Consider the following 62,856-nt stretch of genomic DNA (forward strand, 5'->3'; position numbering starts at 1 on the left):
CAAATCGATTTTGAATTTACTTTTGATCTTGATTTCATGATTTACAAATTTATACAAAGAACTTTATAGAGAAATTCAAATTACACCTACTCACCAAAAGATTTATCCTTAATATATGTCTTAAAGAAAACTTGAAATTTGAAATTTTTGAATTTAAAAATGCATTATTCATCATGATTATTATTTAATCGTAGGACTATTTTTCTTTAAAGCATAGGTCAACTATGTGATGAATAAATCATGTGTGGTTTGTTAGCTATCAGAAAAAAATAATTATGGAACCTAATAAAAATAAATTTTAAGTTATTTTCATCATTTCCTCCTCTTAAAATTAGTTAGGTTAATCATTAGGAAACATAAAAGTATTTTAGCATTTTTCTTGTATGCATTATAGTCTATTGCATTATCTATTAGTTATGCATAATTTGTGTGAAAATATTCTCAGGAAGTTTATTAGAAATAACAATTATAAATCTATTACATATGTGAATTTAAAATATGAGGGATCTAAATTAATATCATGAGTGGTCAACCAATACAATGACTTTTTTCTCTTTCCACCTTCACGAATCATACCAACACTTCATTTACACTATTTTCAAATAATAATATCAAACTTGTGCATGAAGCTATTGTCGCTAATGAAATGGTGTCTAATACCGATGCTGGAAATCAAAGGTGTCTTGTAAAATGGAAAGAAAAATTTGTGAGTGATTGTTTATAAATATTTATACAAGACATATCATATCTACAACCAAATCTATCCAAAGAATATTACATAAAAAGTTTGTTAGGGGTCAAATTTTCTATCAAAAACAATAAAAATAAAAAGAGGAGATGAGCTTTTTTACTTTGACCTTCCACTGATTTCAAAGAGACGTCCAACCAAGTGTTCAATTTTAAACACTAAAACTCTATTAATATTGTCATTAGCATCACCAAGTCCATTAAAGAGCTATTCCAACTGCTTCATTCTCCAACTTTTCTATTGACCAAGTCCTTTGGCTTCTCTTTCTAGATTTTTCCTATTTTTAGCTCTTCTGTGGTTCTCTGCCTTCCTGGATCTTAAAACTCCCCTGTTGCAAGGATTTAGTTTTTCTCATGTGATCTAGTCATACCGCTTCTACAATAATGACTTTTTGTCGTCGGGTGCAACTCTATCATGCTATCTATGACTAATAAAGAGAAATCCTAATTGACTTTGTGACTATACATATCAATTTGTGGCATGTACAAAACTTAAATTAATGATTAAATGATTTTATACTTGGACATGTAATATCTTTTACTATTAAGATTCCATTCCTTGATCAAATGAGACATGAATTTCAAAAGAATTATATTATAATGGAAGAATGAGAGTTGCTTTATGGTGAATCCTTTACCTTCTATGTTTTTCTTCCATATTTTATCCTTGGTTTAAAAAGATGGTTGGGTTTAGTTGAATTTGATAAAATCTAATTTCAATCAAATGCAACAAATTGAAAATAATTGTGTGCCTTTTTATACTAAATTTATTATCATTATTATTTCCAATATAATGCCATTGAGTTTTTTGTTTGAACCATTTTTTATCGTGTTCTTAGTTTTAATCCAATTTGACAAGACCCTGAATTCCATTTCAGTGCTACTGTGAATAACGACATATTACTTTCTACATCTCCGTGTAACTAAATTCTTCAATATAAATGAGTAAAAACCATACATAGATTTATGATCATTTATAAATCTTACCCAATCAAAATCAATGAAAATTTCTCTGCCTGTGTTAGGTCATTTTTGGAATAATAGCTCTTTTCAAGGTCCTTTTTAAATTACATTAGTATTATATATACAGCATCCAAGTACACCTTTATAATGTTATTCATAAACTGCTTTATAACACTGACAAAGTAAATATCATGTCTAATGTATGATATGCAGATAAATTTATCTGCTAACTAAAGCTGAATTTTAGTTCTAACTTTGTTTAAAGAATTCATTGTTGTCTTTGAAAGCTTACATGCTAGCATGCCAGTTTCATTTAATAAGTTCGAGTCGTAGTGTCCATGAGAGATAGAAAACTTGTTGCTTGATTTTGCGAATCCATTCCTATAAAATATTTTAATAAACCAAAAATCATTGAATTCAAATTCTCTTACTATAACAATTTTCAGCTTATTTATCTCTTTTTCATGATTCTCTGACAAGACCATATGATTAACATATACAATTGAGATAGATATTTTACTTTCAATCATTATTTGGTAAAAAGCATGGTCAAATTATCCTTGAGAGTATCCATGCCTTCAAATCACCATGGTAAATTTGTTGAACGATGACCTTGGTGATTGTTTTAAGCCGAACAAATCTTGATTCTACAAACTTGGTTCATATTATTATTCCTTTCAAGCCCAGAAGGATTGTTGTATAGACTTAATCTTCTACATCCCTATTTAGAAAATCATTTTTAACATTTAGTTGATGAGGTGACCAATCTAAATTAGCATCAAGAGAAAAATAAGCCTGATAGTCTTCCTCTTAAAAACAATGACAATAATTTATTGATAATCAAAGCTACAGGTTTGAGTGAACTCTTTTGCAACTAATCTTGTCTTATATTAACAAATACTTCAATATGCTTTAGATGTTGCATTGAAAATCTATTTGAATCCAACAGGTTTATTACCTTTTTGAAGATTTCAAATTCCCCATGTAATATTTCTTTGAAGAGCTTAGATTTCTTCATGTATTATATTTCTCCATTCAAGCATCCACAAGACTTCTTGAATAGTGTTTGAATTTTCCAATGGAAAGATTCATAATAAAAGCATGAAACAGATGAGATAATTTGATTATAGAAGACATAATAATTGATAAATGTTATGTACAAGTTCTAATGCTTTCCTAAAAGTAACAATCGTCATATGTAGATTATCCTATTATCTTATTCTTATAAGCAGTGCCATGTCTTGGGCCAAGCTTTGGGTATAGTTCAAGAGAAATGCTTTGTTCCCTATTATAAGTTAAATTTTTCTAACGTCTGGAATAGATATTCCTTCATGACTTCCTTTTCATATGTGATCTTTGAAACTTTTATGGAAAGAATGAGTTTCAAATGAGTAGGATTCAAACATTTGTAAAAGATGTACATTGAGATACAGTAACACTATTAGTATTGCAAAACTCAAACTCATATAGCGAGTTGGTGTTCCACCCTGAATGTTAATGTTGGGAGAAAATGATTAGTTTTCAAAAGAAAGGCACATCTATGGCGAGGTAATATTTTTTAGTATTACAAGTACAACATTTAAACCCTTGTTGAAGAATAGAATTGTCAATGAAAATGGATTTTATGGTTGTTATATCCAATTTACTTCTTTGATGAGGAGAAATATACCGAAAAATAGGTTAATTTAACACTGGGAGAGTGATAGTCGATAAGAATCTATTTACGGAATAAGCATGGGCAAAGATTTGCAAAGAAGTTTAAAATTTTAGAATTCTTGATGATATGACATTCAATTAATAAAATATGTTGCAGTAAGAATAATCTACCCAGTCCCCAAATAGTGCTTTGGGATATTACTGGTACTTATAACTGATTGAGGAACCTCTAGGGGATGTCTAATTTTTCTTTCTAATACTATATTTTAATGAGCATGAATAAAAGAACTTTGATGAATTATTCTTGTTGAATAAGATAATCTCAACAAATGAAATAAAAACATTACTTTTTTATTGTCATTCTAGAGTGTTAAAAATTGGTTTTGAATTGGGTCTATATAAATGAATATAATTTCCTGAAAAATGAAATTTGTGTTACATTTGTCTTTCATTAGAAAATCCAAGTGATTTTAGGGTGATAAAGGATATAAATCATCTAATGCTGACGAAGTTGTTTACTCAATTGTAACTATGGATGACAACATAAGTAGGGGTGACAAGAACCAAACCAAAATTGTTTGACCAGAACCCAACCTGTAAATTAAACGTGTCAGAAAGTTCACTCGAACGCAACCCACCTTCAACCCTTTAACCCAAACCCGACCCATATTATAACCAAATTAACATAAATAATAAACTATTCAGGTATTTTGAGTCAATCTCAAGTCAAATCTAAATTGGCGGGTCGATTTTCAATCAATTTCGGGTTGGCGAATCAACCCGAACTCAACTTGAAAAATTAGTCAGGTTAAAATTTTTAACCTAATCCCGAACTGAAAAATTATTTTTTCTGTCTGAAATTATCAATTGTTCATGAAACATTTTTCAAGTTGGCATGTCAAAATTTTTGAAATCCCTAAACATAATGTTGTAAAGCTTTATAAGAATGATTCGGAAGATATTTTATGTATGTTTAGACAATTGATAATTTCAAACTTAAAGGATTTAAAAAATGCCTAGAAAAGATAATTTTTTTGTTGCATAAATTTTGGAAGGACAAGCCGAAAGAGACGAAAATTTTTTACTTTCAATAAAGAAAGATATATACTAAGCATGTTCTTTTGTTTTTGTTTCTCTTCAACATTTAAGATGCATAGACCTACATTTTTCCTTCAATTCATATCCTAAAATTCAAAATGCTTAAAAAAACAGTAGTAAATTCAGATCTTTAGTAATTTTATCGATTGATAATAAGTTACAGGAAGGTTTAGGAATCATGAGAATTGAGTTAAGAACTAAAGAGCTAGTGATGTTAATAATCCAAATGTTAATTAGGTATGCTGTTAACATGTCAACAATTCTAATTGTATAGTTATTTAAACAAAAATGAAGAGTGAAATAAGAAGGCATTCCCTATCTTCTGAAAAAAAAGATTTGAGAAAGTACTGTAAAAAATATGAATATTAACAGTCAAGTGATGAAGATATCGATTGCTTTTTAAAAACCACACTTTTACACATCTATTGAATTTAAATAGTTGAGTTATGGAGCTAATATTATCTCTTCAAATGTCTCGGTTATATTTTTAACGTAAGTGAATATCACTAATATAGCATCACAGGTAACTTTAAGGCGGCACCATCCTGGGATTCATAAGCAATCACATAATTTCAAAGGGCTAAGAGAAGAAGCAGGAATATAAACCATATCTCATAAAATAAAGGATAAGAAGATGAAATCTCCATGATCCTAGAATCAAGAGCATTACATAATCCCATAAGAGAAAAAACAGTATTTCATATCCTATACTTCTCTTGTTTTCAATTAACTTTCATATGATAACCGCTCGGAATTTGTCTCTGGATAAAACAAAAACAAAAAGAATAAGATGAAACACAGAGATTTAGTAGCCAGATTAAGACTCTGCAGCTCTTACCCTGAATTTTTCATTTTCTTGTCATTTCTTTTTGTCCAAGTCTTAACATAAAAAAAGCTAAATTTTTTAAATATTAATACTTTATATTCACTTTTTAAGGGACATTGATAACATCTAAAATACAGGATAAATATGCCCACAAAAGAGATATTCCTTTTCTTTGTCCTCAAAATAGCACCCTTGCTCTGTCAAAAAAACAAAGTTCTTTCTCCAACCATATCTGTATCACTCTATTTTGTTACTTTGGTTTCTAGTTTAATTTTTACATTAAAAAACCTACAGGGTAAAAAGCAGATAGTCAAAGACTTTAGCCTGAATTAATTTCTTACTTGCAACAGACTCCATCACCATATTCCATAGAAAAAAGAATAAGTTGGTTTAGAAAAGTATAGGCTTAAAAGTCCAGTTTGGCTTCAAAAAGAGGAGAAATCGCTACAACAATCAGTTCCCAAGTCTCAAAACAGTAAAATATGCAAAATTTGTACAAGCATACAAGAGCAAGTAGTCTGGATAAACATGTTTTTCAGTGCCTGCTTAACATATGGTATGAGAATTATACTACCCATATTTCCCAGTACTACAATGCTCTGAAGCAAAAAGCAAAAATGCATCAATTAGCAGAATTAGGGTAAGTTGAACTAAGTTTGATAAAACTGAACTTTTGAAAATGCCAGTGATAGATACCTTAAGTAGCTAGATCTCAAAAACCCATCCAACTTAACCGGCATCAACAATGCATAACCATGAAATATAATCTAGCATTCGATGAACAATAACATGCATCTTGAACATACGACTAAAGCCTCCACAAAAAAAATCCCTAGAACACTAGTACCAGCTATAAACAAAGTGCAGATAAAAACCCTAGAATATGACAGCGGGGTGAAAGGATCAAAGAAAGAATATAATGGGAAGAGATACCTGCTCGGCCTTGAGCTCGCGGGCGGGCTTGACCCAGAGGAAATACGCGAGAGTGCCGGCGACGGCCCAGGAGGCTAGATTACTCCAGCCTCGCAATCCTCCCAGTGAGTTGCCAACGAAGGACCTCACGTTGCCAATCATTCTTCTGGAGCTAGGGCTCACCATTTTTACAGTTTACGGAGAACTAGCGGCGCTGAGGAGACCCGGCGTCACCTGAAACATTGCAATAATTTTTTTCAATCATTTTTCAAATTTAAAGCAAATTTCTTTGGAAAGACAAGATAGCAGAGCAAAAAAGATTTTTCACGGTCCAAAACTAGAATTTTTATTCGGTATATATACTGCATGAAGGCTTGCAAATGGTGGCCAATAAGAAGTTGTCACGTGAAATCCGGCCCCACTGCTATTATTTATATTAAAAACTCTATTTTTTGACTTCCGACCCGACCCGGCCCGACCCTCATTTTTTCTGAAAATTTAATGCATAAGGATCTTTTCCGATTTTCCCCCACTTTACTTTCACACTTAAGGGTTTGGAGTTGCCGAAATGAATTGCTCTGCAGACGAAGAAAACGACAATCACTTTCAGATCCGTGCAAGTTTAGCTTCGCTCAGAATATTTTCGACGAAGACAACGAGATGGACATCCAGATCCAAGTGAGTTTAGCTTTGTGGAGAATGTTTTTTTTATCTTAAAGACATTGTTGTGGTTTGGGTTCCAGGGTTTTTGCGAGTTTTATTTTTTAAATTTATAGATACTTCTGACATTTGTTTGGGTTTATCGGAGGTTTAATTAGTTGATTTAATAGTATTACTTTAGTTTTTTATTTGAGGTATAGTTCTGGCATATCATTGCTTGTGTTTAACAATTTGTTTCTCTAGGTTTCTCGGAGTTTTACTTTAGTGGTTTTCATTTTATTCGAAGTTGTTATCGTTGTAATTGTTTATGTTATGCTTGCATTTAGGCCGGGGTAATGGTTTATAGTGTTACCGCGGCATTATCTTAGTAGTATTCTCATGTTATTTTTGTTAATAAGGGATGTTGGTGTTATTGTGGGGTTATTGTGGTATTATTATGGTTTTATTGTTGTGTTATTGTACTGTTAAAGAGAGTTTTTTTGTTGCGGCTTTATGGTTTTATTGTTGTGTGATTATGGTGTTATTGTCTTTGTTGTTGGTGTTATTATGGGTAATGGTTTATAGTATTATCGCGGTATTATCTTGACGGTATTCTCGTGTTATTTTTGTTAATGAGGGATGTTGGTGTTATTGTGGGGTTATTGTGGTATTATTATGGTTTTGTTATTGTGTTATTGTACTGTTGAAGAGAGTTTTTTTACTACGGCTTTATGGTTTTATTGTTGTGTGATTATGGTGTTGTTGTCTTTGTTGTTTTAATACACATTTGTTTTACTATTGTCTTCTTATTTGTATTTCTATAACTTAAAACATTAAATGCAGGAAAGGAGGAAGATGGGCGAACAAGCCAAGTACTATTTTTTGAACCATTTGACACAAATTTGTGAGCAATGAGATAGAGTTATTTATTGACTCATTAAGAGCTTGGTCAGCATCATGAAAAATTGAAAATTGTAATATATGTAATATTCATTTTAGTTCAGGGAGTGTTTCCTGAGTTCTCGGAGGCAATGAGATAGAGTTATTCAGTGATTCAGATAATCTTGATTGATGAGCAGTCAAAAAATCATTCGCATCAATGATCAAAAGTTGATTGAGAGGAAGTTTTAGGCGGTTCGCACATCTAAAGTTGATCGAGTTATATAATCTGATGTCAATGCTGAAGATGTGATTTGTATCAAGTAAGTTGTAATGGGTTTGCTAAATTGTGAAAACAGAATAAAATGTAATTTTAAGTTTTGATGTTCTGGACTTCTTAAGTCTGATATGAATAGTGTTCATTCAGGTGAACCAATTGGAACACCAATCACATGAGACTTAAGAAGTGTAGAACAACATAACTTACAATAACATTTTATTCTGTTTTGATAATTTAGCAAACCCATTATCTGAATTACTTGATACAAATCACATCATCAGCATTGTCATCATATTATATAACTCGGTCAATTTTAGATGTGCGAACAGCCTGAAACTTCATCTCAATCAACATGTGATCATAGATGTGAATGATTTTTTGACTGTTTATTAATCAAGATTATTTGAATCACTAAATAACTCAATCTCATTGCCTCCGAGCAATCAGGAAACTCTACCTTCAATTAAAATGAATATTACATATATTGCAATTTTCAGCTTCTTCACTGATCCTGACCAAGCCCTCAATGAGTAATTAAATAAATCTCATTGCCCACAAATTTAACAAACAGAGTTGGAGCTGAATCTACATGCCAACAGCCTGGCCTCCCCTTTGTCGTACACTATGTATTAAACGGTGGTTATTGTTATATGTATCGTTATGTTTATTCGACTTGTTGTAATATTGTGGTATTATTAGTGAATTATTCGAGTATTGTTGATCTATTTTTTGTTATGTAGTATATTGTTTTATTGCGGAGTGATTGGTGTATTATTAACTTATCTGTTTATTAAAATCGAGGTGATGTATTATTATGGTTGTATTATGATATTATTCGAGACTTATTGTAGTGACATTATTGTGATTAGCTCCGCGGTAATTTTTTTAGTGTCATGCGGTGTTATCGTGGTTTTATTGTTGCTTTATTACGTTTTTATTTAGTGGAGTATTAGTATGGTTGTACTATGGTAACATTCGAGGGTTCTTTGAAATTTTAAAATTTTTTATCACGTGGGACCCAACTGTACTCCCTTCTGATACCTCCCGAATTAATTGAATGAACAGAATACGAAAGTTTATCGAAAAAGAACGTCAGAGAAAAACTGACAGGCGCACCGCCTCTTTTGTCATTCGCCATTTTTTTAGGGTTTCGAGTCTTCGTTCGCCGGTTGAAGTACATTCCTCAGTTCACCGATAGAGTTTAGCTGATCAAGATGGAAGCCGAGCCTTTTGAGATGGAAATCGAAGAAAACCCTACGACAGTGGAAGCCGAAGAGCCATTGAAAATGGAAACCGAAGATGAGCCGTCAAGAATGCAGTGAAAAAAAAAAACCAATGACTGTAAGAAGAAGGTTACTGAAGAGGGTTCCGCAAGGTAATATTTCTTTTTCTTTGTTGTTTTTTCCTCTTCTAAATGCAGTTCTTCTTCTAAATGCATTTTTAAATAATACCGTGATAAAATGTAGCTCTTTTAAATAGTGATTATTAGGGTTTCTTGGTTGTTTTTTCTTCTTCTAATACTATGGTTCTTCAAGGTAATAGTGATTATTACGGTGATAAAATGCAGTTCTTTTAAATAAAATGTAGTTCCTTTAATAAAAATACAATTTTCGTATACAAAACTGGACTTATATTAAATAATAAAGTCAAATAAAACCCTAATAATGCCATAAAGTCAAATAAAACCATAATAATCTCATAAAGTCAAATAATATTGTAATAAAGTGAAATAATAGTACACGAATAATACCTTCAAAATATAACCTTAATAATATCATAATAATATCGTAATAATATCGTACTACAACGTTAATAATATCACCGAAATATAACTACATTATTACCATAATAATAACGTAGTACTACGTGAATAATACCATCGAAATATTACTACAATAATATCGTAATAATATCATAATAATAAAATCACACCGAAATAACACCTGATATTTGTTGCATTGTATTATTTTTTGTAGGTTTGTGAACTCATGATCAATGAGTTGTAGATGTCGACCATCTGTGGTTAGAGATGCGCTGGATAAGGTGAGACATTCAATATCCGAGGATACGAGAAATGAGCTCAAAGCAATGAATGTTGAACAATTATTGGACCTCCCTCCATATCCTTAAGAGAATATCTTGACATTTCAGATATTGCAATGTTGGCAGCAAGATAAAATGATTTTCAAAATTGAGGGAAATGCCCGATGAAGTTACCCTGCTAATTGGCATGCCAAATAGAGGTGCAGTGCCAAAGTGGAGTAAACGTTCATCTTGTGGCGTGGATGCCCAACAGATGAGGAACAATCTTTTAGACTTCGCAAGAGGGGGGTCTTCTACCCCTTTTCTTATATTGTTTATAAAATTTTTGTTATCTAATCTATTTTTTTTTCTCGAATAATTTTAGCGTACCCGAAGGACTTAACAACTTTGGGGAGAACATAGAGACTTTTTCCTCATTTAATTGGTCGGTTGCGCTCTGTGATTTTCTTATAGAGCAAATTAATGCATTGGCCATCAAATTATTGTGGAACAAACCTATTTGATACATAAATGGTTTTCTTTATTTACTTACGGTCAGTATATTGTAGAACATAAACATCGTTACCGTTTATTAATTATCTTTTATGTTGAATATTGTGTATCTCTTATGCAGCTCTGGTTTTTTGAGCATACATATGTGGTAACGCCTGTCAATGCTGAGGCCAGACCTAGGATGTTGAGATGGCCAAAAACTATTAGCTTGAACTCCTCGCAGATAGATGTGGCCTTTAAGAGGCTGACCAGTGAACGGGTCAGACATTTACACTGTTGTTAAATAACTTCTTTTTGGAATAGTGATTAAGGTTTTTGTATCCTGAAATGACTTGCAGGTCAATGATAAATTCTTGGACCTACGAGAGGAGGAACTAAATTTTCTGGTCAATCCAGATGAGGGACGACCTGATATTTATCAAATTTGTCAGCCTGAAATTAGAGCAGAACCTCCTGTAACGTTTGATATGGGGCCAGTTGTTGAAGGGGAGACTGCTCTAGAACCAATTTTCAATATAATGAACAAGAACCTCGAAGTAATAATTGATCTTATCAAATGACAGGAGAAATGGTTCAAGGAGTTCCGAGGGACTCTTAATACAATTATTGTTGGAGTTCCGGGTCTGCAAGACCAAATGTTGAAACTACAGAATAAAATTGTAATCCCACATACTGACGAGGAATATGCCTAGCCCCCCTCCCCTCCTACTGGAATCCCACATACTGTTGAGGAATTTTCCCAACCCCCCTCCCCTCCTGTTGTAATCACACATTGTGAAGAGGTATCTGCCCAGCCTCCCTCCTCTCCTGTTGTAATCACACATGCTGAAGAGCAATCTGCCCAGCCCCCTACCCTCCTGTTTCTGCTAGAATCCCACATGCTGATGAGCATTCTTCCCAGCCCCCCTCCCCTTCTGTTATAATCCCTCATGTTGAAGAGGAATCTTCCCAGCCCCCCTCTTCTCCTATTGGAATACCATATGTTGTTGAGGAACCTTCCCAGCCCCCCACCTAGTTGATTTCCAGCTTATTGCATAGGGTAAAGGGCCGACGCAGGCGTAGGAAGAAGGTTGTGAGCTCCCCTTTCACACCCATTGAATATAAATGAAGGAAAACATCAAAGGATGCTGAAAAGATTATGTATGTTGATGAAACAATGATTGATGAAGATACTACCGACTCTCTAGAAAATACACATGTACAAATTTCAGAGATTGTAAAGCAAATACTTGATACTGTCACCTCAGATCAGCCAATTGCGGCTACTGCTGCCACCCCAGAACTACCTGATATTGTTGCCACCTCATCAATAACTGAAACAAATTTACAGTTAGTAGTATATGTACCTCCAGTACATGCACCGATACCACCTATAGTGGAAGTATCTGAAACATCAGTATTTCTAACCTAATTTGGATTAATTTCTTATATGTAGTTTATTTCATTTGATATTTCAATTACTTTGTTTATGTGTAGTCCTCACTGACTAAGAGGCACGTAGATTTTCCAGGACGAGCAATGATATCTGAGGAAATACAAACAGTAATTGATCAGTGCTTTGTCACAATACCCTATAAAGTGAGTAGCAATCAATTGGTTGTTTCATCACAAGTTTATTAATATGATGTGATATAGATATTACTTTTACCCTTCAAGAATGACTTTATTATCCACCTAAGAGATTGTTCAGTCTATATTGATCAGGGTATGATGGATGATGTCTTGTGCAATGGATGTATTGGGAATGATCAGATGGATGCATTAGCCCTCATTCTTCATGGGAGGAAGACTTAAACTCCAACATCATTCCAGCGATATCTATACATGTCCTCTTTATACTATGTATGCAAATAAAATGATGGTCATCATAAGATTTTTTATGCAGTTGATGATTATATTAAAAGTGTGTCAATTCATGACAAGCCTATCGAAAAATGGAAGGTGGTGACAACTTAAGATTTTTGCGCCACATTACGAAGGAAGCAGTGAAAGATGCTGAGATTATCTTGTTTTCCATTGTTGAAAATCAACATTGGATATTGTTGATTGTTGACTTGAAGGATAAGAAATGGAGAATATATGATTCATTACGGAGAATATAGGAGAATATATGATTCATTACCTAACAAAATCCATAAGGCAATATGCAAGCGTGTTGTAAGTCATAAACTACATAATATGTCAATAACATTCTGATTTTGTCATGCAATAACAAATGTGCCATCCACCTTTATAGATATTAATGTTTAAAGCGGATGCTAGACAATGTTTTGGTACGAGGAAACCTCGATCATGGGGGCTGACAATGGTTAAGGGCGTACCAACTCAAAGTAACAGCATTGACTGTGGCATGTTTGTTGGCATGTTTGTCTGCAAGTACATTGAAAAACTAGTTGAGGCCAACCCAGTTGATTGGAGCAAGGAGCTGCAGTGACAAGAGCTGCGATGGCAGGATGAAATGACAAGATTTTGGGCTGAATTAACATATGAAATCTGCATTTGGATCTCCTCCACTAAAAAAGATTGGACTGATGTGTTTACTTTATTGTAATAGATTTATTTCCAATCAAACATTCATATTAATTGTGTGTATTTGGTTGTATTACAAATGGGACATTAATCTATTGCTGGTCTGGTTGTATAGATTTATCGTTTATCGTTGTATTGTGGTTTTACGTGGTTTTACCTCTGTAGTATTCATATTGTTGTAATAGATTTACCGCGCAGGTTGTATTTTGGTTTCTTTACGGTCGTGTTCAGGTTTTATTCATATAAAGCGTTTCAAGAGCGCTGATTTTATTGGAATACACCGCCAAAGATTCTAATGAAACCAGACGGATCGGCATAAATAAATCTGTCTTATGTCAACCGCGCTGGTTGTACTTAGGTATTTTTACAGTTATGTTCAGGATTTATTCTTATGAAGCGTTTCAGAGCGCCTGGATTTATTGGAATATGTCGCCAAAGATTTCAATGAAATCAGGCAGATCGGCAGAAATAAATCTAACTTATGTCAACCGCGCTGGTTGTACTTAGGTATTTTTACGGTCGTGTTCAGGTTTTACTCTTATGAAGTGTTTCACGAGAGTCTGGTTTTATTGGAATATGCCGCCAAAGATTCTAATGAAACCAGGCAGATCGACAGAAATAAACCTGACTTATGTCAACCGCATTGATTGTACTTAGGTATTTTTACGATCGTGTTCAAGTTTTTTTCTTATGAAGCGTTTCACGAGCGTCTAGTTTTATTGGAGTATGCCGCCAAAGATTCCAATGAAACCAGGCGGGTCGGCAAAAATAAACCTGACTTATGTCAACCGCGCTGGTTGTACTTAAACATTTTTACGGACGTGTTCATGATTTATTCTTATGACTCTTTGTTCGTGAACGGCTCGTGTTCGGCTCGCTAAGCAAACGAGCCGAACTTGGGCTCGAAATACAAACAAGTTGAACACGAGCTGAGCTCGGCTCGTTTACACCCCTATCCAAAACTGTAAAAAAATTATCGTTTTTAAAAATAATTAGAAAGACGCTCTGCAGGCGCTGTTTCGCCAAACAATTTTTTTCACAAGCGTTAGCATTCACTGCAACGCAACAGAGGTTCATCGTCTTCCCAAATAAAACCTCAAATTTCAAAATTCATGATAAAACTAAACTCAAATTTTTGGAACATTTACACATACCACACAATTTTTATATACTTAATATTTAACTCTTATTTTTTTTTAATGTATATAACACTCAAATCTTTAATAATGCGTAAGAAAATATCACATTTGTATGTAAGTTTATAACACTAAAATCTTATAAATATAAATATCAAAGTTTAGGTATTGGATATATCAATACATAAAAATTGTGCCATATGTTTGTAGATTTTTTTTATTTATTTGGTATATTTAGAGCATTCAAATACTTCATTTCTCATAAAAATATCATCATTAATAAATTAAAAAAAATGAAATACACAGTTTCAAATATAACTAAAATATTATGAATATAAAAATAAATACAGAGGAATTATGGGGCATGACATAATTCTCCTGATGATTAAATCTGATAAATTTGAATTTGGTAAATTTTAAAATAATTAAAATTTCAAAACAGTTTATATGATTGGTAAAAAAACAGTCATCTTTATGGTTTAAGATTTAAATGAATAGAAGATTAAATGTTTTTTAAAAAAAAACTTAAATTTTATTTTTACTAAATATTATAGTGATTATTAAATATTATAGTAATTTTTTAAATCTGTTTACTAAATATTATAGTGATAATTAGGACATTTATATTCAACATGATATTTTATATCAATAGATTTTATAATTTTTAAAATTAGTTTGGGATTTTGAAAATAAAACTTTTCATTTATTAATCCTATATGGTCATACCAAGTTAGATTCAATATATATGCAACTTATTTTTAATAAATTTGGTGGGAGATAGTTTGATTCAATTTTTTTTTAGAAACAGATTTAAAAAATTAACATTGATGCGCCACAAAAAAAAATTCATCATCTCGCATGAATCTTAAGACAATCTTTTGAGCAATAAATATTCAAACTTCAATTAAGCGTCATCCAGAGCTTTGATTTCAGTAAATTTATAGTGAAATTAATCGGCTTGATGAGACGAGTTCAATGATATAAAAATTAGTCCAGTTCGAGTCAAATTAAGCTCAAATCATGTCATTAAATCACACTTAAAAGTTTTCTAGACATATTTGGAAGGTCAAATAAATGTCGAATCTAGCAAGCCTATAATCGAATTGAGCGTCTCAATAAGAAGAATCCAACGAGCCCAAGATTTTTCAATTTCAACATCATTAATACAATCAAATGTCCATCAGACGTCGTGTGATCGAAGGAAGCTCTCCGGATCGTTCGATCAATGTGGTTCATATTTTTGCATTAATTGCACCAAAAAACACTATAAATAGAGTCTCACTCCTCTCATGAGTGGGAGGGAGAGTTTGAAGTGGGAGGGAGAGTTTGAAGCCTGAAGAAGAGCTTGAAGCTTTGAGAAGGAGCTAAATTCCAACATCCACTCCGACCACTGCCGATCACCGCCAACATTCATTAACCATAGTCGACCACCACCTGCCAAACTCCAACAATTGTCATCTGCTACCGCCCACTTCTTACAACAAGCTCATTCACACTTCGACGTTGTAATTTGAAAAACTTTGTAACCATTTTCCTGTTGACATGCCTAAAATGGTGCAGCTTTTTATATATTTTTTATGCTCATTTTTAATGATATTGTACTTTAATAAAAGGTATTCTACATGTTTTTGATTTTAGGCACAAGAGATAGAGTTTTGAAGATAATGGAGCAGAAATGGTGCAATTTGGATTCAAATGGAGCAAGGAAATAAATTTTGACCTCATGCATTTTCATATGTTTTTTCTTTTTTTTTATGCTTAATTTTCCTTTCATTTATCACATATTTTTTTAATGAATTTATCACATGTTTTTTTAATGAAATTTCACTTTAAAAAAATTTTATTTTCGTGTTTATCTTGCAGGTATAACACTTGGAGCGGATTAAAGCCTAAATGGGGCAAAACAGAGCAAAACAGGAACAAATGGGAGTGCCCAGACTCTAGAAAGTGGCGCCTACGCATCAATCCCCTCCCAGAAATAACGATGATGGCTCCATGACAACACTTTTTGGTTGCTAGGCGCCAGAAACGGTTGTGGAGGGGTTCTAGACGCCTTAAGAGTTATTAGGCAATTTTTTGCACTTGGAAAGGCACCTTTTCACATTTCAAACACTTGGAATTTCCAGGAACGCCGAGAGGTCGTAGATAAGAATAGGAAATATAGATTTCTATCCTTTTTAGAGAGATTGTGAAGGGGATTTTGAGAGATATCTGAAAGGACTTGTATTAGCATTGCATCGATCAGTAGAAGACTTTGTTGGAGATATTTTCATCTTTCTTTCAGAGGGAAAAAATTAATTATTGTGTTCTTCATAATCTTATAATTATTGTAAACACTTATCTAGTAGATTTTCTTTGATTTAAATGTAGTTTTCTGTTGTGTTTTCTCCATGCTTAGTGAGTAGTTTTCCTTACTCTTTCCTCTTGTTATGAAATAGTGGCATAAGTGGGAATTTTTTTTTTATGATTAAATGATTTTAATTTCTATGTGATGAGTAATATCTCCATTTCTTCATTGACATAATGTACAGGCAATATGTTATGTTAAAATATATTGTGAGTTGAAACTAAGACTCAAAAGAGCAGTGACTTCACACCTTGAGTTCACTTACATTGTCTGGTTGGCTATGGTGAAGTACTTTAGGCGGCAATGCAACTTTTAAAATAAATATACTTCATGATTTGTTTCTATTAGGAGTTTCTAGGTGACATTTGATGTAAGTGATTGGTGTCCTTACCATGAGTTGTAAGGCTTTCTTTTACCCACCTTCACATCTCGGTTAATTGTGTAAATCTAGCACACTAAATTAAACCACACTGATAACTATGGGTTGTCTCCCATAAAACGCTTTGTTTAACATCTCTAGCCCGACAAATAATTACACCTGGATCAAAATTCCATTCAAGTAATCCTTGAACATTCACCCAATATTTTCCAGATCCAGGGATTCCTACAAATTCCTCGAATTTAAATTTTTCTTTCAGCTCTTCCTTTTCAGATTGATTCATATCTTTGTTCCTCATATTACTTTCTAGATCCAATATTCTTCTAGTTATTTTCTCAATTTTCATATTAATATTATCCTTAGGTTTTATAAGAAATGGATCTTTATATGATACTTCAAGATCTCCCAAAATTTGGATCGGATTATCACTAGATAATTCAAATTCTAGATCAAATCCTTCTAGGTTACTCTTTTGTTTAGAATTGTATATCAATTCTTCCCCTTTGTACTGAGTAAATGGTGGAGGTGGTCTTTCTATATTTATCTTAGTTGAGGAAATAAGTTTTTCTAATTCATTAGGAATTTTTTCTATTAGACTTTCAATCTCTTTATCCTTAGCTCTCAATTCAAAGTTCTTTTGAAATATATCCTCAAATTCTCTTCTAAATATTAGTTCGATAATTTTAAATTAGTTCGATAAATATTAGTTCGATAATTTTAAATTTCTCATCATTCATCTCCTTAGGGTTTATCTCAAGTTTACTAGGTAAAATCACTGGGGGTAACTGTTAATTACATTAATAATCTACCCCAGTTGATTTTTTATATTTCTTATTGTGATCCATTGACACTCCAGCTCACTCTCCATTTGAATAACATCTTCCAATAAATCATTTCCATCATTATGGGGGTTGAAGTTAAAATTATGAGGAAAAGAAAGTTCATCATTAAAATCACTCCGACTATTCCAATTAAATGTCTTATTAAATTGATTATCTTCCCAAAATTTGTTTTCTCCTCCAAAATTATTATTCATGTTAAAAATTATTATTCATGTTAAAATATTATTCATGTTAAAATTCAAATGTTTTCCCCACCTGGATTGTAATAATCAGAATAAGAATTGTGTATCTCATGGTCAGTTTCAATCCATTATCCATATGAATTTTCCTAAATAATTGAGATTCCTTGAAGATATCTTTTTATGTATTGATCCAACCTCCTCTCAATATCTGCAACATGAGAAATGAAAATTGTAAGCATGTATTCTTGAAAATTTGTCACTCTCTTGGGGTTTACTCTTTCAAAGCTACTAGCATTATAATCCAAATATGAATATTCTTTATATTATTGATATGTCATTTCTACATTAAATTCATGGAGCCTTTTCAAATATCTCCCAAAAGTTCTCTCCAAATTTGACTTGTAAATTTCAAGGTTCGCAGCTCCTGAACTATGCATTCAAATTTAATGACTTAAATAATAAGACAAATATCAAAAATATTTTTGGTATTTTGGATTTTCTTTAAAATAAACACATAATAATTAAACATACTATATAATAATACTATAAATTCCAAATCTAAGTCTTACAGGTTTAACTAAAATTCTTCTAAAGTTCTTACCGTAGCTTCCCCGACAACGGCACCATAAACTTGATGCACCCCTGGTGTGTGTTGTTTTCTTGCGTGTTTTATGTCAATTTAAATCCCCAATAATAGTGTCAAAAACTTGACCAGTCCCAAACTTACGCAGTAATTTAGCTTTAAAAAGTATGGTCAAAATCTTAACCCAATTTATATTAATTATTAATGTGCAAAATCAAAATGTTATATAAAATATATAAAATAATTCACACGCTAGGGGTTCTACGTAAGTGCACGTGTCACTTCAAGTAATATAAGGATTTTTTTAAAAACCCCAGTATCAATCCCACAGAGAAGCACAGTTAGAAATCCCTTAGGCTAATTTTAGTCTACTATTATCAAGACTTAGTTTGGAAGATGAAAATTCTTATGATAATAACATAAATCACAATATTCATACTATAAAAATTAAAGTAAGAAAAATAAGTTAAAATGAGTTTAATGAATGCTAACAAAAATAAAACTAAAAGAACTAAGTTTACTAAACTAATTTCTAAACTTCAAAGTTAAATTTACTAAAAACTAAAAAATATTTTGTGACAAAGAGTTCGAATTTAAGAAAGTATGCTTCCTTTTACAATGAATAAATGGATTGTGAAGAAACTAAAATCATTTGAAAATATATAAAAATTATTTTGTGTCAAATAGAAGCAATACTATTCTTTACCTTCTTTCAAGTGCATAAAGAACATATTGATTAATTTAAAGTTTGAATAATTCTGAAGACCGGTTAGGTAGGAAAGATACTAGCTCTCACTCTGCTGGATTTCAGTCCAGAGCTCCTACTACTCCCTCGCCTGAGGGTTAAGAATCTCACATTAGTTTTCAATCAACTGGACAAAATTGGGGAATTTAATATGTCACCTTAAAATCTCCAATTTTGCATCCAACAAAGCATATTTCCTTATTTATTGACACTCAAACTCATGCATGACATCCTCTCCCATGGAATCAAAGGTGACTCTCACTATGTTGTAGAACTCATAGCCCTTTCGAATTATATGTTCCTCAACATATTTTAACATTTCAATTGGCCAAATCAAAAAGTAAATAAAAATCACAGTTTGAATCATCACAAATTATTGACATTTAAAACTGTATAAAACAAAATCAAATTTTCACAAAATTTTATCTCTTTTTAGGGAGAATGATAAAGAATGTTACTAAAAATTCATGAGAATAATACAACAAAACATGAATTTCATATATAAAAATAAATTTACAAAATAAATAAAAAAAAGAACACAACTTATCTCACTTTCATTTCCAAGAAAATCTCTAGAAGTTCTCTTTAAGCACTTTCTCTCTTTACAATCATACTCAATCCTCTCCTAGAAATATAATGAAGAAGAAATCTCTCACTTTCCCTCTCCTTTTACAACCCTAGAAGAAAATCCTCTCTTCTCCAAAGCCTTCCTCTTACTCTCACGCCACCCTCATGCCCTAAACTCCACACCTTTTTAACGAGGGGCTGCCTCCTTTCAAAAAGAATTCAAAATTCTCTCTCAAATTCTATCCAAAAGTCACCCCTTTTGAATCCCAAAAGACATGTCCATTTATTCAAGAGACATATCCCTTCATTAAAAAGCCTTCTAAAGTGTCTAGATGCATTGAATCACTCCATGGAGCGTTTGAATCATTTGGAGCCTTCAAAATCCACTCAAAATCCGTCCCGAACCATCTTAATTCATCTTATATAACCTCTGGCGCCTCAAGTGCCAGTTTTCTGGCTTTTGGCGCCTCAGGTGCCACTCTGCAGCATCTCTACCTTTTTGCTCTATTTGGGTCCGTTTCAGCTCCGTTTTGCCCCGTTTTAGTTGTGTTTCACTCCTAACAGATATACCTACAAAATAAGCATGAAAACAACCTTTCTTTAAAGTTTAATTTCATTTAAAAATATGTGAGAAATGTAAAGTAGAATAACCATAGAAAGTCATATCGAAATGTGTCAAGTCAAAATTTTCTTTCTTGCTCATTTTTACTCCAAATTACACCATTTTTGCTTCATTTTATCCAAAAGTCTATTTCTTGTATCTGAAACAAAAAATACGCAAAATACCTTCCTTTAAAGTGTAATATCATTAAAAATCATTAAAATTAAACATAAAATATATTTAAAAAAGTTGGTAATTTTTAGGCGTGTAAGGGGGTCAACGACACCATACACGTCAAGCGGCACCAGAGCACCAACAGATTCTTGCACTATTTACTCAGACGATGGTACTGGAATATGAGTAAGAGTTGATAGATTGGTTGAACGTTCCTTCAAGAGGCCACTTTCCTCCACCTGTGACGCTTCTCCTAAGTGACTGCTCTCCTCCCCATGGAGCCTCTCTTCTGAGTGGCCTTCCTCTACCCACACCTTCTCGCAAGGATGACCGAGGAGCAAGTCTGACAACCCCACTCGATCCTCAGGATCAGATATCTTTCTCTTCTTCACCATCACATTCTTCCTTCGAAAACCTTCAGCGGGACTTAATTTTGCTCTACATGTCCACGAAGGCTCTTCAAGAGGTGACCTTACTATACTTGTTAACTTTGCAAGATAACTTGTTCGCTATTTCGACGATCAGGAGTCATATGTAATGGGTAAAGAGAATCAGAGGAAGATGGGAAAAATGTACCCCTACTACTTATTTATTGGAATTGCTTACACAGAATTCAAGGGAGTTCAATTATTACATCATTAAGTAATCATAAATATGATTTACTTTTTGTATTAAATTCTCTTGTTCTTATTGTAACATAACTTACATGAAGCAAATTAATTAGAGAACTAAGTATGTATACAAAAAATATTTCAACACAAATATTAAAGTAGCTTAATAACCGAAGAAAGTATGACAAATAAAAGTAGGCCCATCGGAAAATAACCTACAACCTAGAAGACTAATTAGCTTATGTTAGTCTGTGATCCATTGAACGGATGCAAAAATACACACCCATGCGACTCATCCTGATGTAAGAGACAACCAACAGTTCCCTTGAATAATCATGGAGTCACTAGCTCCAATCACCACTAGCGAGATCTCCTTGCCCAAATGGTAAACTACATGTCAGGTTAGTGACGCGCCTCTAGTGTGTGTTATTTTTCTGCATATTTTATCTCAATTTAAATCTCGGTAACAATGTCAAAAACTTGACTCGTCTTGAAATTACGCAATAATTTAAAATTAAAAAATATGACCAAAATCTTGAACCAATTTATATTAAGTATTTAATGTGCAAAATAGATATATTATATAAAATATATAAAATAGTTCACACACTAGGAGTTCTACGCAAATGCACGTATCGCTTCAAGTAATATATGGTTTTCTTTAAAAACTCCAGCATCGATCCCACATAGAAGCGCAATAAGAAATCTCTTAGGCTAATTCTAGTATACTACAATCAAGTCTTAGATTGGAAGATGGAAATTCTTATAATAATAACATAAATCACAATATTCAAACTATAAAAATTAAAGTAAGAAAACCAAGTTAAAATAAGTTTAATGAATGCTAATAGAAATGTAACTAAAAGAACTAAGTTTACTAAACTAACTTCAAAACTTCAAAGTTAAATTTACTAAGAACAAAATAATGTTTTTGTGATGAAGAGTTCAAATTTAAGAAAGCATCATTCTTCTTTACAATGAATATATGGATTGTTAGGAAATTAAAATCATTTGAAAAAATATATATATATAATATTTTGTGTCAAATAGGAGCAATCATATTCTTTATTCTCTTCCAAGTGCTATAAAGAACATTGACTAACCCAGAGTTTGGTCCATAATTCCGTGGTTAGGCTGGGAGGATACTGGTTGCCACTCTAGAGCTCTCACAACTCCCTCCCATAAGGGCTAATAATCTTGCATTAGTTTTCAATCAACTTGACCAAATTGAGGATTTTAATCTATCACCTTAAAATCTTCAATTTTGCATCCAATAAAGTATATTTTCTTATTTATTTGCACTCAATTCCATGGATGACATACTCTCCCACAAAATCAAATGTGATTTTCTCCTTATTATACATTTCGTAGAAATCATATCCCTTTCGAAACATATATCTCTCAATACATTTTAACATTTCAATTGGTCAAATCAAAAAGTAAATGAAGATCTAGGTTCAAATCATCACAAATTATTAACATTTAAAACTGTATAAAATAACATTTAAAATTAACATTTAAAACTGTATAAAATAAAATCAATTCCTTACAAAACCATATCTCGAAGTAGGGAGAGGGATAAAGAAGACCCCTCAGAATTCATGTGAAGGATACGACAAAACACGGATTTCATTAATAAAAAAAAGTTTACAAAATAAAAGAAATAAAACATAATTTATCTTACAATCCTTTCCAAACAAATCGCTAGAAGTTCTCTTAAAGTCTTTCTCTCTTTACAAGCACTCTCAATATTCTCTTAAAAGTGTAATGAAGAAGAAATCTCTCACCTTTCCTCTTACAATCATTACAATCATTGAAGAAAATCTACAAACAAGCCCTTGCCTCTCTCTCTCACGCCACACACATACACACACACACACACACTCACACCTCATGCCCCAAAACTGCTCACGCAAAAACTTCTCCTCAAGTCCTAGACTTCCCTCTCTTTTATAAAAGGCAGCCTCCCTCCAAAATGAATTCAAAATTCCCAAAAGTCAACTCTTTTGAATTCAAAAGACATGTTCATTGATCCAAGAGACATACACCTTCATAAAAAAAATATTTCAAAGTGTCTAGATGCATTGAATCACTCCAAGGGGTGTTTAGAACAAGTGACCCTTTGAAAATTTGTGCAAAATTTGTTTTGAACCTCCTGTTTTGAACCTCATTTGTTTTGAACCTCCTTAATCCGCCAAAAGTCGTCTTCGGCGCATCATGCACCAGTTTTGGTGCATCAAGCTCTAGTTCTCTAGCTTTTGTCGCATCATGCGCCGGTTTAGCGTATGATGCGCTGGTTTGACACATCATGCGCCACTCTGCAGCAGTTCTACCATTTTGTTTCGTTTGACTCCGTTTCAACTCTGTTTCACTCTTAATAGATATACCTACAAAATAAACATGAAAACAACATTTCTTTAAAGTATAATTTTATTCAAAAATATATGAGAAATGTAAAGTAGCTTAAGTATAGAAAGACATATCAAAATGTGTTAAGTCAGAATTTTTTTTCTTGCTCGTTTTTACTCTAAATTGCACCATTTTTACTTCAATTGCACCTTTTTACTCTAAATTGCACCATTTTTACTTCATTTTCTCTAAAAGTTCATTTCTTATACCTGAAACCAAGATATGCAAAATACCTTCCTTTAAAGTGTAATATCATTAAAAATCATTAAAATTGAGCATAAAAAATATATAAAAAGTAGGTAGTTTTTAGGCGTATCAGTTACGATGACTAACTCTATACACTACAACCTAGCTTTATTCAACAGGTTGAAACAACCTGATGGGAATTCAAGGGTTTACAACCAAATCAATACATCCGGGCGGCTGATGTCAACCAACCAAATTAGTCCCATTGACTATCTTTAGAAATTCAACTGATTGACTATCCCATGGATGAACGGACCGATAATCCTTACACAACCCGTCGATCGACAGTATTGATCACTTCACCTCATCACCCCAATCGACCAAGCAGAGGAATAGTAAGGCCCTGGACCCACATGATTATAGTTCCTAAAATAACATGTATAAACCCTATTTAATAGATGTATAAATCTAACTTCAATTCTTGTACCCCTTTGTCAATAAATAATGGATCATTTCTTGAATAAAAAATTATATAATTCCCTCATTTTATTATTCATTAGCGCACATCTCTCTCTCTCTTTCTATTGCTTCTGTCTTATGCTCTATTCCTTTAGTGTGATACATAAGACAATCTCAGATTCAACATTATCATGCAAATGTTTAAATTTTGAATTAATCTACTTAAAGAAAGGAGCAAATGTTTGCTTAAAGTAGACCTGAATACATAACATGACATTTTTTTAGTCTGGTTAGTTCCAAGAAATCTAGTTACAAATTTCTTTTTTAATAAATGAAAATTAATTTTTGGATTTCCCAAATTATCATGCATATTGTATAATATGATTACATACTTTATAATATTGATCTATTAAGATTAATTTGAAATATTTAATAATTTTAAATTAGCTTCAATTTAAGTTCTCTGTTGTTGTAGCTTTTTCCAATCAATTATTATTTGGAACATAAAAAAAAATTAAATACTCACTACAATATACTATTAAATATTTGAGTAGTTGATTTATGTTTGTTTGGGGCAGCTGTAATTATCAATAATCTACTGATAAGCAGCTAATCTGAATAAGCTGCTGACCAGCAGCTGATCCGGATAAGTTGGTTGACTGTTTGGTTTTTACCGTTGGAAAATAGCTGTTTTGCAGCTATTTTTGAATAAATGATCATTCTGTTTTGGTGTGGTGATGCTGCTTATAACAGAACAACCAATTTATTATCAAAACACCCCACCCAATGACCTCTTGTCCCTCCCCTCTTGTTGCTAAAACAATAGTTTCCTCAACCTCTCCTCAATCAGAACAATACTAATTGAAAGCAAATTCAATGAAATTTATTTGTAGGATAGAATGTAAAATAAATTTGCCTTGACAACAATTATTCTCAACACCCCCGATCCACCCTCAAAGTGACCTATTATCCATCCTTACTTTTTGCTCTAACAACCCCTTCTCAACCTCTTCCTATACCTCCTCTCTATGCACCAACATTCAACTCCCCCTCTCCAAGCATCACCCTCTACAAGCACCATTCCACCATCCTCCCTCATTGACTGCCACTGCCACATTCTCCTGAAGTATTTTTTGTACTCTAGGCACTCAACTATTATAGAAACCTTGTCAACAATCACAGTTACACCCTTTCCATCCATTCTAAAAACCTTCCCAATCACTGCAATAGCCAAAAAAGAAGCTAAATGCCAATCTGATTCTACTGATCTATATGATCTCAGAGGAGATATATGATTACGCGCAAGTTTTTCTTTTGATTCCTTTAAAGCACAAGAGTAAATTTTATGTGGGTTATTTACATCAGCTTCCTGCATATACAATTCAATTGAAATATTGCTTTTGAGAATAACCAAACTAAAAATAGCTTCTTCATAAAGTTTGACAAATATAAAAGAAATATCATTTGCAGTGTACACTTCGTAAAGATTTTTTAATATGGTTTTCCTCTGTTTCTCCTTCTACCCAAGATGGATTAACGATATTTAGAGGAGCTGAAGAGCGCGAAAGTGGTCAGGGAATAGGAAGTAGAGAAGGGTTACCTTCCATAGTGGTTTCAAGTAAGAGCGGAGAGGAATGAGGAGAAAGATGGGAGTTTCGGAGGCCCTTGTACGCCGTGATTCCTTCATTCTAGCTCTAATCGCGACTGTATCGTGAGGTTTCGGTCACGAAGGCCATGGTTCTGTTAGGCAAACAGGTAAAATCATGAAAGCAAAATGCGGGTCGTAGGGCTCGCTTGCTGTCGCGTTTTTTAAAAATTTCAATAGGCTTTTTAAGATAAGCAGATGGAACATGCAATTCCGACATTTTCGAAATGCCACCGCAGCGAAAAACTGCCCCAAACTGAGCCTTAATCTACTTGTTCATCACAAACTGGTATTCTCTGTTTCTTTAGTTGATTCACATTATTTTGAGTTGTAATTGTCATAAAAGCTCGATAAAATTTTTTCGTTCTATTGCACCTATTTTAATTTTTGAAGACGACCAGTTTTATTCTAGGTTTCTATAAAATTATAAATTATTGAGGTTATATTTTGGGGCATTTATATAAGTTTTATGTATTTGCATATGTAACATCCTAGCTCTGTACGTAGTATAAAGGGAGAATGAGAAAATATTACCTCAAGATTTCACAAGGATAGTTGCCTGCGGAGTCCAATTAATGAAAGCCACGTGGAATCCCGACCTTACAAGCGAAAATAGGGAAAATAAATAAAACTTCGCATGTGACCCGACCCGAAATACAACCCAATCAATTTTCCGACAGCTTTCATAAAATTATTTCACACTCGATGGAGTCGCTACTGTTCTATTGCTAGCTGAAGAAATATTTCGCACCTCCAGACGCATGCAGCTAAGGCCTTTGGAAGAAATATTTCTTCGGGTTTTTGTGTTTGGTTTCGAAGGATTTCTCCATTATACACTTGTCCTAAATTTTATTATTCTTATATAAGTTATTAATAAATATAAGTTATAACATCTAAATAAATTGTTTTTGTTCTATAACATACTAATAACAAACGAATAACACACTAATAATACATCAAAAACACACTAATAACACATAATAACACACTGATAACACAATTATATACTTCCTTAGTCCGCAGTATAACACGTGGGGAATATTCTTTGCATGTTATACCGCTGGTTATAACACCACCCCACGTGTTATAAGACAGTTGTATAACACGTCGTGAGGCGTTTTAACCCACGGTATAACACGTAGGGAATATTCCCCAAGTGTTATACTGCTGGCTAAGGGAGTGTTATAGGGCGGTTGTATAACACGTGGGACGACATTATAACTCACGGTATAACACGCAGAGAATATTCCCCACGTGTTATACCGCGGGCTATGGAGTGTATAATTGTGTTATTATGTGTTATTAGTGTGTTATTATGTTTTATTAATATGTTATTGGTATATTATTAGTTTGTTATTAGTGTGTTATAGAATAAAAACAATTTATTTAAATGTCATAACTTATATAAGAATAACAAAATTTAGGTTAGATGTATCATGGAGAAGTCCATCGAAACCAAACATAAACCCGAAGAAATATTTCTTCCAAAAACCTAGTTGCATGCGTCCGGAGCTGCGAAATATTTTTTCAGCTGACAATAGAATAGTATCGACTCCATCAGATGTGAAATAATCTTATGAAAGCGGCGAGAAATTGATCGGACTGTGTTTCAGGCTGGGTCGAGCCAGAAGTTTTATTTATTTTCCCTTATTTCGCTTGAGGCCGCGTTTATTAAAAATTTCGATGGGCTTTTTACGATAAATAGGTGGAACACGCGAAACAAATGCAATTCCGACGTTTTCGAAATGCCATTGCAGCGAAAAACTGCAACAAATGGAGCGTTAATCTACTTCTTCATCACAAACTAGTATTATCCATTTCCTTAGTTGATTCACATTATTTTGAGTCGTAATTATCATAAAAGCCTAATTAAATTTTTTGCTTATATTGCATTCATTTTAATTTTTGAAGATGACCAATGTTATTCTAGCTTTCTACAAAATTATAGATTATTGAGGTTATATTTTAGGTGCATTTATATTAAGTTTTATGTATCCGTACTTGCTATAAAGTACTCATAAAGTCTGTAAAGGGTGAATTTACTAGGCGCGGAAGAAAAGGGAAGATAGAGGAAATGGTAATGCTCTTCTTAGCCCTCTTTCTCTCTTTCAACTCTTCTATCCTCACCTCTTTCTCCGCTCCCAATCCGCCGAACCCTTCGCCATCCAACCCCTCGTCCCCCTCCTCCATTACGTTTCTAAAGGTATAATCTTTCCTTCACTCCATTGCAAGATCCATTTCCTTTTCTCAGGCTAAAACCCTTCCTTGTCCCTCAGGAAGTTCTTCACGCAGTTGCAGCACAGGAGTGGGATCCGGAGGCGAATCCCAGGGTCTCGGCAGTGGATATCGATAGCGTTAGGGTTAGGGCGATCCAGAGCTTCGAATTCCATGTGCGCGTTGGTGGGGCGAAGCTGATCATGAAGTTCTCCGAGGAGACTGAAGCGTGGAGGAAGGCGGATAAGGGGGAGGTGGAGTTAGGGCTGGATTTGGTGGTATTCGATGTTGGGTACAAGCAGGGGATCGAAGCGTTGAGTCTAGAAGGGCCGCTTGAGTTGCTTGCCTATGGTGATGATGACGAACTCTCGGTTCATCTTCCCTCCGTGAGTTTTGCTCTTTTATTTTCGCATTCTCTGTGAAGGTTTCTACTGTTTGTTACATGAAAAAAAGTAACCTTGTTCTGTGGGGTGCTGTTTGATGCTTTAACATTGAATGAGTTTCGTTGCTGGAGTTATAGTAGTGTTATGTTTAACTTAAATAAACTCAAATACCAAACTCTATGGGTTTGAGATGCAAATCTAGTTTACATTAACTAAGGATTTACTATAATTAATCTGAAGTCACTTTACATAACAAAGATGTAAAAAACTCTATGTTGCTAAGAGATCCTGGATCAATGTGATATATTGTGACATTACGTTGGTTGGATTGATACATTAGCAAAATTAGGCAGGCTTGCTTTATGTTTGCATCTAGATATGTGTTTTAAAACATTGTGATCTACTTTTCAAAAACTATTGTGCTTAGCAATCTTGGAAGAACCAGCCATGCATGTAGCTATCCATGGAATTTTGATAATGGGAAGTGCACATCCGTGTAGCAACTCACCCTTCCTTTTGGGAGTAGTGCTGACTTTATTTCATAAATAATATAATACAATGTACTATTATTAGATGAAGCCATTACATACCTTGAAAATTGATAAATGCATGGAATCATAATGTATTTAGATGACACCACTAAATCCTAAAACTGAAATGGTAATTTTTCCTTTTTAGGGCGTGTCATGATGATTTCAGAAATTAGAAACAATTGTCAGTAGAACTAGGCTAAGTGGGTCTTCTTTGATTCCATATTTAATTACTAAGCAAAAGTGTGTCGTCTTTGATTCTATCTTCTTATTCAAAAGATGTGTTATGCTTTTTCAATTTTTTTTTTGGTTAATTCTTCTATTCCTGCAGAATCACGCTGTTGATTTCATTTGTTATATTACTCTCAAAGTTTAGATTTTTGTTTTGGTTGACATATTTTTGCTTTAAATGATTCTGTTTCCATACTCAGAATGTGATCTCTTCTCCAAATCTCAACATCTCTCTCTTATTATAATATTCATTGGCAACTTCTAGTTCATTTAGGGTTTTAGGGATACTACTTCAGACCCAACTCTATTGTTTTGAAGAAATGAAAAGTTATGTTAATATTATGTTTCATCTATACATATGCTATTTATTATATATGGTTGCAGCTAGTCATGCTTACGAGGTTCTTGCATCATTGAAATTTAAATGAACTAGTGTTTTGATTGAGGCTTTTCTTTTCTTTTGAATTTTTGGAGCATTCCCCAAGATTTGCTGGTTGATCTTCTCAATCCTATTAATTTTCTAATTCTTCCATGCAATACAATTAATGATATTATTCTTTCAGTTCTACAATGAATGTTTAATTAAAATAACAGTTGAATTGCTCTCTTTTGATAGGTTAATCGTGGTTGTTTTCTTGAAATCTATGTTGATGCGGGAAGTTCTTGGGCTTCTTTTGTTAAAGAAGACACAACATGTAGTCAATGGATGCAACATTTTATAAATTTCATGGGAAAGCAAGCTGCTAATCTCAACCTCAATGAAAGTATCAGAATATATAATGGTTAAAATCCAATTCAATCAAAAAGATTTTGGCTTTCTAAATTGATTAACTATAAAAGATTAAAAATGATGAAAGCAATGCAAGCCATTGAAATTGTAGAAAACCTAACATAGTTTAATTGCTAGATCAGTTCTAGGAATTGTAATGAACCTTATAGAATTGGCAATATGAGGAATTGAAATCTGTCAAACTCTATGGCTTTTTATAGTAAGGTTTGTCTGTTTTTTTTGGTGAGTTTTAGCTTTAATCATTTTTAACTTTTTGCTTGCAAACTTAAATGAAACGTTAATTGTTGCCAAGTTAATTTTAGGCAAATAAGGCATGGCTATAAAATTTTTCAAACTTAATAAAGTATTTAAAATGTTATGTTCATCTTATTTAAAATTCATAAGTTTATTATGTGTTTCATCTTTTTTAATGGAAGAGTGAAAAATAGCATTTTTAAATTTATATATTGTCCTTGATGCTGTAGCTATTATGTAAAATTATATGAAGGGATGTAATCAAGCCGAGCCGAGCATACCATACATTGGACTTCGCTTGGTACAATTATAAGTTGATTATGTTTGGCTTGAGCTTGTGTCGAGTTTTAACATATTGTTCAAGCTTGGCTTCTTATAAATTTTTAATACTTGAACTTGATTTTTACTTGATTTATTTATGACTAGTAAATGAGTATTTAAACAAGCTAAAAATTCAAACGTTTATCTAGATTTTAATGTAAAAAATTCAATAAATAATTTTACAACTCTGAATAAATGAGCAATTTAATAAATTAGATAAGAAATTAAATCAACACACATGATCTTATCTAGCGTATATAATAGGTATTTTTTCACAAGAAAGCATTCTAAGATAGAGAAGAAACATGGAAAGAGTAGGTAAAAATTCGACGGAACTTGTACTATCAAATAACTCATAAAGCAATTTCTTCTAATATATTAATATTAAATATATAATTAAATAAATTCTAACTAATCAAATTTTATTTAAATAATATATCATATATGATTGTGCTGTCATTGAGATCAATATCAAATATTTTACTTGTTGAACAACAAACGAGTTTGTTCATGAATATAAATGAACAAGTTTGACTATGTTCGTTTAGTTCATTTAACCTTTGAGCTTTTGAAAATGGTTCAAGCTTGCTTATTTACTAATTTAAACAAACATGGTCGAGTCTTAATTGAGCCAAGTTCAAGTTGTTCATCGAGTGCATTTGTTCATTTACAGCCCTTGTTATATGGGTTGATAATTATTTTGGTATCAATAAAGTTGCAGATAGTTAAAATTGTACATTTATTGAAATTGCGAAAACAAATTTGTAGAAATCAATTACATCTGATTGAGGCAGAGCTTTCATCTTGTTAAAGTATTCAATTACACTTAATGGCCTTGTTAGATTGCATGTAAGAAAAAAAAATGAAGAGTGTGAAGTGGTGAAAGTGAACTAATTAGATTGTTCGATTGATGACAAAATTTGCAAATGACTTTTTTCTTACATATATTTCCACAAAGTGATGGGTATTATTTTTAGTCAGTTGACCTTGGATTTGCATGCTCCAAAATCTTATTTTTGAATGTGATACTCTTACTATTATAGTGCCACTCACACATGTACACATGTATAAAAAACCAATTTATTACATAATAAATTATAATGTGCATTAAAGCTCTTTGCATGTTACTAATACCTAATGACTAATTTATTAATTCATGTTATCGTATATTTGAGAAAAATAGTATAATTGATATGCGTTAGTGTTGCACCTATAGGTATCCGTTTTCTAAGTTTTTTTTTTTGGCACTATTAGAATTTATTTGAAAATTATTATTTTTCTATTATGGTTTTTAAAAATTTCCAGTTTTTGTTTCTAGCCCGAATGAGAGAAGTTGAAGGTTGTTGCTATGTGGACAATCAATCATATAGTTCATGTCAAAATTGATGAAATTAATCTAAAATTTAAATTTTTTTAGTGTTAAGGCAGGTCCTTAAAGCAATATGCTATAACTTAACTCGCTTGTGGTAAGAGGTAGGCAAGAATTTGTGAGGGCATTACTTCCAAACTATGTGCCACAATTAAACCAGTTGTTGTAAAAAATAGGTAAGGGTTGACTTCACTTTTAAGTGACTTGCCTTAACTTAATGTTGTGAAAAATAAGGCAAATTACGTATAAATTAAAGGTTACTTTTGACATTGGAATTTGAGGATTTTAATGAGTAGAAACAATCGACTCCATAACAATGATGTTGGGAATTGTGATAAGCTGTTTTTGTTGGAAAGTTTAACAGTACGAATGAGGTCAAGATACTAGTGAAAAGAGAGTTGAAATTTAAAATAATTGAAGTGAATAGGATTATAATAAGGTGTTCACTATTTGGAACTATCAGTGCAAACATTATAAATGCTATTAGTATCTATGCTGCTTAAGTTGGATTAACTGATAGTTTAAAAATCAATTTTGATGTGAGATAAATTAATAACTAAAGCATGTATTCAAGGAAGAAAGAAAATTGGTTGATTTTGCTTTAAATGGGCTAATAGGTTCTAGCAGGATTGACTTTGAGGGGATTCATGAACATGGAAATTGAGATGTAAATGTATTTAGAGAAGCTGAATTTGATTTTACAATAAAGCCTATGATATTGTAATAGTGGACATATACTTTACGAAGCAAGAATAACACTTAATTTACTTACAAAAATGGAGCAATCATGTCTCAAATTGATTTCTTTGACTTTAGAAGAAAAGAAAAATCCTTTTTCAAATATTGTAAGTTGATTTCATTTGAGAGTTTGACTATGTAACATAAAGTGTTAGTTATGAATGCACGTAGTGTGAGTATAATCATTATATAATCAATGGTGAAAATTGAAATATGAGAAATTTTTAATCTCCAAAGATATGTTGGTAAGGGAGACATACTTGATTTTTTTTTAATTGAGCCAAACCTATGGTGTAGAGGTAGACCTAAACGGATTTGGGCATATTGTATAAAAAATGATATTAATTTATTAGAATTAATTGAAAATATGACACTCAATAGGACACAATGGAGAAAAATGATTCATAAAGCTGACCCCGCTTAGTGGGATAAAGGCTTGTTGTTGTTGTTGTTGAGCCAAATCTATGGTACAACATGCAACTTTCATTCAAAATATTACCATAGAGTTTAGGGGTGTGCATTATTTGGCTTAAACCGAAAAACCGAACCGAACCTATTTAATTTTGTTGATTCAGTTTGGTTTAAAAAAATTTTTTGTTACGGTTTTAGAAATGTTAAATTTTTGTTTTCGGTTTATGGTTTAGTTTTAATTCTTATTTAAGTGAATGAGCCGAAAACCAAATTTATAAGGTAAATCTTTTTTGAAATGTTTGGGAAGTAAATTTATTAGTGATTAACATTACATAATCATCCCTTAATAATCTTCTTTTTCTCCAATTATCATCATATTCTTATACTTTCAAACTATATTTTGGTTTAGGTAAAACCGAGCCATTCATATCAAATCAAAGTTCGGTTCGACTGGTTCTTTTTAGCAAAATTTTATTTGGTTAAGTACTTTGGATTTTGGATTTCGGTTGAAATTGATTTGCCTAATTTGAAAATCGAACCTTCCGAACCGACCAAATGTTCACCCCTAATAGAGTCAGTAGAACTTAGATATTGATCATGAATTGATAAGAAGATTTGGTGGAGGCGTGAAAAGACAAAAAAATGTTATTAAAAAATTCCTTTCAAGTCCTAATAAAAATTGAAAATGATCTATAAATGTAATAATTACACGTGCTCCGAAAATTCGTGCCTCAGACTCTTATTGTTGAGAGAGCTTTGTGTTTTTAGGTATTATGGGTCAGATCTTTGAAAGACTGATTGAATTATAGATAAGACACCACCAAAAGGTTTTGCTTTCAATTTATGAGGACTTTTTGATATGGGGTTCAAGGTTTCTCATAGGTGCAAGCCCTTATGGTTAATTACTTCTCCCGATAATGGGAGAACACTTTCTATTAAGGTCAAATATTAAATCATAAATATTCAGTGCGTAGTATCAACATATTTAGAGTTTTAGAATGTAAATTTTATCATCTTGAGCTCAAAGCGGATGGTGGGGAAATGATGACGAACTCGATCAAGATCCAATGGTTCCGTCGTCCTTGGTTGTCGCAGTCTATGATCAACACATGATTGTTGATTCAATTTGACCGAAGGATCCTTGTCAACAATCATGTGTTGCGTTGTCCAAGAAACTTTTGTAGATATGGGGTGGATATTTGTTTAGGTGGACAAATTTAAGATGATTTTAGCTAATGAAAGGTTTTTGCTAATCAAATTTGCTTTTATGATTCACAACTTAAAGGGTAGAAAACTATTAGAGAATATATGGGATACAGTCTTGGCTGTAATTTAAGGTGACATTTGACGACAAACAATCTGGTTAGAGGATTCAAAATGTAACCATTATTTTTTGTGAAGTTGTTGTGCCAAACCATGTGGATGGATGACCTTTGTGAATATAGTGAAACACTTGATATAGCATTCATTCTTTGTGAACTAAAGTCAATAAAAAATTATTAACCATGACAAATTGTTGCGAAAGGTGGACAAAGTTTGTTTTAAGCTTTAAATGATTTAGTTTTAACTTGAATATTTTGGTTTGTTATTTTAAAAATTTGATTTGAAAGACTTGATTTAAAAATTGACTTGTCTTGTTAAAATTTTTAGTAAACAAGACTATCATCGGAGATTTCTTTGATTTGAACATTATCGACTCTATATTATGCTTGTAAAAGATCGGGTTTAATATTGACATATGATTATATACATAAATCATGTCAACTCTTATCCAACTTATGAAGGATTAAGTTCATATATATATTTTATTTGAACTTATTCAACTGAACTTTAAAATTTAATTTTAAAAATAAACCCATTCGGTTGAAATCTTTTATTAAGGTGACCATAATTTGGGATTTTAATATTTGAAATTATTTATATTTGCAATTTTTTTTTTTTTGAACTTTGCCACTTGAATATCTCTAAAAGATTAGTCTCGTCAACTCAAATCCTTATAAGGGAGATGATCATACTAGGTGATTTGGACTTTCAAATTTTATACTTGTTATTTTAATATTGTTGAAACTACTAAGCTCATCGACTTTAGATCTTAAACGGAGGATGATCTGATTAGTTTATTTGCACTTGCAAATTTTATACTTGTTATTTGGATATTATTGAAATTATTAGCCTCGTCGACTCTAGTCTTTAAAAGGAGGAGAGTCATACTAGTTGATTTGGACTTATGAATTTGTTCGATAGGTAATGTGTCTTGCTTGATTATGTGTTTAACGTAATTTTCTTGAGTTTGATTTTATAACATGAGCGTTCTTAATTTTTAAAACAATCATAATTTTTCAAAATAAATTTGCATGTATTTTAGATAAGAGCTGTTTAAATGCAAGTTTAACCTTAACCTGCATAACATTTTCAGATCGTTCAAGTTTGGGCATTTAATCAATTTGGTGGAGCATATACGGATATTTTCAACATGATTTTAAATTAACCCATGCAGTATTTTCGAATTTAGTATGTGAGCATTTTATTTATTGGTTGGAGCACATGCGGGAGAATTATAACTAATTTTTGAGCTAGTCTGGGCAACATTCTCAGACTATTTGTCAGAACATGTAGCACTTTAGTTGTAGCATATGCGGGCTTTAATTTTATTTGCACGCTTCTCAAATTTATTTGCACACTTTTTTTTAACAAGGTATTTTACAATAATTTAGATTAGTTCGGGTAACCTCTCAAGGCAAATGAGTTTAATCACTTAACATGATCGTCAGAGCCTAAAATGATATTCAATTTCATATATTTGGCTATTTTAGTTAATTGTTTTTTTTGCATGCTTTAGAAGTAATTTGCATGAATTTTGAATTCAAAAGTAGCTTCAAAAAGTACATATAAGACTTGATATCAAGTAAATTCAAGTATTTATATGAATGCCCTTAAGGGTGTGTAACTTGAAAGTGTTCGAACATCTACTCATGCAAGTCTTTCATTACTTGCATAAGCTTTGTATTCTAGTATTTGGCTTGGAAAATATCATTGATATATATATATATATATATATATATATTCAAGCCATTTAAATTTTAAAATGTTTGCACATAACTGGAAAGTACTTAAACTGATAATAGCATGAATCTTATTGCGCTTGCACAAATCTTAAGTTATTTATATCCAAGTCAAACACTATCTTAAGACCCATTAAATCATGAAATCATTCAGGAACTTGGATGTTTATGTGAATATTTAAACCTTGGAATGCATACAAGAACTCATTTTGAACTTTGAAAGAGTCGCATTTTGTCTAACTTGCAAATTAGAATTGCATATTTGATGTTAATATTTAATTTTGAAAATGTCATTGAAATATACATATGAATCTAAAAATCAATCAAATTTTTAAATATTTACATGGATGCCATGACTTTAAACAGCATGTAAAAATTTCATTTTTAACTTTTTACCGACCTTCTATCCATTTGCATAGTTGAGTTACCGATTCGATGACGAATTTGTCTTTTAGTTCACATTTTATATTTTAACTGTCATTTTTTAATGTTATTTTTAAATTAATGTTCAAATAATCAAAATAGTTCAAAATTTAAGTTTATTTATTGCAAATTCAAGATCGCTCGAAATTCCAAAAATTTCCTAGCATCTAGCCCCGCTTAGGGGGAGTTGAGGAGAGTATTCGCCAGCCTATCTGTATAAAAGGTGTGTGTGGTCAGTGTCGTGACAAACGCTATTGGGAAAATGATATTTCAAGACATGTTCGGGCCTTTGATTATCCTGCATAAAAGTGATCTGAGAATAATTTTTCTGTTGTGTTAAAATAACCTGAAATAGTTTTTATAGTTTTTCTTGCATTTATAATTCTGTGATTAGGGCTGTCAAAAAAGTTCGTTCGCAAAAACTCATGTTTGAATCATTCTTTAAGAAAGCGAGGCAAACACCAATTTTTTAGGTTTATATAATAATATATATATATATTTATATCGAAGTTTAAATCATCACAACTCGTGTGGTAATGTGGTTTTGTACCATTTTATGACAGAGAAATTGTGTAGGTTCAAATCTAACACTCTACTAGGGCTGTAAACGAGCCAAGCCTGAGCGAGCTCAGAGTCGACTCATGTTCGACTTGCTCGATATTGGCTCATGTTCGAAATCGGCTCGTGAACAGTTTGTTCGTGTTCGGTTTGAATAATATTTTTCTGTTCGTGTTCGGCTCGAGATTGACTCGTTAGAATATAAAATTATTAAAAAAATATTTTATTTTTTAATATAAAATAAAAATTTTATGTAAAATTTTTCAAGAGCAAATTTGAGACAAAAACCCAAGATATTTATTAACAAAAAAAAATTGATTAACTTAAAAGAAGTTAAATTGATGAAAATTTTCAGGAAATTGAACACAATTTAAGACAAAAATAAAAACCTTAAAAATTAATATTATTTTATAAATAGAAGACAAAATTTAAGATAAACAAATTGAAGACAAAATTTTCTGCAATAAAAAAATAACAAAATAAGAACCATTTTATGCATTTATTCACCATTTTTACAAATTACAAGAATGAAGCATGAAACTCTTGTTCCCCACTTTGAGCTCTTTGTTTCCATTTATGCATTTAAATGCTATGAACTTCTTGGCATTTAAATTTGAAGCACGTCGCTTTGAAGCCTAAAAGTTGAAGCACGACCTTGACGGTAGTTTCCTCCTTCCACATCTGGATTCCTTTAAAGAAAAACCTCGACGAAGTGCCTGAATCCAAACTAACGACAATTACGATAAAAGCATAGAAATAAAAGAAAGAACAAAAACATTCGAATTTGCTCCAGAGCAGTATAACGCTCGTCACAAACCCAAAAAAAGGATGATGATGAGAACACTGACGAGCTAATAAGACTGATGAGCCAATAAGGAAAGACTACACTTAGAGCGACTCCAATTGTGATTCCCAGCATCAACATGGGCTGAAAGAGCAGGGCAAGGTCGAGGTTGCAGTCGAAGGATGTAAAACCCGTAGATTATACCAGACAGAAGATGCCGAACTAAGGCTCTTTTGGCGAAACAAATCAAAATATGCCAGTTGCTATGTAATTAAAAATTGACACTTCAAAGCTAGATATATTTCACAAAAATAACAATTGCAGACAATCAGCCGGCTAAGCACTCAGCCTGCATTAGCTTACTAGTTAAAAAAAAAGCTCGCCTAAATCTTCAAAGGAGATCATTGATTGAATGGCCTGACTTTAGTGAGAAAGCATTACAGATTAGTGATAAAACTCTTCCAGATAATCTCCTATTTCTGCATTTATTTGTCTCATTTTCATCCATTAATGCCGTATCAACACAACATTTTGGAAGAGTTCTCTTTAATTTAATTACTATAATAATTTCAGTTTAAAGGAACTAATTAGTAAAGATGGGCTTAGCAGCATACCAGGCAAAGAATAGAAATGAAGAAGAGTTCTTTTATTTTAATGACTCGATGCAAAAACATGCAGCTAATTAGCTAAATGGTTTTTTTCTGAAACATCAATTTTATTAACATTTAAGCCACTGTACCCTCTAGAATAATAAGAAACTTGGAACATGGTAATTATAACAGAAACATCATAATCCTCATTATGGAAGATTCAATTGAGGCAATAATACAGAGGGAATTATCAGAAAACTTTACTTTTCAGACTTGGCATAATTACTTAAACTTTCATATTTACTCTAATAATGCCCACACAGTAAAGACTTCCACAATATTGATTATATGATACTTTTACAGTTTGGTTGTGCCTACTGAGAAAATGAGTGTTAACCTCTTGATAAATATTTTGTGAATCTGATAATGATAAGCCAAAGGTAGACAAGCTAAGAGGCAACCCTGCAATTGATAAAATGAAATATAGTTAAGCCATTTTGCAATTGATAAAATGATATTTTGCAGTTGATAAAATGAAATGATTTATTACTGGAATTTTAGGATTTCAGCTAACGGTTTCCTCTTTAAATGAGGGTCAGCAAATAACTTTGATGGCATTTCTCCAAACTCTAAAATTTGCAATCTATTTTCGAGTATCATCTTAGACAACTTTTTATATTCTTATCTTAAAATAGTTGCAAAGTTGTGCTGCCTTCCAAAATTAAGAGTTAGAATAATCATCTTAATTTTTAGGCATCATTTTATATTCTTATCTTATTCTTATCTTAAAATGGTTTAAAATGGTTGCAAACTTGTGTTGTCTTCCAAAATTAAGAGTAAAAATAATCATCTAAGACATCATTTCATATTTTTATCATAAAATGGTTGCAAACCTGTATTGCCTTCCAAAATTAAGAGTAAGAATAATCATCTAAGACATCAATAGAGTGCACCAAACCACCAGCACCAGCAAAAACTAATCACTCATATTCAACCAAACCTTCAAACTCAGACTGACATTCCAGCGAGTGTGGAGATGCCTAAATTTCTGCAGGATCAAAATTTCAAAAAGTTGAAACACCATACCGTGAATAAGAATAGTTTCCATAGAACCATGAGAGAAGAGCTTCATAAAGAAGAAAAGCAGAAATGAAAACCGAAATCTGAAGTCCAGTAGGTTGGACTGCAGATAATGTAAAAGAGCTTGACAAACATAATGCCCCAAAGCACAGGCATAATATGGGGCATAAAATGTAACAATTGGCACGCCATCTCTGTATCTTCCAACAAGCAATCCATCTCTGTATCCCAACAAACATCTCATCTTTTTATTCTCCAACATACGCCTCATATCTATATCCTCCAACAGACATTTCTGTATCCTCCAACAAACACCTCATTTTTGTATCTTCAAATAGGCACTTTAGCTCTAGATCTCCGCTGATACTGTACCCAAAAGCATTGTGGCTCGTCTTCTTTTCCATTGGAATAATCCCTACAGAAGTGATTCATGTGTTATACCTGCTTTCCTTTACGACCTTCACTATTACGGTCGATGTTGATCCCACACAGAGTTCTTTTCTCATTGGCATTGAGCCGATGTAGCACTTGGTAGAGTAGCAACTATATATTGTCCATGGTAGGTTCCTGAATAGATTATGACAATTGTCTCGGCGGTGGTATGATTGAAGTTTTGAGTGTAGGTGGGTGGAAGGTGTGTAGGGTGGGGGGGAAAAGAAAAATTGAGGGGAGAGAGATGCTAGAAATTCTATGATAGTAGGGTTAGGATAGCTCTGATATGAAATGATACGAGAGTTAACCCAAACCACAATATGAAAATCAAAGGGTAATACTGAAAGCAAATATACAATTGCAACCAAATACATTTGGAAGGAAAATTATAACAAAATAAGACACAAACTCACACAGGGGCTCTTTATGATCAAGGGGTGGTTGTACTGAAATGGGTTGTTGGTTGCTGGGACAGCAAAATGAGGGGCTGAAATTGCGTTGGCGGTGAAGCGGAGGGCCTGGAACAATAGAGATATCCTAGAAGAGGGTTGTGATAGCAAGAGGCAGCGAAGGGGAAGGGATGTGAACTACATGATAACAAGAGGAGTGTTGTCTCGGAGTTGCGGCAACGAGGGTGATGACTGGAATGAATGAAATAGGTGGTAGGGTGGCAGGACTGAAAGGAGGAAAAAAAAAGCAAGTCTACTGTCCTGGGTGGCTGCATCAAGTACAGAGGGTTTGGCAACTGTCAAACCAGCGAGGCGATGGAGAACAGGGGCAGCGACGTAGGTGGAGGGTTGGGACTATGAGGACAGTAATGTAGTGGGAGGGAAAGGCAATGGCGGCACATGGAAAAACTGCGGAGAAGTTGTGTAAAGATAAATACCCCCTCAGGACAAGTTATAGCAGGAGGACCACTTTATCTCTTGGAAGGAGATCATCACCTCAAATGAGTTACAACCGAAACACTTTCGCTCATTCGGATACAACCCTTGAAGGGGAAACTTTGAAAGTTGGCGGCTTTCCTGACCTTAAATACCATAGAAAGCAACTTCCAAATCATAATAGAATACATATGGGAAATAACTAAAGGAATGAAAGATAATAGAAAAAAAGTATAAAAAAAGGAAAAACATGACTGTTTCGGCAGCCCGTCTCCCTGCCTCCCCTCTTGCGATATTGAATCCTACGACACTCTAGCAGATACAATACTGCACAGGAAAGCTCCGACGTTTTCTTCAAGATACAAATTGAGGTTCTTAGAATTTCTGTGAACCTTCTAAAGCATCTTGACAAAATCTGGCTATTGTAGATACGTTGTTTTAAATGGATCGGCCCGCTACTTGGACCAAGCCTCAGGGCCTTGAAATATATTTTCGATGGGTGAAGCTTTTGGTCTTCAAAACCCATATGAGCGGCGTGTGAGGCGGAGGAGCTTGAATTGGTCTAAAGCGACAGACGGGGAAGGAGTTGGTTGGATGCAAAAATAGAAAGGGAGATGGAGCAGGAGGGAATGATCGAAGCTTCGAAGATCTTCGCATGCCGTAATCTCGTCGTTGGCTTTTCCTGTTAGCTGTTGCGCGGCTGTATCGTGATGACAGGAGAACAGAGATGGGGTTAGTGAGAGTGGCCAAGTTTCAATGTGTGAGCAAAGGGAAGAGGATGGGGCAGATGCTTCGATTTGCTACTGGAACAAAGGAATGAACAAGGAAATTGGGAGTTTTGGAGGCCTCCACATGCAGTGATTCCATCATCGCTTTCCCTGCTTGCTCTATTTACGACTGTACCCTGTGTGGTAGGCGAACAGGGGGAGTTATGAAGGTCTTTGGATGCCACAATACTTTTGTTGCCTTCTCAACCAGCTCTAATTGCGACTGTATTGTGAGAAATTCAGCCACGATAGGGAGACGAAGGTTCTGTTGCTTGTGGTTTGTGGGAGATGGAGTGGGTGTTTTGCCGTTTCGGGTAGGGAGGGCCGAAGAGGAGTTATTAAAGCGAGAGCAATTTCGAAGTTCTGAAAGAGGTAGTAGGTAGGGTTTTATTTATATTGATTTATTTATTTTTTTAATTTAATTTTAACGGTCAACAAAATTATAAGTAGAAACCTTGCAAATAATGTGGCGTTCAAAGAAGAGATATAGACTTCGATGATTTCTATCATAAGTTTGTTAATGAGAAAAGAATGTAGAATAACTAAGGCAAGAGATGACAGATCCAAAGACTTTGATCTAATTAGATGTGGGGATGGACATCTTGAGTTAAAGTTGAAGATATCACCGAAAGAGGAAAATGTTATTATCAAAAACTATTAAACGATTGTTTTGAGGAAGGAATAATTTTGGAAGTGTATAACAAAAACATAATTATGTATATTATAAATTGATTTAAAATGATATAGTTGAGCGGGTTTGAAGAAAATGCAAAAAGCAGGGCTTTAGCCTACATTAGTTATTTTATTGAGATTTGTAACGTTATGGCTCTACTAAGGTGTTTTGTTAACAAATCTAGTAGTAGTGGAAGTTTGAACATGAGGGTCTGTGACATTGTTGATTTCTGTTTTGACAAAGTTGTAATCAATTCTTGCGAGTATTTGGTCTATAACCGCTTATTGTTTTTGATGCTCAGTTCTACATCAGTATTCTATGATTTAGAGTTTATCTTCTGTATTTTAGACCAACTTCTTTTTTAATAGGGACATTTACATACGTAGCAGACAAATCTCATGTATTTACGAATTTCACACCTAAACTTTCATATTTTCAAACATAGCACTTGAATCTTTACTTTCACATAAAAAAGAACTATTACTACTTTTTAAAGGTGAAATACACCTTTTCATTTGTAGGTTTAAAGCATCAAAGTGCTACATATATTAATATGAAAGGTTAGGTGTGAGATATGTAAATACATAATAATCATGTGCTACTTCTGTAAATTTCTCTTTTTCATATTGCAGCTTCACATTTATCATCCATTTCCTTAATTTTCTTTGTTTCATTATGCAGTCTACCTTGAAGCCAATAGTTTTTTTATGCCATATATGCTAATTTTCTATCGAAGTGGACTTGTTTATGCTCATACGATTTGTCTGCAGGATCAATAGTTAATAACACGTTTTTTTTTGGGGCTATCTTTTAAGCGACCTACTTTCGCAAATGCTAAATATTTCTTGCTCATTATAGGTTTCTGATCTCCATGTTAGCATTAGGTAATTCTGAGCTAGAAGGCTGATGTATTACTGTGATTTGTATTTGCTTTTATGCTGAGACAGTTTCTTCTATGCGCATTTGACTTTCATTTTGTTTAATGACATTTATACCTTTTTTGTTGTTGTTCTTAGTGTTTTGAATAAGAAAGAAAAATGCGCTGTTTCTTGTTCTTCTGTCATTAAATCTTAACATCAACCTTTTAAGAAGTTTTCTGGTTATTTCTTCCTGTATAAAGTTATTTTTCTATTCTTTAACTCTACTTTAATTGTTGAAATCGAAAGTATGTTGGATATGGTGCATGCTACCATTTAACTTACTGTCAAAGCATACTGAAATGAAAACGGAATTACTAGTTTATCCACTGTAGCTTCTTAAAACCATTCTAAGGTTTCTAGAAGGTGTTTAGGAGGCTGATTTAGGAGGGTGGATGTGGAATAACAATGGAAGATAATATGCGAGTTCGACAATGTTTGGAAGGAGATAGGAGGCATTCAGTGGCTGTCCAGATTGAAAATAGAAGAGATAACTACGAATGGCTAGGTATGGATGGCTAGGGGGATCCACCACCTGTTCCGGAGCAAGATGCAAACACATCACTTGCAAAAGGAAGACGATACAACATTTCGGACAGTATAAACAGAGAATAAAATCTCCAAAATACAAATACAGTAGCTAGGAGTCCCAAAACAACCAAAATATACAACATATGCAAACTTTCTATAATAGAAAATAATCTAAGTAGAAATGGAGAAGTATTAGGAAAAATCATAAATGAAAGGAAATTGGGGTTAAAATAGGTAAACAGGCAGGCCTCATGGGGGCTCGTGCATCATTGTCATTGAGTACTCACATTATCAAATATTTTTTCACATGACAATGGGGGCTTATTCACATTATCAAATAAATTTTTTCCATAAAATATTTGAGATTTTTGAAGCTACAGTTCACTACTCTTGCTTTTACCAAAAGCTCAAAAATTTCTCATCTCTATCTTAAGTGATGATTTGTTGGGCTTGCCTTAGTAGTGGCAACTAGGAAGTTGGTTGTACATCCGAAAATTTGGTGGATATTAATGAGCTTGATTTGGTCTAAAACGTTTTTGATGAGCTTGAAGGTTGTCAATTTAACTCAGCTTGTTGAACGTTTTTGTACTGAAAAAGTTGCTCTACTGGTTGGAGTCACTAGTTCAACTCGTTCAGATTCATGCAACCATTAAACTTTGACAAGTTAATCTTCATTCCGAAGTCCTAGTTTTTTCTTTGATATTCTATGCCAAATTATTTGGATATTGATTTTTCTTCACTAGGTGGAAGAGATTTTTGAACAGCTCGTTGAGGATTTCTTCATAGCAACATGACGTTTTGTTTTTCTGATGGAAGTTTTGATGGAAAATGGAAATGTTGTTTAGGGTTAGGATTAGGAGGGTTGCGAGTGATGCATGCAAAAATAATTGTGGGTCAAAGGTTGGTCAAGTGCTTCGGGTTTTAGTGATAGGAGTCGGGATTTCTTTTTGGTGAAGGTTTAGGTTAAATGAATTTTAGGTTAGGTATGTGAAACACAAAACCCTAAAAATTTAAGATTTTTTAGGTTTTGATACCAGATGATAACATTCTAGGGTTCTGGGCGGTGTTTAAGAAGCATATTTAATGGGAAAATGGTTGTGGTAGTGAGAGAAAGATAATACATGAGTTCAACATTGTTTGGAAAGCCCTCGATGGCCCTCAACTACTATCACATGCAAAAAAAAAAAAAAAAAAAAAAAAAAAAAAAATACAACACGCCAAATAGCATAAATAGAAAACAAAATCTCCAAAACACAAACATAATAGCCAAATAGTCCTAAAGCAGCCAACATAAAACATATATAGAAATTCTCTAATAGAAAATAATCTAATAAAAAATAGTGAAATAGTAAAAAAATAAACAATGAAAGAAAATTGAGGCCGAAATATGTAAACAAGCGGCGTGGTGGTCGGCACTCACGATCGCGAGATCGATTCCACAATAAGCTGGATCCGGTGATCTCGTGGGAGCTCTCGCATCAACTATTTTATCCACTGCAGCTTTTTGTTCTTTTAGCTTGTGGACTTATCTTTCCTTGATCACTTCCATTATTTATATTTAAATAATTTCAATAGTTTGTATTTAAAAAAATTTCTAAATTTAAATATATTTTAAATGTATTTTATATTAAATATTCTTTAAATGAGCTGACTCATGAGCTAACGAGTTGAGTCAGGGCTTTCTCAAGTTTGACTTGTTACTTCATGATCCCATTTAATGAGCCATGTTTAAGTTGCCTTCTCTCACTTAGGATGCGAAGGCTTTTGCAACTGAGAAGCCATGATCATATCTTCTACATTTTAACTCCGTTTTCCGTTTTTAATATATTCTATGCATCTCAGTTTATCCTATTTCTTATGATGCATGAAGGATTAATCATTTAATTGAATTTCACCCTCCCCATATTATTTTATCATTTTCTTGATGCTGAACCACTTAAGCTGCAAGAGTTTCTTTTATACTCTTTTTGGCACGTTTTTTCACTAGCTGCATTCTAATTTACTCCATTGACTTTTCAATCTTGCAGCTGAACATCACTCATCAAGGTCTAAAACGGGTGCATGTTGGCAGAGGCATCGCCTTCAAATTGTATAATTTTGATGAAGTCTCCATATTTTACCCATATGATATTGGTTCCTTACTGAATGAAAGCGCAAGCAAACACAACCAGTTCTGGGCTCACTTTTGGCCCTTTGGCCTCTCCACCTGCACTCCATTGGTTTCTCTCACAGTTGCAGGTCCTGCTTCACTGGTAGCCTTCAGTGTTCCTGATGCAAAAGCTCATGTGGAAACCTCATTCCCATCCCATAATTCAATTAAATTGCTTCCAAATAAGTGTTTCAGCAACGATCCTTATGAACATGTTCGCTCGTTCGCCTCCCATACTCTCACCTCGAAATTGGCAGCCATAGACAGGTTGCTCGACAGTTTTTTCAGTAAAAGCATATTGGACGATGGATCCTTACGACTCATAAAAACCAAAATCACTTCGTCGAAACTACTGAAGTTTCGAGTTGAAGTGGAGAGGAATGTCACGAAGAATGATAGGAGCTGGAGCAAAGTTGCCGAGTGGCGAACCAGGCCAACTGTTGAAAGGTCTTGGATTGAGATAGTCGGCAGATTCGATGGCGACGGTGGCGGCCTGAAGCCGGTTATCGTAAAGATGCTATCCAGGCCTCTGATGATAGTTGAATCTACTGCTTGGAGCCATCTGATGTCGAATATATCGTTTGCGGAGTTTCCGTCTATCGTAGTGCCTCCCGAGGCATTAACATTGGATATCAAATGGTAAGAAGTGTCATGCACTTGTGCTGCTTGTATTCCTTTTGTTAATTGCTAGTCCAATTTAGTTAAGGTTTGAGAGAGTGGATACCTGTTTATTTATTGTACAGAAGTACGAGATATAAATTTGGTCACTTTTATACTTAGAAATGGGGAATAATGGATATCATGGACGGCTTGTTTGGGGCAGCTTATAAGTGCGGGCGTACTTTTCAAAATGACGACTCACCGTTTGGAAAACATGTTTTGGCAGCTTATCCGAAAACGCGGTTGGCTTTTTACACTAAAAGCAGACCGCGGGTCGAATCCTGCGGGCCGCGTTTCAGAATAAGCTGCTTATCTGGATAAACACAAGCTGACTCAAACACACTTCATTTGTAAACTTCTGAACTTTTAAGAAAACAGAAAAGAAAGGAAATTTGTATCATATATATTTCATTTGATCCACAAATTTGGTTTCAAGTGGTAGAGTCCTGAAATATTAGTAAAGGTTAGTGTGTTACAGGTAAATTATTCTGCATTTTATGTTTTATATAAGTATCCATTTGCTTTAGCAGATTGCAATTTTGAAAGTTGAATTGTATTAATTATCTGTTCTGGTTGTGCATATATCTTGATTTCTGTATTGTAACATTGCAAATTAAGATTTCACTTGATAGCATGTTTTTCTTACATCTTGATATTATATTTTAAATCTGGAAGATTTACATACACATCACACAATTCTTATGTATTTACATGTCTTACACTCAAAATAGAATTTTTACATCTATGCCATTGTATGTATTGCTGAATCTCAATTTGTGTTTGACTCGCACGCCAAGGAAGAAGTCAGAAAGAAGGATAAGAACCAGGGAGGGAATGGAGAAATGATTCATTAGAGGTTAAAATTTGTATAATATTTAGAGTTCCATTTCTCTATAATGAATCTCTTTATTTGTAGATGGGTTGACTCATGCATTATGAACGTCAAGTATTAGAATTATAAAACATGGATTGTAAAGGATAGCCATTTTATCTTTATTGTCTTTGTTGGTGTCGTTTTTTGCCTTTTAGAGGTTGCCCTGGATTTTTTGGATATTACTCGAACCGACACGAGCGCACTTGGTTGCCCGAGCTCACTCAAGTGACATCGCCACAGCCTTGATATGATGCGATGCGTATATGGAGCCAATCATTGTTGTTTATGGCATCAGGGTGATTGGATTTGGCACTGGGGCATGGATTTAACCCACTTGATATGAAAACCGATGCCTTGGTGCATCGGACGATGATGCGTCTCGATCCCAGAAGTGGGCACCATGACACCTCAGTGGAAACGTTTATGGTTAGCACTCGAATAAGTAATTTTTCGGGTTTGGTGCGACAACGCCGTGTTTGGAACTGTGATGCATGATTGTCTATAAATAGGGGGCATGGTCCAATGGTTATGTACGTTGATTTTTCATAGTGGAGCCCTACAGTTCTTCTTTTCTTTTTAAAATTACTTATTAGAGATGTCGCAACAGCGCACTCATGCGATAAGGCCAGGGACCTGTCGTGCCTCATTCCATCTGAAGAGAGCGAGTGGAGCGACGAGATGACTGATTTTAGAACTCGTCACTTGTAGGATTTTGCCAGATTCCAGAGAGGTCTGGATATAAATGCTTGGCTTGCTCACACCGATGCATCATGTTGTACCCCACTATCCCAACACCTTCACAAGCCGAGGGAGGACATTTCTTACGTTAACAATAGGCTAGAGGACCTCATGGGGTGGCTGGACTACATTATAAACTAGCTCGCCCGCATGGAGCGACATGCTGGCCCAGTGGCACGGGAGAAGTTTACGCGAGGTGGGAGAAGGCGCTCTAGCATTCTCCTCATGATCGTAGTCTAATGAGAGGTACGAGTGGATCAAGGAATGATGACATCGCGGGAGGCGGATGACAGCCTGATCTTTAGGGGTTGTGTGATGTGTCATTCTTCTTTTGTTATTGTTTCAATATTTCCTTCTATGTCTCGATGAACGGTCATGTTGTTTTACATATTTATGAAATTATTAAAAATATGTAAAAATATTAATAAAATTATGGCTATGTTGATATACATTGTATGTGCTATAGTTATCTGATTTACGATGTTTATTTATCTTGCCTTCTTGGACTAGTTATGTTCAGAAGCCTCGTCACCCTTTGAAGTGCCCCTATATCAATGAGGGTTGCTCCAATCCTGATGGCAGCTCATGATTGGACAACCACAATGATGTTTGCTGAGTTGGGCTTGACACGTCAATGATACCCCAATGTCAAGCCATGTGCCCAACTACTTGGGTCCCAAAATTGGCTCCTTATTGGATGGCCACACTGATGTTTACTGACCTGGGTTTGCCACATCAACAACGCTTCGTTTACGAGCTTTGCACCGTGGTGCCTCAACTACTCGGGTCTTGATGGAGGCACCCGATTGAACAATCATAATTATGTTTGGTGACCTGGGTTTGACATGTCTGCGACATCGAGCCCTGTGTCGGTTCCCCCCCATCTACTCGAATCTCGATGCTGACCCCTGATTGGACATTATCAATGATGTTTGCTGACATGGCGTCGACCATGTTAGCGGTGCTCCAGTTCCATGCCTTGAGCCACGATGTCTCAACTAACACGAACATATCTTGAGCCACACTTCCTGTCTTTACAGTTGACGTGGTATTTACCATGTTAGAAGCACCCTATCTAGAGCTACAACGTCATACCAACTTATTTTCCATATAAATGATGCAACCTTAGGTTACCCCAATGTATAATCATTTGAGAGTTTTTTGGCTGACCTGAAGGGCTGAATTTTATTCTGGTTTTCCATCGAGTTTTTCAATGCTTTTGGATTGTGGTTCCTCTCCCCTTCCAGCCATAATAACTTGTTCCTTCCTTTTGTCTCAGTTGCCCTCTCCTTCTTGGTGGAGTCCTTGATGTCGTTGCTGCAATTCGTGGTAACCATAGGAGCTGGTGATGTGGTCATTCATACTTCAAGTTACGGGTCATCTCCCTGCCACCACATAGGTGAGATTTATTTCCCTTATGAGATTTTTCCTTTCTAGGAAGACCTTAGTTTTTGTGTTAGAGAAATCATGTCAGACTGTTGTTAGAGGATCCCTAGGTAAGATTCCTGAGTTTCCCTGTCCCAACCAAGTTTTTTGTGAGTGCTCCTTTGATAGTTGGGCCTTTAGTTTGCCCTAGTGTTGTAAGGTCACTCTTCAAGCATTATGACGTTTTTCCCCTTTTCGAGTGTGAAAGGAGTTTTTAGTACCGTCTTTTGGCACTCGACTACCATTTCACCTCGAGTAGCCGCACGTCATTGCCTCTACAATGAAATGAGGCCATTTGGTTTGGTGTTGGTTGGTATCAGATGCTGCTTTTCAACATCAGTGTGCTAGGTCTGCAGAACCGTGCTGAAACTTTTCTCTCAGTGTCGCGACCCTGAGTGGACCTTGTTTCCACTTAGGCTAGATTCATGACACCAATCCAGGTGCTGCGGCGTTAGCCTTTATTTCACAGTCCAATGCCATAATTTTTTTGTTGACAGGAATACACCACTGTGATCCTCTCTTGAAGTTGTAGTGCTAGCCTTTGATACCACAACATTGGGAGTTAACCAAACTTTTTCGTTGCTTTTTTCCTTGTAGTCATGTAGTTGATGCACTACATAAGATATGAGATAATCGTCATTAAGTCGAGACTAGTTTAACTTGTTTGAGATTGTCATCTATTAGATTTGGTGAGCTAAAAAGTTGTTGACCTCATTTTTGTGAGGATTCACTCTACTTAGGTCACTAATGATCCTAAACTAAGATTGTACCTTCTGGGACCCTATCTGGTCATTAAATGCGAGCCCGTAACATGCATGCATGACACGAGTTAGATCCACTGGATCCTTAGCAAAGTTCACTCATGTCAATCTCGATGACTTAACTTGCATTGCTCACCCATATCAACCTGACAAACAATGCTCATTACGACATCACGACCGACACAGGAGTCACTCTTCTATCGAGTCTGGCTCGCTATCTATACAAGCATGCAAATGCAAATGCAAGCAGTTAAATGCATAAATGGTAACAAAGAGTATGCTGTGAAGGCACTAACTCAGGAAAAAAATGGGCATAACATGACGACACCGGCCTGAAGAGGGTATGTCGAGGCGGTAGTGACTCAAAAAGACGGGCATGCCATGACAGTAGTAGCCTGAAAATGTATGCTGGAGCGACAATGACCCAAAGGGATGGGCAAGCCTTGATAGCAGCGGCCCGAAGAGGGTATTCTGGTAAGGCAGTGATATAAAGGAATGGACATGTCGTGGTGGCAGCGACCCGAAGAGGGTATGCCAGTAAGGGAGTGATATAAAGGGAGGAGCATGTCGTGGTGGAAGTGCCCTGAAAAGGGTGTGGCGGTAGCTGCCCGAAAGGGTATGTTGAGGCGACAATGACCCAAAGAAATGTGCAACTCAAACAAATGATAATGATCATGCAAACAAACACACACAAAACACAATGCAATATGCAAGCAGACAAACATGTACAACATGCAATGGTGCAAGTGGGTGGTTGATCAAATCAGGGAAGTTGGTCGAACCAAAGTGCTGTGCCAACTCGGCAGGGGCAGTCAGTTGAGGCACAAGTAGCACCAATCAACATGGGATGAAATATTGAGGCACAAGTGGTGTCGGTCAGTCCAGGATGACCGATCGAGGCACAAGTGGTGTCGGTCGACCCGGGATGACCGATCGAGGTAGACGTTGTGTCGATCGATCCAGAACGACCGATCGAGGCAGAAGTGGTGCCGACCAGTTCGGGATGACCGATTTTGACACAAATGTTGCCGACAGGTCCAGGACGACGAATTAGGGCACAAGTGGTGCAAATGCAAGTGCAAGTGCAGTATGCAAGACGATCCATGCAAGACACACATGACATAACCCAAGGCAAGCAAACATACTTGATAGGAAACCATGCTCGTGTTAACATCCTCGCTCAGGATCCTAGGGTTTGGCGCTTGGATATGCGGCTTCGCCGCCTCTTGCTTTGGCGAGGCATGTGTGGAGTTTCTCCTCGAATTTTCGAGCGAAAAACTTTTAACGCCATCGTGAAATGGGCTAGCTACAAATTTTTTCTCAATTTCACGACGTGTCAAAGCTTTGTAGTGTGAGCTAGCTACAAAGTTTTTCTCACTTTGTAAAAGTCAACCCTCCAATTTCTACAAGAAAATTTTGGGCATCCAAAGCAATGGGAGTAAGGGGCTCCAACCCATGGGATTTTTGTGCTAGGGCTCACAACAAAAGGATTCACTCGGCTTTACGAAGGGTATTTGGCCATGCATGAAAACCCTTAATTCTAAAGGCTTTCTTTAGGAAAGCCAACGATCGATGACATAGGCACGTGGTCACTCCGGCTCACGCCGACGCACGCACCCTATGCGGGCGATCAAATCCACATTCCTAACACTAACCCTAGGGCTAGCTAAGAAAGGAATTGCAAAGAGGAAGGGATTCTCACAACCGTGAAGTTTGCTCAAAATCCATCGGAGCTTAAGAAGAAGCTTTCCTAGAAGGTAGGAGAGAAGCCCACTAATCCTTCCCAAAGAGTGGAAGGAGCTCTCCTCACCGGAGAGTTCACCAGAGTTTGTTGAAGTTGTATTCTCCGATCTAGGATGACACTTTCCTAGTTGTGCTCCTCGAAGGCTTCGCCAGAGAAGAAGGATGGCCACACACAAGAAGAAAAGGTGGAGAAACACCCAACCTCTTACTCTCTCTCCTTAAAGAAAAAAACCTCAAAACTCCATGCCCTCAAGGAGGTGGACGATCCTCCAAGTGAAGGAAGAGTGGAGGAGGAAGTGGAGGAGCACGAAGAGGAAGAAGTGGAGAAAGAAGGTGGAAACCCTAGCTCAAAGTGGAAGAAACCCTCACCACTCCTAAAGCTCTCCCACGACTCCGCCCCCAACAAAATGACATCGATCTCTGTCGAATGGGAGAGGCTGTCCGGTTAAGCAAACCAAGCACTCCAAAATGACCAAAAGCCCATCAAAAGATGCCCAAGAAGATTCTAAAGTGAGGGCAAAATAGTTCTTTTTCATCACCTTTTCCCACTCTCCAGGCTCATGATCACATAAAATGAGGCCCCTATCCGATTCAAAATGATGGGTGGATCAAAGGGAATGGAGGGAAAGCTCTTTTCATAGGTGCAAGCTCTTTAACCCATGCTTAGCCCAAAATGACTTCTTCATGAGGCATGTGATTGATCGCTAATTATGGTAGGAGGCTAAACACTTTCATGTGACTTTTTCTACCTTTCACTAAGCTCAATTTTGGCTCTGAGTGGGTCAATTTAGTCAAAAGAACCAAAGAATCAAAACCTAGCAGCTCCAGACACACCTAAAAGTTAGGGTTGGGCCCTATGCATCAGTGCTTGGACGCTCACTTTTCGCCTATTCGGTTTTGGGACCCTAAGGGCTATTTTTGGGTGCCTAGGTGCTCGGGACTGGCGTTTAGGCGCCAGGGTTTGGCTACTAGGTGTCCGAGCAGTCGCCTACTTTCCATGCTTTAGGTTTTGAACCCTGGAGGACTATTCTGGGCACGAAAGTGCCAAGGAGCCCAGTACTAGCGTTCAACGCGAATTTAACCCAAAAACCACGATTTTTGTGGAAAAATTCTGATAAAGGGTCTTAACAATTCATAAGTTATGGGAGACTAATTTGACTCAAATATGGTCCCATGACCTCAAGGATAATCATTTTTATGGGCATTTACACAAGATACTTCAACACCAATAATCGCCCAAATCACAGCGCGGGTGCGATGCCCTAAACCCTAATCTTCCAAAAAATGCGTGCAGGAGGGTTCTGTGACTGCTCTTGACTACGAGAGGCTTTGAATAGATTGAGCATGGTCTTTAAACACAAATGAATATTATCTCTGTCTCATGTGATGCCCTCTAGAATGTGCACATACATATATGTGTATGTACATCAATTTCAATCTCTGATGGCGACACCAAATTTTTGCTCCGACCCGCAATTACGTAGATATTTAATTTCACGAAAAAAAACTTGACCCAGTTTAGTTATGACAATAAGTATGCAAAACAATATGTTGTAGACTTTAGAATTTAATTTGTAGTTTGCACACTAAGGGTACTACACATGTGCACATATAATTTCAAGTAGGATAGAATTTTCTTTTAAGACCTAAATGTCTATCCCTGATACAAAAAAAAAATATGCATTTTTAGACCCATATTTTGTACTCATTTTTGGTGATATTGCACTTTAATGTAAGATATATTTATTGCAAAAATGAAAAAGTTGAAATTTGTTCAGCGCCGACGACGCCGTTTGATATAGGACGAATTTAATTACAAGATGTTGGCGCCAACGACGCCAGAATGGGCGTCGATGACGCCAGTGTCGGTTCAACCCCGATTTCTAGAAGATTTGACGAATTTGGACGTATTTGGAAGAGTTTTTGGAGGCATTTATTGGAGAACCGACTAAGCTTTATTTGGGGCAAAAATTGATCAGAAAAAGACTCTTCCTGCCATTTCAGCCCCACCATTCAACATTCTACACATAACACATTCTTCCATTTTTCATTCCACAACCATTTAGAGTCCATTGTTCTTATAATTTAGAGTTTTGTGGTGAGATTAAGTGTGAACTCTTCTCTAAGAGTGTTGGAGAAGGAGAAAAGTGAGATTTATTCTTCCTTCATTTTCTAGAAGATGCTACCAGGGATTTGCTTTGACAAAGAGTTTCAGATAAGTGTTGTTAGTTTATTAGTGTTGTATGAACTTTCTTTTATATATGAAATTTGTGTTTTGTTGTATCTTTCTCATGAAGTCTGAGTAGTTTACTTTTTTTTTCTCCATACTCTGAGATATGATGAAATGAAGAAATAATATGGATGTGCCAATATTGAAATATAAAATAAATTGTGATGATTTTTCAACTCCGAACTTAATTTACTTTTCGATCTGGCCAATTGAATTGTTAAAATATGTTGTGAAACATATGATCCGAGAAATGGAGCATGAGTTCTACAATAGAGTGAAGATCACATTTGATTCCATGAAGGAGAACTTTGTTCATGGAATTAAGTATATATAAATAGGGAAATATACTTTGTTAGGTGTAGAATTGGAAAACCTTTAGGGTGATATACTAAATTCGCAATTCGGTCTTAGTGTTTAAAAAATAAAGCAAGAGTTAACCATCAGATGAAGGGAAGTGACAGCTTTGAAGTGGGAGCCAGTATCTTCCTAGCCTAGCCACGGATTTAGGGACTAAACCTGAGATTAGCCAATGATTTTCTATAACACTGTATCAGGGTAAATAATTAAAACTGCTCCTATTTGACACAATACATAATTGAACCATTTATCTCATCTCATTTTACCAGAACCTCATTGTAGTGGGAAATATGGTTTTTCACATAAGAAATTTTCATCACATGAATATAGTTTAATAATTTAATAGACTAGTAGTTTCTGTTTAAACTTTGTATTCCAGTTTTGTTATTATTTAAATAATTTAGTTATGATAATATCTCAACATTCGAAATTAATGACAGTAATTTCGTATTGACTTTCTGTGAATTTCTATAAATTTCCTGCATAAATTTATCATTTCAAATTTAAACCTTCCCCGTGAGATTAATATTTGGGGCTTAAATATAAAGTTTTTTTATTACTTGATAACGATACGTATACTTGCGTAGAATCCCAACTTAAATTGCTTAAATTTCTTATTCATAAAATATTACATCAAGCTTTTGGCACCGTTGCATAGCGGAGTCAACTATACAATTTTTACACAACTATATTATCGTGGGATCAAGTTTTTGGCGCCGTTGCTGGGGAATGTAACAGTAAATTAAATAGATTTGTTAAATTAGGAAATTTAGCGATAATTATAAAAAAAATCAAATAAATTAAAAAATTTAAAAATAAAAAAAGAAAATATATTTTTATTCAAGAGTTATTTTTAAGAAATTATTCTTTGCTTACGCTGGGGAATGTAACAGTAAATTAAATAGATTTGTTAAATTAGGAAATTTAGCGATAATTATAAAAAAAATCAAATAAATTAAAAAATTTAAAAATAAAAAAAGAAAATATATTTTTATTCAAGAGTTATTTTTAAGAAATTATTCTTTGCTTACTATAATTGTTAGTACCTTACGATTCAAAATTAGAGCGTAGTATTAGAAAAATTTGAAAACAACAAAAAAATTTAAAAATATAAACGAAATGACGAATAATTTAAATAATCAAATAAACGAAAATCGACAATGACCTTTAAAAGATTATGCTAATCCTGCAGCAGATGAACTTCATTTGACTATTTAAAATCCTGATGTTGATGCTAATTCATTTGAGCTTAAACCTGCTATTATCCAAATGGTACAAAATAATCAGTTTGGAGGAATGCTTAATGAAGATCCAAACTTACATCTTACTAGTTTTTTCAAAATTTGTGCTACTTTTAAATATGGCGGAGTGTCTAATGTTGTTGTTAGGTTTAGAATTTTTCCTTTTTCATTAAGGGATAAATCCAATGCTTGGTTAAATTCATTAGCACTTGCATTAGCACTTGAATCTATTAGCTTGAATCTATTAGAACTTGGGAAGAACTATCACAAAAATTCTTAGCTAAATATTTTCCACCATCGAAAACTGCTAAACTTATAAATGATATCACATCTTTTTGTCAGTTTGAAGGAGAATCAATATATGAAGCTTGAGAAATATTTAAAGATCTTCTTATTTAAAGTCTACACCATGCTCTACCAGATTGATTAATAATTCAAACATTTTATAATGGATTAGTAGGATCACTTAGATCTATTATAGATGCTGCTGCGGGTGGATCACTGATATCAAAATATTTTGATGAAGCATATTCTTTAATTAAAGAGATGACTACTAACAATTTTCAATGGCCCTCTGAAAGGGTAAATCCTAAGAGAATAGCTAGTATTCATGATTCTGATGCAATATCTATTTTAACATCTCAAATTCATCTCAAATTGCTCTATTTTAACATCTCAAATTGCTGCTATTTCGAAAAAGATTGTTCAAATTGGAGTGAACTATTTTCAAATACCCACAGTATTAGAGGAAAATTCACTAGGACAGATTATTGATAGTCAACCATCTTGTGAAACTTTAAATGATATAAATAATCGAAATAACAATCTGTATTCTAACTTTTATAATCCTAGATGGAAAAATCACCCAAATTTTAGTTGGAATAATTATAACAATTCGGTGAATCTCTCCGAAAATTTGAACAACCAAGGAAATCGTCGTTATTGACCTTTTTATCCTCCTGGATTTGACTCTAATACTAACCCACAAGTTAAGGAAAAGAAGTTGACGATGGAAGAAGTAAAGTTAAACATGAGAAATCAAATATAGAATCAAGGGGGCTGCTATTAGAAATATTGAAAATCAATTAGGACATTGCTACTGCACTCAGTAACAGACATTCTGGAATTCTTCCTACTATGGTGGAAGTTAATCCAAAAGATCAAAATAAAGAGCAAATTAAAGCTATTCAATTACGAAGTGGAAAAGAAGTTGAAACAAGGATCCAAAGAGAAACTGAAGTTGATGAAAAGAAGGAAGAAATGGAAAGAGAATAAAATGAAAATGAACAAACACAAGGTCATTTAGAAAAATCGTTACCTCCGTTTCCTCAAAGACCGAAGCAGAAGTATAAAAATAAATAATTTACTAAATTTTTGGAAATTCTTAAGAAGTTAACGATAAACATTCCTTTTGTTGAAGCATTAGAACAAATGACAAGTTATGTGAAATTTATGAAGGATATACTAAACAAGAAAAATGAAGTTTACAGATTATGAGCCCGTTGCACTCAGTGTAGTGCTATTATTCAAAAAAAGCTTCCTGAAAAATTAATAGATCCTGATAGTTTTACTATACCTTGTGCTATTGGTGAAAAGTTTTTTGGAAAAGTTTTATGTGATTTAGGAGCGAGAATCAATCTTATGCCTTTATCGATCTTTAAATGTTTAGATTTGGGAGAGATTTCCCCTATTACTGTAACTCTTCAGTTAGCTGATCGATCAATAACTTTATCCAAAAGGAGTTATAGAGGATATATTAGTAAAAGTGGATAAATTTATTTTCCCTGTAGACTTTATAGTATTGGATATGGAGGAAGATAAAAAAATTCCTATTATTTTGGGGAGACCATTTCTTACAACAGGGAGAGCTGTGATAGATGTGCAAAAAGAAGAATTAATAATGAGAGTTAATGATCAAGAAATAACATTTAATATTGCAAAAGCTATGAAATATCTAACAACAAAAAAAATATAATAAATGTTTTAGGAAGTAAGTAACTGATTATCTGAGTAATGTACAATTCAAGAATGAGTTTGAAGGCAAATTAAAGCAAAGATAATTTTTTGAAAACAAGGACGAAATAAAAGAAGAAGATTTGGATTATATTCAGTGCAAATTTGAAACTTTAGACTTGTTGGAAAACGATAAAACAAATCTTATTCCTTCAAGTATTAAACCACCTGAACTTGAACTGAAAATATTACCTGCCCATTTAAAATGTGTTTTTAGCAGTCATCTACAGTGCATGTTATTGTATCTTCTGAATTAACAAAAATTCAAGAACAAAAATTAATAGAGATCATAAAAAATATAAAAAGGCTTTTAGATGGACTTTAACAGATATTAAATGAATTAGTCCTTATATTTGTATGCACAAAATTCTATTAGATGAACAATATGAACCTAAAGCTGGTCCTCAGAGGAGATTAAACCCAATAATGAAAGAAGTTGTTAAAAAAAAATCTAAAAATGACTTGATGCTGAAATTATATATCTTATTTCAGACAGTGCTTGAGTAAGTCCAATTTACTGTGTTCCGAAGAAAGGATGGGTGACCGTTGAAGAAAATTAGAAAAATGAACTAATACCAATAAGACAAGTTCTTGGTTGACGAGTTTGTATTGACTATAAAAAATTAAACTTAGCCACAAAAAAATATCACTTTCCTTTACCTTTTCTAGACCAAATGTTGGATAGATTAGCTGGGAACAAATATTATTTCTTTTTAGATGGATATACTAGTCTTTTTAGATGTTCAATTTCTCTAGATGATCAAGAAAAGACAACATTTACTAGCCCATATGAAACCCTTACTTTTTGTAGAATGCCTTTGGGACTATGCAATGCACCTGTAACATTTCACATTTCAAAACCTGCAACATTTCAAAGATGTATGATGTCAATCTTTAGCAGTTTTATTGAACATGGAATGTAAGTGTTTATGAATGATTTTTTGGTATTTGGAACTTCGTTTGAAGCATGTTTAAATAATTTAGAAAAAGTTCTGAAAGTATGTCAAAAAATCAACCTAGTACTAAATTGAGAAAAATGTCAATTTATGTTGCAGGGGGAATTGTACTTGTGCATAAAATTTCTGAAAATGACGTGGAAGTAGATCCTGCAAAAATTCAAGTTATTGAAAAATTACTACCTCCGACTAATGTTAAAGGGGTAAGAAGCTTTTTAGGACATGCTGATTTCTATAGGCGTTACATAAAATTTTTTTCTAAAATAACTAAGCTATTATGCCAACTTGTAGAAGAAGGACACAAAATTTGATTTTAATAAGGAATGCTTAAAAACATTTAAATTATTGAAAGAAAAATTAATCACTGCACCTATAATAGTTCACTCTGATTGGGAGAAACCATTTGAAATAATGTGTGATGCTAGTGATTATGCTATTGGGGCTGTGTTAGGACAAAAACACAACAAAATTTTTAAAGTAATATATTATGCTAATAAAACTCTAAATGATGCTCAAATTAACTACACTACTACTGAAAAAGAGTTATTCGCTATTGTTTATGCCTTTAATAAATTTAGACCTTACTTAATTGGAACTAAATGCATAGTGCATACAGATCATTCTGTTATTAAATACTTGATGCAAAAGAATGATGCTAAACCAAGATTAATTAGATGGATACTTCTAGTGCAAGAGTTTGATTTTACCGTGATTGATAGAAAGAGAAATGATAATCAAATAGCTGATCATGTCTAGAATAGAAATATAAATATTAACTAATTTTGCAAATGAAATTTTAGATAATTTCCCTAATGAACAATTATATAATATTGATGAAATGAATGTACCGTGGTATGCCTATATAGTAAATTATATTGTAAGTGATATTTTACCACCTGATATCAAAAATCCACAATTAAATAAATATATACATGATTCAAAATTCTATTTTTGGAATTACCCATATTTATATAAACAATGTAAAGATCTAATTATCAGAAGGTGTGCCTTATGAGGAAACTCAACAGATAATTGAAAGATGCCATGATTCTGAATTTCAGGGATATTTTAGAATGAATAGAACTGCATATAAGATTTTGCAAGCTGGATTTTATTGACCCACTCTTTTTAGAAATGTTAATGAATATATTAAAACATGCGATCGATGTCAACGAGTAGAAAATATTTCTAGAAGAAATGAAATGTCTCTAAATTACACATTAGAAGTTGAAATTTTTAATGTGTGGGGATTAGATTTTATGGGACCATTTATGTCTTCATTTGAGAATTTATATATATTGTTTGTTTTTAATTATATGTCCAAATGGATTGAAGCTATTGTTGTACCTAGATGTGATGCTCAGAGTGTTTCTAAATTTTAAATTAAAAATATTTTTACAAGATATGAAATGCCGGTAGTGATTATCACTGATGAAAGATATCATTTTAGGAATAAGAGAATTGAAAAATTGATTAAGAAATATGATATTATGCATAGATTCTCTACTGCTTATCATCCTCAGACTGTCGGTCTAGCAAATATATCAAATCGTGAAATTAAACAAATTTTAGAAAAAGCTGTAAATCCTTATAAATTGGATTTATTTGCTAGATTAGATACTGCATTATGGGCATACAAAACTGCTTATAAGTCTCCCATAGGAATATCCCCATATAGACTTATTTTTGGAAAAACATGCCACTTACCAGTAGAATTGGAGCATAAAACATTTTGGGCTATTAATGAATTTAATTTTAATTTAAAAGATGCTGGTAAGAAAAAATTATTGCAACTCAATGAACTTGAGGAGATTAGAAATGAAACATATGATAATGCAAAAATCTATAAAGAGAAAATAAAAATATGACATGATCGAAAAATTCTTGAAAAGAAGTTTGAACATGGACAAGAAGTTTTATTATATAATACAATATTGAGATTATTTCTAGGAAAATTGAAATCCACATGGTTAGGACCATTTAAAGTGATTAAGGTTTATCATAACGAAAATGTTGTTGTTAAAGATCCTAACACTGGAAAAATATTTAAAGTTAATGAGCATCGATTGAAATATTATTATGAAGGGCACATACCACAATTTAAAGAAGTTTTAATGTTAAGTCAACTCAACTAATCAAATGGTATGTCGAGCTGACGACGTTAAATCAAACACTTTATGGGAGGCAACCCATGTATATATAAATATATATATATATATATTTTAGAGAAAAATTTGGAATCAAATTAATTGAAAACATAAAGTTGCAATTTTTGGCCACTGACGTAAACTGACCAAAGCTCCGGCAGTGCCATTGGGAGCGCCGACGGTGCTGAGAGCAGTTTTGCGGTTTTTAACGGTTTTTGGCGGACTTTAGCGGAATTTCGCTCCGTAATAACCGCCGGGAGGAGTTTTTAAAGTCCTAAAAACTACCTTGGATGACTGGAAACTTCCTATTTTCGAATTCCATGACCTCCAATTCCAGAAATACTTCCAGGTATGGAGTTTTCAATAGAAGAAAGTTTATCAGTTTTGACGCACAAAGATTATACGACAAAGTTATTGTAAAGAAGAGACTTATCAAGGTGAGAGGCTTTGTCAATCACAGATTGATTAATCCAAGTTCTCCGACAGATTGATTAATCCAATTGATTAATCCAAGTTCTCCGATTGATAAAATCATTGTACAAAGGCGATGAGTAGTTCTGTGCTACACTACCGCTGTAGTTGTTGTACCAATAGTGAATGAATTCTATACAAACTTACATGGAATTACCCAAGGAGTTGTTTTCGTACGAGGTAAGGTCGTACCATTTACTCCTGCACGAATGTATATGATAGAAAACGTTCCAATCTGTCATTATACAAGTTTCATCCCTACGAGAGATTTGATACAAGATATGTATAATTTTCTGATGAATGAAAGTGATATTTGGGAAATGTGAGATGAAGGATATATTAGTTTCTCTTCTTCATTGCTTAATTCAATATCAAAACAGTGACATTTCTTCATTTTTGCAAAATTACTTCCTATCATGAAAATTAGTAGAGTCACCAAAGAAAGTGCTATTTTAAATTATTGCATTCAGATGGAAAAACCCATTGATATAGGATTTATCATATTTAAATCTGTTATGAGTATTATTATGAATGGACCAATTTATGGACTTGGACATCCTTCCACAATTTTTCTACTTTGCAGCAATCTCAAGTTCCATATGAAAGTATGTAAAAAGTTTTATTACCTTGGGAGCCCATGATTTCTATTGATGATAGTTATGTTGGGAATGAGAATGAAGCATTAGATACTATCTTAAATCACTCATCACATGCTTCAACCCCATTGATGCCACCAATAGTTGGAAGTTCACTTGCTGTGGAAAAGAAATTGAAAAGAAATTGAAAGAGAACTTCAAAGTATTACAAATGCAATAGGAAATCTTAAGTACCTTTTCGATCATCTAGATTGGATGATGAAAGAAAATTTTGATCATACTGGAACATTTGATGCAAGATTAGTGCAGATGTTTAAAGAAAAAGAATGGATTGAAGAAAATTCGACTGATCAATTCCCGTATCGACCCTTCTATAACTTGTACATTCACTACCAGTCGATGGAAGATATTCGGAGGAGGAGAAAACATTGAAAACGAGACAACATAATTGAAGAATTTGGACTCTCTTAATGTAATTGTGTGGATTTGATTTAGTTTGCTTTGCTTTAGAATTCTGAACTTTGATTGTGTGTATAGTTTCGTGTCAACGTTTAGTGTTGTGGGTTGATTTCGACGCTGATTTATAATTTAGTTTGCTTAGTATGTGTGAAAGTGTGGTTAGAAAATGTGTTTGTAAAAGTGT

The 62,856-nt window shown here is 33.9% G+C and overlaps 2 protein-coding genes across 3 annotated transcripts in view; one reads left to right on the forward strand and one right to left on the reverse strand.

Moving 5' to 3' along the window:
• The window catches only part of LOC110038579, a 12,186-nt gene extending 5,697 nt beyond the window's left edge, over positions 1–6,489 (reverse strand). Inside the window, exon 1 of the mRNA XM_020743455.1 lies at positions 6,224–6,489. Within this exon, the coding sequence (XP_020599114.1) occupies positions 6,224–6,388 (165 nt within the window). The 5' untranslated portion in view covers positions 6,389–6,489. The remainder of the gene's footprint in view (positions 1–6,223) is intronic.
• A 21,484-nt stretch (positions 6,490–27,973) lies between these two features.
• Positions 27,974–46,998, forward strand: LOC110038577. Of its 2 annotated transcripts, XM_020743453.1 has the most exons (4): positions 27,974–28,133; positions 28,207–28,530; positions 45,880–46,640; positions 46,745–46,998. In XM_020743453.1, coding segments are annotated over exons 1-4 (1,215 nt in total). In that variant the 5' UTR covers positions 27,974–28,004; the 3' UTR covers positions 46,746–46,998. The 2 variants fall into 2 exon arrangements, with proteins under 2 accessions (XP_020599112.1, XP_020599111.1); XM_020743452.1 differs by having other exon boundaries at positions 45,880–46,998.
• Positions 46,999–62,856: the final 15,858 nt, after the last annotated feature.

Source organism: Phalaenopsis equestris, unplaced genomic scaffold, assembly GCF_001263595.1.
Source record: "Phalaenopsis equestris unplaced genomic scaffold, ASM126359v1 Scaffold233139, whole genome shotgun sequence".
In the NCBI taxonomy this organism is placed as follows: domain Eukaryota; kingdom Viridiplantae; phylum Streptophyta; class Magnoliopsida; order Asparagales; family Orchidaceae; genus Phalaenopsis; species Phalaenopsis equestris.

Bases quoted from the DNA above. Each gene is read 5' to 3' on its own strand.
- LOC110038577 (XM_020743452.1), top strand. From the start codon at position 28,005: ATGGTAATGCTCTTCTTAGCCCTCTTTCTCTCTTTCAACTCTTCTATC. The intron at 28,134-28,206 runs GTATAATCTTTC...CTTGTCCCTCAG, and splicing joins CCTCCATTACGTTTCTAAAG to GAAGTTCTTCACGCAGTTGC. The intron at 28,531-45,879 runs GTGAGTTTTGCT...TCAATCTTGCAG, and splicing joins TCTCGGTTCATCTTCCCTCC to CTGAACATCACTCATCAAGG.